The sequence below is a fragment of the Python bivittatus genome, unplaced genomic scaffold, assembly GCF_059951505.1.
Source record: "Python bivittatus isolate LINGU-HERP-01145 unplaced genomic scaffold, Pbiv_v1 ctg000220_np1212, whole genome shotgun sequence".
In the NCBI taxonomy this organism is placed as follows: Eukaryota; Metazoa; Chordata; class Lepidosauria; order Squamata; family Pythonidae; genus Python; species Python bivittatus.
In genome coordinates, this window is record NW_028277048.1 from 10,054,764 (window position 1) to 10,114,488 (window position 59,725).

Genomic DNA, 59,725 nt, shown 5'->3' on the forward strand with positions numbered 1-59,725 from the left:
GTTCAGAAGAGATCCTAATGCTTTGACTCTGCTTCTTTCACTAACTAGCACCCTTGGGGATGTTTCACAGCATATATTAATAGAGCTACTTAAAAAAAACAAACGATGATACCTAATTTGAATTTTGAATTCACTGATTGTGCTTCTCTGATATTCAGCCTCAGACGACGGGGGATTATGACTTGAACAGACCTGCCATACTTTGCTTCTTGCATCTTCCAACACTCCAGTTCATAGAGAGAACAGCATTCCCCCAATGATCTCAGGTAAGTGTGAGAGTCTACAGGTTATTTCTCATTCACTAACATAACAGATACGATGTGGAATCTATTTAGGAAGCTCTTTCACTTATTTTAGAAATAAAGAATCACATCCAAACCAGGCTTAGGCATATGGAAGGCTGGGGTCTAATATCACTGAGTTCAAATGGAGGAATATTATATATACATCCAACAGGTTCAGAATCACCCATCACTGACCCATTTTATCATCAATGCTATTCCTCAAGGAGTGGTAATGATGGGTTGAAAGAATTACATCCAAACCAAGTTTAAGCATATATGTATAATCTATTCTGGAAGTTGTTTCACTTCTTATTTTAAAAATGAACAATCACATTCAAACCAAGTTTACATTCCAAACACAATGAAAATCTCTGATGGTTCAAGGTGTATGTATTTTAACAAGTACATCATGGAAGGACAAAGAGTAAATTTGACATAAACCAAATAAATAAATAAATACATAAGTAAGCAAGCCTTTTAATATCTCTAATACCTTTGCAGAGTTTTAAAACTTTTTACCTAAACGTTCCATTCCATGCAGAAACACTAAATACAGCTCCAAGTGACCAAAATATGCCCATTCCAATTTTATGTAAAATTGATGATTCTCAAGATTAGATTGGCTTCTTATATGGATTAGGATAATCTTGAGAAGGAATAGAGGGAAGGGTTTGCCTTTCTTTCTTTCTTTCTTTCTTTCTTTCTTTCTTTCTTTCTTTCTTTCTTTCTTTCTTTCTTTCTTTCTTTCTCTTTTTCTTTTGTTGATAGCTTGTGCTTCTTTGGCTATTTAATTCTATCAATTGTCTCCAATCATGTAACTGTTTCTATGGATGAAGTGTCCTCTGCTCACCAGCTTCTTTCATGATCCTGCTGCCCCTCAAGCTTAACATATTCAGATTTCCAATATCTTCACATCCTTGAACCTTGCCAGTGAATTTCATTGATCATTGTTAATCTCTCCTTCTATTCTTTCCCTCCTTCATTCCATTCCATTCCCTTTGGTTCCTTCAAACCATCTAAGCTTGCAGTGAGGTCTCCAGGAAAAGGAATGGTTACCACAACCAGTATGTCACACAGAGAGGAATGGCAAGGGAGGGGGGAAGAGTGTATTTCTCTTCATTTTCCACAATTCATTATATTTCTTAAGAAACAAAGTTCCTTACATGTACTAAGAGGGATTCTACAACATGGTTGCAAGAAATGCATAGAAATCTGATATTCTTGAGGGAGTGAGTATGTATGTGGGGTACATTATGATAAAATGATAGTCTTTTTTTCATCAGTTCCTCTGTTTCCAATAGTGAGGTGATAAGTGCTTCTGGTTATGTTGCCACATATTATTTTCTAAGGACACAGGAGGCAAGTATTAGCAGGTGTGGAAGAGCACCAGGAATTGCAGATTTTTTTTTTAATCTTTAAAAGTACTCCAAAAAACTCTCAGAGCACATAGAGCATGCTTCGTAATCAAGAAATGTTGAATACAAAGAAAGAAAGGGATATTGACAAACTGAGTAGAGGGGAAATGTACTATTGTGAAGGGGAGCATAGTTGACCCTACAAGAAATCTCTGAAGAACTATCAAAAATCCCTTTTTTAATGTTGAAATTTAACCTCTTCTACCAAACCCAGTAAATTTTGATAAAATCAGTAGATGTTGTGGGACATCATAGTTGTGATATATTTATGATATGTAATTATATTATATCATAAACTATATTGGGATTTTTGACAAAAGAAAAGTGTCCAATTAATAAATAAAACTCTGGCTGGCTCAGATTAAAATATCAGAAAAAACACAAAAGCAAACAATGATAATACCTATATAGCACATCAAACCAAATATATCCAAAAGGATTTCTTAATCAATGAGACTTTAAAACAACCTTAACTACTGGTAAAAATCTTTCAGGTATTTTTCTAAATTCTAAGGTACTCAAGACAGAGCTATGCACCAAAATAAGTACTTGCCCAACTCCAGATAGTACTTGGAAGGGAGACAGCCTGGGAATTCCAAGGGTTTAGGTTTGACAGGCATGTTGAAAAACATAATAGCCAACCACTTTCAGAGCACTGCCAAGAAAACTAGTCAGATGCAATCAAGAGAACTGAAACTTGAGTTCAGGGTGTCTACTTACTCTTATGCCTTTTACTTAGCCTTTTGCCCTTGCCTTCTAACAAGATGGAGACAAATAACAGAACCGTCATGTCAGACTTCATCCTCCTTGGCATCTCAAGCCAACAAGAATGGAACATATTGCTCTTTGCCATTTTCTTGACCATGTACGTGATCACAGTGCTGGGAAATCTTATCATCATTTTGGCCATCCGACTGGACAGTCATCTTCATACTCCAATGTACTACTTCCTTAGCAATCTATCACTGGTAGACATATGTTTCACATCAACTACTGTGCCCAAGATGTTGGCTGGTGAATTCTCTGGAAAGAGGAAGATCTCATATGGTGGATGCTTGTCTCAAATGTATTTCTTTATTGCTTTTGGCGTCACCGACAGCTTTCTCTTGGCATCTATGGCATTGGATCGCTATGTGGCCATCTGTCAACCCCTGCGCTATGCCACCATGATGAGAAAACAAATCTGCCTGTCATTGGTGGTGACTTCCTGGTTGGCTTCTCACCTCCATTCCCTCCTGCATACGCTCCTGATGTCCCGCCTCTCTTTTTGTGCCTCCAGTCATGTTCCCCACTTTTTTTGTGATGTCTTCCCACTGCTCAAAATCTCTTGCTCCAACACAGCTCTGAACACTCTGGTAGTACACTCAGAAGGTGCATTCATTGTCAATGGCGCCCTGATGGTCATTGGCCTTTCTTATGCACACATCCTGATGGCTGTACTGAGAGTTCCTTCTGCCAAGGGAAAGAAGAAGGCTTTCTCTACCTGTGGGTCCCACCTGACAGTGGTTTCCTTATTCTATGGCACTGTCATCTGGGTGTACTTCCAGCCCTCATCCAATTTCTCAGCTAAGACAGACACTCTGGCTGCCATCATGTACACAATGGTCACTCCCATGCTCAACCCCTTCATCTACACACTGAGGAACGACAGGATGAAGGAGGCCCTGAGGAAGCTATTCAGAAGGAAAGTAAACACCCAAGATATGTAGCCCTAATATTTTCAGTTCCCAGTTTGCGGGATGATTGTTTCTGCTCTGCCATTTATGTGGTCCAAAGAATCATCTTGAGACATTCTGCACATTGTAGTTCAGTTATTTATTTATTTAAAACATTTATATGACTGCTCAACTCAACCAAAGTGACACTGGGTAGCCATATAAATGTTTTAGATAAATAAATAACTGAAAACAAGAAAATGGTGATCCAAACAACAATAACACCATCATTCAATCAGAGCTCCAGCACAGCATGACCCAAACGCCTGGGGAATGAGCCACGTGTTGATAGCCTTTCTAGAGGCAGCAGGGACTAAAGGAAGCCTTGGTTCCACAAGTCCCATAGAAAGAGAAGAAGGGAAAATATTTTCAGGACTGCACATCGGCCTCCTTCTTGTGTGATCTTTTGAATCTGCTGTGCTTGGAGAGGGTAATTTTTCAGCCTGCTTTATTATTCACCATCTGTCCTTCAGGGATCAGCAGATTGATAATAATGTGGAGCAGCCTGTCTTAACAAAATGCCCACCAGATGCAATGGGACAGACTTCCCTAACTCTTAGCAAGTGTGGACAGACAGACAGAAAGACACCCCAGTGCCTTCAAAATATTGGAGATTTCAGTTCCAGTCTACTTCAGTCAGTCTAGCTAATGGCAAGAGATCGTGGGAGCAGCAATTTACATCCTGAGCTGAAATTGTGGGAGTTGAAATCCTGAATGTCTTGGGAAGTCCTGGCCTAGATATCCAAGCTTATCAGGATCTCCTACCTGTGGTAGGAGGAAAAGCAGCAGAGGCACTGTTTTTTTTTTTTTTTTGCAAAGAGTTGAAGGTAGAATCTAACCAGAGGGCATAGGCAGCCTATTACAGTGTTCTATAATCAAGCAACAGACTTGACTCTTACCAAAACCTTTCTAGGAAGCCTGCTCAGAAAGAGATTCCACTTTCCAGTGATCCAGCCCTGATTTGCCTCTTCAGACTTTATTTCTGATCACAGCTGTCACAAACTGTTATCTACATGAAAAGAAGTAAAAAAAATGAGGGGGGGGGCTTCCTGTTCCCTTTTCTATTCCCAATTATAGCTGTATGAACAGAAGTTACTGTATTAATAAGGATAGTACAGTATTGTTGTGGAAACACATTGTGGACTTTCCCAACTTGGTATCTTCTGTATGCAATGGACTGCAATTCCTATAAATTATGCAACTCCATCATATCTGGAGGGGACCAGGTTAAACATTAAACACACATTATGTTTAAATTGACCTTAGATTGCACAGTTTTAGCAAAGATACCTAAATATTAAATAGTCAGATATACTAAATATAAAATTACTTGCAGCATAACTTCATGCATATTAAATCCAAACCAAATTCCTCAGGATTTTATTAGGAGTTCTTCCATATACATTCTCTATTATTTTCTATCAAAAACATTTTTTATTTTGTTTTTCCTTCTAGAAAATTAGCTATCCCACCCAGTTTGGTGTCATCAACACTCCCTACATCTTTTGATACAAATCATTAATTTAAATGTTGAAGAATACCATTCAAAGGGCCAGTCTCTGCAACATCTTGCAGGATAGCTTACTTCAGTCTGATGAATGAATAAATAACTTTATTATAGGTGACAGATCCAGCAAGCATATCAAGAGAAGAACAAGAAGCTAAACTACAGTAAAACGAAGTAAGATGAAGAAACCTGGATGAACATTCTGAGAATGGTTTCAAATGAATTGTCGATCCACCTAATCAACATGCGAGCCACCCTGTATTTAACTATTTTGCTGATAAGAGCATTGTACTTTGTCAAATGCCTTGCTGAAATCATGATAGAATATTACACCACATTACCAGAATCTACTAAGAAAGGTACTTAAAAAAAAAAAGGAATAAGATTAAAGAAGGCCCAGGAGAAGACCCTTCTCTGCCATTGCCCCTGCCCTCTGGAATATTCTCCCCCCAGAGGTACAATGGGCCCCTGCGCTCCTGGCTTTCTGGAAAGACCTGGCTCTGTCAGCTTGCATGGGGCAAGAAGAGTTTTAACCAACCCTGGGGGTGGCTGGCGCCCTGATGATGCTCCCTGAGCCTAATACTCTCTAGTTACCATCAATCCTTGGAATATACTTATTATTTATTTAGGACTACTGTTATACTGTATTTTTAATTAATATTTATCTTTTCTGTAAACTACCCAGAGTCGCTTTTTAATGTGATGGGCGGTGACAAATTTGATATATAAATAAATAAATAAATAAATAAAATTATTCTTACAAGACTTGTTCTTTTCAATTACCAGCTGACTTCTATTAATTACTGCATACTTTTTAAGGTGTTTTTAGATCAGTCCCTCACTACATGCTCTTGAATTTTCCCAAGTATTAATATCAGACCAACTGATGTCCCCAGCCTATGAGGAAGGAAGGAAGGAAGGAAGGAAGGAAGGAAGGAAGGAGGGAGGGAAGGAAGGAAGGAGGGAGGGAGGGAGGAAAGGATTGTCTGCCATCCTCAATATTTCCAGTATACAGCCTAACAGATTTAGCATGAACAGTTTGCCTCTGATCTTATGTTTCTTTCCCTCCTCCCTCATACAAAGTTGTACCTGCTATATTAGTTTTCTGAGATGCATTCAATGCATTATAGAGATCATTCAGCATGAGAAAATTAATGTTCTTTATTAATACTCTCTGTTTCCTAACGTTGGAATCATAATGTATGCATCGAGAGAGAAGGAGAAGGAGAAGGAGAAGGAGAAGGAGAAGGAGGAGAAGGAGAAGGAGAAGGAGAAGGAGAAGGAGAAGGAGAAGGAGAAGGAGAAGGAGAAGGAGAAGGAGAAGCAGAAGCAGAAGAAGAAGAAGAAGAAGAAGAAGAAGAAGGAGAAGGAGAAGGAGAAGGAGAAGGAGAAGGAGAAGGAGAAGGAGAAGGAGATTTTTTTTTTTAAGTAAGCAACCTTTGATTTTGTTTAATGGAATAATAATCAGAAGTATATTTGGTCTGGAGAGATATTGGCATTTTAATCCACTTTCTTTATTTCTATCTAAGATGATATGTGTACAGATGGAGATAAAAGGAAAACTATTAAGCTATTAAAGATGTGGCTTCTTTAATGAACCCACTTATTCATTAAAACTGCAGCTTTTTCCAGGTTTGTGCAGAAGACTGAAAAAAGATGAGGCTGCTTTAAAGAGAAGCTATGCTTCTATGCATTCCAAAACCATTTCCATAACCCCAATTAATACAGCTAATATAAGGTGATTAAATTTGCTGAATTTACCCTTCACTGTACTGTAGAGTTCTTCAAAGCTCTTTATTAATATTTCAGACAAAGCACTTGCCCATTTTTTTCAATCAAATTTTACTGAAGAAATTTATTTTTGTGGTCATTGTGGGTAGTGGAATGAAATTATTTATACCTTATGCAGCAGCTGTAAAGAAGGGAAATTCCATGCTAGGGCTCATTAAAAATAGGATAGGCAATAAATCCACTGATATTATCATATCCCTCTCCAAATTTATGGTGCAGCCACATCTAGAATACTGTGGGCAGTTCTGGACACCACTTCTCAAGAGGAATAAGCTGGAGAAGGTATGGGAAACGGCAGCTAAGAGGATCAAGACCTTCCACTTGAAGACAGGCACTCACAAGAGATATGGCTGAGATTGATAAAATGATGGATGGTAAAGTAAAGCTGAACAGGGAAAGGTTTTCCTCCACCTCTCCTAATATAGAACTAGAGGCCACCCAATATACTTGACTAATAGAAGATTTAAAACTGACAAGAGGATGCCTTTCCTCAAGCAGCAGAAGATGTAGTGTAGGCCACCACTTCAAAAGGAACTAGACAAAATCCTAGAGGATAAGTCTATCAGTGGTTACTAACAAGGCTGTTCTCCTTTTCCTATTCTCACATTCTTGCATTGTACTCTGTTCTAGGCAGGAGAGAACAAATGCATGCGGGATTTTGTGAAATAGATTAAAAAACAATTTCCCTACTGCAGGCAAGAAGCAAAGCAGATGGAAGGACTCACAGAAAGTATGAGGAGACAATAAATGCTACTTTGCCCCTGCTTCATTTGGGAACTAAAGTACACAAATGTTCTCCTGATTAAACTCTGATACCCCAGAGTTTATTGTTCCAAGCTAGTTCAAACTCCAACTATAGCCAGATAGTTGTGGAGAAACTGTTTTAAGAAAATTATTAGCATATTTATTTTCCTAAGCCTTAAGAGGCCATGTTGGCTAAAATATCTTCTGTTCCATTATGATTTAGGAGCTGGTCTCTCAGGGGTGATACTAGTTGGAGGCTTTGCATCTTCAGCTAACAAACATCTTGGGTATGGCTCCCAATAGATATTAAAAGGGCTATATTAAAAACATATGCATGATAGGGCCTAATTTGATTTTCTCAAGTCACTGACTATACTCCTCTGGTCATTCAGTCTCAAATTTCAGGTGAATGAGGTTTAAACAGACCTTCCATACTTTGCCTTCTTGCAACCTCTGGCGATCAGTTTATGGAGAGGACAGCACCCCCCAATAATCTCAGGTAACTGTAAGAACCAGTAGAAACTGGTCATTTCTCACTGACTAACATTATAGATATGATGTACAGACTATTCAGAAAGCTGTTTCTGTTCTTATTTTAGAAATAAAGAACCACACCTAAACCAACTTTCGGCATGTAGAAGGCCAGGATTCAATGCATATTATAGTTACCAGTTTAAACAGATGAATGTCGTATGTGCATTTTTTATTGTTTAGAGCTGGTTTTAGTGGATGGAAATTGGGAAAGTTGCTTTCAGCCTGATTTTTGAGAGCAGAGAGAGGTTTAATGGCTAAATGGGCCTTGAAGATCTACTTCCTTCCCCAGCTGCTGGGTTAGTGTAGAGTCCGGAGGTGGCCTTGAAAAAGAAACTCAGTGACTGTCATGTATGCATCAGGGTAGCCCAGAGAGATGAAGAGGGGTGAGGAAGAAAATCAAGATTGCTCTGCCTTGATTGTCTTCAGTATAAGAGGGGAGAGAGAGAATCTCTGTCAGGCTTTCAAGATTCTGTTATTGTATTTTATAATAATAAAATACAGCTGCAGTAGTTCTCAGGTGTCTGTTTCCTGACCTGGCGTACCTCAAAGGGCTGAGAGGAAATACGTGCCTTGGTGGGAATTCTATTTAATGCACTAGGTGTATCAATCCCTGAGTTATTGTCTCTTTTTGTTTTGATGATAGTGGGTGTGTTTTTAACTCATATGCCGCCCAGAGTCCTTATGAGTTGGGCAAATTGTGTATTTGATTTTTTAAAAAATAAATAGGAAAGCAGGACTTGTGAAATAATATTTCAGCGCTCAGCCCCACTCCTAGCTTTTTTATTTTCTCCTTCCTTCATGAGGCTCAGCACCACATACATGCTCTTCCTGCCAGACTATTTTCTGCTGATTTTCTAAAATAGATCATCATTTCTACAGGATTCCTTGTGGTGAGTTAGGCTGAGAGATGAGTATATTCACAGCCTCTCACTGAGTCTCATGGCTTAGTGGGGTTTTAATTATTTGGCTTCTTGACCCAGAGCTATGGGATTTATCAGCTTATTTATTTATTTTATCTATCTATATTTATTTATATTTCAAATTTGTCACCGCCCATCTCACTGTGGAGTGACGTATGCCTATTATGTCTACAAAGATGGGGGATAGGGCAAGATCTGTATACCCGATAGCTTATATGCAAGTTTATCTTAGTCTGTAAGGTTCCACAAGGCTCTTCAAAGACTAACAAGGCTATTCCTCTGGATATTGGGTCATCTGTGTGGCAGATGTCACAGGCAGGAAGTTGAAGTGTTCCAGGGGAAGTCATCTTTTTTTTTTCCTGAACTCTTCCAGCTCACTGAGCTCAGAAAAAAAATTCTGACTATCCAGATATAAAGATTTAAAGAGAAGGTCCTCATGTTGGATGGGAGGACTAAAGGTTAATTAGCATGACCTCTTGTTGATCTCTAACACCTCCTTAGGCTACTACCTGTTTTAGCCTAAAGGGTTCTCAAATGAAGTGCAGCTCTCAGGTGCCAAATGTGGCTATGCCTATAGTAAATGGTTTACTATTTCACTAAATTAGCATTACAAGTTTGGCATCTTGTTTATGGCAGAATCAGTCTGAGATGGAAGGATTTTCTGGTTAGAACTTTTGTTCCTTCCTTCAAGATTCAGGAGATGTTAACGCCTCTTGATATTTTTTTAGTCACCTAATTCCACAGAAGGCATCGGGATCATGAAGCCTGTCCCTGGTGGAAGACATCTATCATTGTTAGTTTATGAATTTGGTGAATTTCTTTAAAGAAAGAAAACAATATTAATAATACTAATTGATTGATTGATTGATTGTGTGTGTGTGTGTGATCAAGTTGGTGTCAGTATATATACTGTATGTGTGTGTGTGTGTGATAGTGTACATTAGTGTGTGTATACACACCAATATTCCAGCTTCTTCACAATAAAGTATCTAAAAGCAGAACGTATTTTTGTTAATTATTGGGATTTAACTTTAACTACAAAATTTTCCAGTTTTTATTTTTTTAAAAAATATCAGTACATGTAAAACTGTAAAGGAATGTAGAGATGACCTTGGGGATGGAATGAATGAACAGTTGAGGGAGGAGAAATAGCAACACAGTCCTGAGAAAGTAGAAAGCATTAGAAAGAAATTCAGAACAACCCCCTCTTGATTCTGGTTGGTGTAAAATGGGGCAGAGAGAAAATCTGAGAGTCTTTCAAGATTCTGTTATTATACCCTATAACAATAAAGTAGCATTCCTGGAATCCTTGCAGTTGTTTCCTGACTTGGCTTATCTGAAAGGATGACATCAATCTTGAAAACTTAACTGAGTTTCTGACTGCCTTATATCAGACAGAATCAAGGTGGGATATACATCTAATAAATGTCCATTGGAGTTGGGCACTAATACATTCAAATAAATAAATAAATAAATAAATAAATAAGAAATTAAAGGAATGGGATTATAAGGACTCATGGGAACAGACCATGCAGAAAGATTCACTAGAATATAATGGTTGGGTTCCTGTGTATGCAACCAGTACATTGATGCACTTTAGTTCTAGCAGCTACAAAGCATGGTACAAATCTTATCTTTATTACAAATACAGGAGGTGGCCTTAGGGAAGTTGCTATGGCATATTCATGGACTTGTGAGTATTGCATAATGGGCACATGGAGGCTGTCATTAGGAAGATGCACCAATTATAGTGTACATTAGTGTGTGTATACACACTAATATTCTAGCTTCTTCACAATAAAGTATCTAAAAGCAGAACGTATTTTTGTTAATTATTGGGATTTAACTTTGACTACAAAATTGCAGGAGGACCCAGCAATGGTAACCCCATGCATAGATTACTGTACATGGGGCTACTTGGATGCTGCAGCACCCCCTTGTGGCAAACCAGAAAGGGGGGGGCTTCTCCTCTATTCTCCACAATTTCTCAAATCAACCATTGTCAGATGACTTTATTCCCAATTTAAATTCCCATAATTCACAACTAGTCTCTCCAAAGGCTGGAATTCATAGGTAGTAGCATCCACAATAGAATTTCCAAATGCTGCCATTTCACTGTATCCCAGGGTCTGACCCAAGTATAGGAATTGTGAGAATTGTGTGATGATATCATCCTACCTATTTTGTCCTTGCAAACTCTGCATTCCATGTCCATGTCTGTTGAATTACAGTCAAAACATCTGGAAAACACTGCACTGGAGGTGCCTGATTATATTTATTTACTTACAGGTAGTCTTTGGTTAGTGACCACAATTGGGACCAGCAACTCTGTTGCTAAGTGACACAGTCATTAAGCGAAACATCACATGATCGTAACGGACTTATGTTGTCACTTCTGCTGAGGTCGTTAAGTGAATCACCCACAATCATTAAGGGTGACAGCTCATGACCACAACTTGTAACTTATGGTTGGCTTCTCCATTGACTCTACTTGTTGGAAGCCAGTTGTGAAGTGCCTGAATGTCAATCACGTGACCACAAGGACTCTGCGACAGTCGTAAATGTAAGGACCGTTCATAAGATTACTTTTTCAGCACTGTTGTAACTTTGAACAGTCACTAAACAGGGCTGTCATTAAGCGAGGTCTATCTGTACTTACTTTATATACTCACTTCATATGGACACACTTCATATGGACACACAACAGTGTATAATAAAAAAAAAAAATCTGTGACAGAGAAACAGTATAGTATAGAAATAGTATCTTTAAACTGTCAGAACATTTCCAAAATTTTTATAACCAGAAATAATATTAATAATAGGTTACTAATGACAGATCTTAAATAAATATGTGATGAAGCCACTGGATTTCTGGTGGGCCATATGAAGTACTTGAACATTCTAAAGTGCTACACAGGCATATTAATTGTTTCTATTTGGTACTATTCTTTTACAGAGCAACATCATAATAATGGGATTTAAGAACAAAACAGCCATTATGGACTTTGTCCTCAGAGGTTTCTCGATACAGCCCCAATATGAAGGTCCACTTTTTTCTCTTTTCCTTTTCATGTACTTGCTGACCTTCCTGGGAAACTCACTCATCATTCTGCTGATCCTCTTTGATGCTCACCTCTGTGGTCTTCCTATGTATTTCTTCCTTATCCAGCTGTCACTGGTGGATATTTGCTTCAGTTCTGCTACCACCCCAAAAATGCTGGAGATACTGCTGTCCAAGAACAAGACCATTTCCTACACAGAGTGTCTGTTGCAGCTTTATCTTTTAATCACCCTTGCTAATGTTGATGGTTTCCTCCTGGGCTCTATGGCATATGATCGTTATGTGGCCATCTGCTTCCCATTAAATTATGTTGCTATAATGACTCGAAAGCGCTGTCTTGAACTAGTGGCTGGCTCCTGGCTGCTCCCCTGTCTCCATTCCTTACTGCACACCCTCCTGATGTCCCAGCACTCTTTCTGTGGCTCCTTGGAGATCTCCCACTTTTTTTGTGACATCCGGGAGCTCCTCAGCCTTTCATGTTCTGATGTATCCATTCACCAAATGATCATTTTCATTGAAGGAGCATCTGTGACCCTCTCCCCTTTAGTGTGTATCCTTCTATCTTATGTTCAGATTCTTTCCAACATACTGAAGATTCCAAATGCCCAAGGGAAGTACAAGGCTTTCTCCACTTGTGGGTCCCACATCCTCTCAGTGGCTTTTTATTTTGGGTCAATTATGGGAGTCTATTTTCAACCTTCTTCTCCTGAGAGATCAACCAGTGTAGGGACCTTCATAGCATCTGTGATTTTTATGGTGATCACCCCAATGTTAAACCCAGTAATATATAGCCTGAAAAACAATGAGGTGAGAAATGCCATGAAGAGGGTCTGTAGAAAGATGAAAAAGAAACATTGGGTCTGAGATAGCATTCTTTGGAAAATTTAAAAAATAAACTTTTGAGGGCTTTAGGACAGATTACATTTATCAGATGAGAGGATTTTTCCTGATTGGACATTGAAGTATTAGATGCAGAGTGAAGAGGATGAATGGGATTGTAGGTGATGGTTTCAGATTGTCTATCTTTGTGAAACCCTTTCTAGGACACATCAACATGTTTGATGCACTTGGCAGATATTTCAAGGGGTTATCCTGGAGTTTATCCAAACTCACTGAACTCTCTGCTGTTTCTTTTGAATTGTGAGGGAACCTTTGAGAACACTTAGCTCTCTCCTGAGTCTAAACACTGCAAGAGGAGATCAATAGAGACTAACAAGCTCACTTTCACTCTATCTTATATATCATTATTGACATTTTCACTGGGCAGTTCTCAATAAGATTCTCCATAATTCCCTACGATACTTTGAAAATCACAACAATAGGGGAAGCACAATGGAAGTTGAGCATCAATAGACAATATGAGGGATTGCCGATCAAGTGAATGGTCTGTTAAATCAGTCTGTTTTTCGGATACAGATTCAAAGCAGTACAGTAAAAACATTCAGCTTGATATAAACAGGAAGTTGTTCTGCAAAGAAATACTTCTTTGATTCTGATGCATCACACACTCTTTTTCCTTCAGCTTCATTCTGACATCAGCTTAAAACTCTAATGCTGTAATGTCTCCATAGATTCTAGTCCATCTTGTCAATTTTACTGGAATATTGTTCTGATGACTAGTTGGAAATGAAGACTGAGAGGCAAACAGCTGGACATGATCTCTCTTCCTTCAGTCATCAGTTAAGAAGGACGTTGCTTTCTCTCTTGTAGGTGAGCAATAAAAAAAAGTCAAAAGAATTATAAAAGCTTCTGGGTGAGAAACAGAAATGGTCTCATCCCAAGGACATCTATCTCATTAAAATCTGTGAAACAGGTTTACCAACTACATGGAGGACACTGATATAGGAAGCATTACAAATACTTCAAATTATTATTACAGGTTTAAATAAAATCAGAAGCTTAAAAAAAAAGAGTTATAAGGGATATATTTCTTTCAAACCAGAAAGAGAAAAAGCAATTCCAACATGGGGACACAAATGGCTAGTAGCCCAAGAGATTTGCCAGGAATTACCTACCAGACCTCATGTTCAGAACTGAAATAGCTTACAATTGTGAAGGTGGGGAAAGGGGAGAGTATGTCTCATGTAGGTTACATAGGCAGTGCTATCTGAGCTGGAAACTCAGGATACTAGGTATAGTTGATATTTTCACACATTCCATTAAATAAGGCTTTAACTGTGGTTCGATAAACTAGCCACAATTGGCTGGGTTCACACATGTTGTTCAATTGTAAACTGTGCTTTACAGAGCACAATAGCTGGATCCAAACAATAGGTTAAGCCAAAACCAAACATATCACATTAAGGCTTAATCCAGTGTCTGAACCCAGCACATATTTATATTTCTCATTGTCCTTTCAATTCAGCAGAGTAATTCCTGAATTGATGACCATCATTTTAAGGTTATACACTTAAGGAGAAGCCTATCAGAAGCACTTGTGACCATCTGAGCACGTCTGAGCTAAAAATGTGGGTCGGATTTCTCCAGTCTCAACAGATTCGAGCTATAGAAAAATGCAATATTCTTGATATGTGGCCTCAACTGAAATAATATATCCAAGTTGGTATTTCTTATCTAAAAAGCTAAATTGACAGCCTAAAATTCAATATAGGATTCATCAGGGCTGTCTGTGTTGGGAAAGGTAAGCATCAAAAAAGCCAAGATTTCAGTCCCATGGGTTCAACCACCACCTTAATGTAACTCCCCATGGATGATTCTGGAGGTAACCACCCTTTTCTGTAGAAGAGAGGAAATTATTTGTGCACACTAACCCTTTCAGCATTTGTTCCTGAATACTGTACTCACTGCAACCTACTCCAACGTGACTGTGGGTGGGATTACAAGTTTAATACTCAGTTTAAATACATGAGCACCAATCACAAAATTCAGTTCACAAAGTCTGATCTGGCCATTTGGAACAGTCACGTTACCTCAAACAGAGTTGGCACAGCCCCAACCTGCCCTCATTTGATTTAGGACGTTCAGACAAACTTAGGTGTAGAAATCTGAACCACCCATTAGCTGTCACTACAATCAACAAATAGCTATGTGTTTTTCTTTGTGATGACTGGATGAAACTTGCAAGAATGATAACAAGTTATAATATTAGACCTTTATCATTTCAAAAAATAAGTACAGGTTTCGGTGGTGCCCCCCCCCTCGCCTTATAGTAGACCATTACATTTCTTTCTTTCTCTCTTTCTCTCTTTCTCTCTTCCTTCCTTCCTTCCTTCCTTCCTTCCTTCCTTCCTTCCTTCCTTCCTTCCTTCCTTCCTTCCTTCCTTCCTTCCTTCCCTGAACTGCATGACATTTGCAGGCAAAGCTGACCACTGAAACTGATTTTGCAATTCCCGAACACATGATATGACAGCACAGTTCTCATATAGAGAGATACAGATTGTGCCTTCAAGTCAGTGTTGACTCCTGGTGACTGCCTGGACCAGTCCCTGCAGTTTTCTTGGCCAGATTGCAGAAGAGGTTTGCCCTTGCCTTCTTCCTAGGGCTGAGAGAGAGGGACTGGCCCAAGGTCACCCAGCTGGCTTTGTGCCTAAGGCAGGACTAGAACTCATGGTCTCCCAGTTTCTAGTCTGGTGCCTTAACCACTAAGGCGGTGTGTGTGTGTGTGTGTGTGTATGACTAATCATTATTTCATATTTAATTCCAACTTCTCAGATAACTCTGGTGGTGATAATTCTGCAAGGAGGGGCCAGGGAATCCTAAAGAGAGAACTGCAATAATTTTTACCATATCAGTTAAAGGTGCTAGTGTCTTCCTTGTAGAATGAACTTAAGTCAGTTAAAAGGCATAACATTCATGGAATTTATGGTATAGGAGATACACTCTTATATGGAAATTGCAGGAAAATTAAATCTGCATTAAATGTCCTCATTTCTAGGTAATAATGAAGCAGCTACATCAAGATCTCAAGTAAATTTAAAATGAATTAGAGCAGTTCCTTATGCTATCCATCAAAATGAAATTTTGGCAATTCAAATCTTGTAATTTTTAAAAGACACTTGCCTCCGTTATCAGCATTTTAATAGATTTTTACATGTACATAAAAAGTAACTGTCCTATTTTTGTCAAGGTTATTAAGAAGTACAGTAGTATGCACACGCACACACACACACAGCTAGAGTAGCTAACTCAGGAAAAGAAAAGTAATTAAAAAAAAGCTTCTGCCAGGTTTCAAGTTGGTAACCTTCTATATGCGAGGCAAAGATAGTAGCCACTCTGCTTTTTCATTGCTACTAGTAAAAGGAGGTATACAAGCTATTAGAGTCACAGTAAGCACTGACTCAGTTGAAGAGGTTTCCTTCCTCTGCAAAGTACCCAAGAATTGCTGAAGTTAGCCTGCGACAAACAGAAGTACCCTATCCCAAACAGGGATACTCAAGATGAAAGAACATGGAAAGGGATATTTTAGAAGTACAGCAGAAAAATCTGCCCTGAGATTGTTTTGATACTGAGCGTAGGATTAATAGAGGGTCACATCACCCATTTCTACCTTCCACAAATGATTGTCTCCCTATTCCCACAACAGGGCACGCAGGCAGTGCGGATAAGTCTCCAAATAATTATATACATCAGATTGCCAACCTTACAGTAGAGGCTTCAGTAGCAATACAGAATGGAGAATGTTTCTGATGTCCATCTTTGTTTTTTTTAATTTAAGAAGAAATGGCAAACTCATCAAAATTCAGTATGTTTATTTAAAGGTATGAATTTTTTTTCTTTTGTGAGTCTAAAATTTAAAGATATTTCTTTTCTCCTAGCCATCAGTATCTCCTTAATTAGAAAGAAGGAGAGAAACAGAAAGAGATAACAAGTCTCTGCGGAAGTAGAGACAGTTAACCATTTAAAGAAAGAAATTACAGTTGTCCCCATGAGGGTCTTCTTCAAGAAGTACTGAGAATTACATCACCTTCTCAGCCTGAGGGGAGGGGATGATGGGGAACTTTATAAAGCAGTATAAGAAACCATGAAGCAAAGCCATCGGGCTAAAGCTATCATGCAAGAATGGATAAATGATATTCATATTCTCTGTTTACTCAGGTATGATGTGCTCAGAAAGAATGGTACAATTAGCTAATAGATATAATGGCTTTAGGTGGTCTTTCTCTTGTATTTCTCTTTCTCTTGTATTTCAGTTTACTCAAATCAAAGTCATTCTTGCTGCATTGTGGGTGGGAAGAGAGAGGGAAGAGTCCTTTATCTATTCTGCTTAATGGGCCCCTAGACTTCTATCCTAAGTCCTGTACTAATGCCACCACAGAAAGGAACTGAATTCAGACAGCTCACCAGAAATGAGAAAAATAATAAAGAAAAGTTCCCAAACTATGGGATGAGTTGAAGGAGGTGGATTGTTTTGGTCCAAAATTTTAGAAGAAATGAAGTAACCTATAAGATGTGGCTTGTGGAGGAAGCAGAACATATCTCAAAGTGTATATAACTTCTCCCACATTTACCTGCATGCATATTTAAAATCAAGAGATATCCTTTTTGGAGAAATGTTCACTGCAGCAACCTCATGAATCCTTGGATGAATAATATTAAGATCCATTTCAAGGCTTGTTATTAGACAGAGACAACCAGTGTCAGCTGAATTGACCATCTACTTCAGGAGCTGGATAAGGAGAGTGGAACAATACTTAATCTTTAGTCTTAGGGTTTCATCTTGTCCTCCTTATCCTAACACTTAGTATTTAACATTTACATGAAAGAGTTCTCGTGTACAGTTGTTTATAAATAATAATAATAATAATAATAATATGATGATGATGATGATGATGATGATGATGATGATGATGCCCAACATTCTTCCTCAAAATCCATGGAAATTGCTCAGGAGCAGAATCAGAGGCTGTTCATTAGATGGGGAATCCTTCAGAAATGCAGACTTAGGAATGCAGTCTTTATTTGATTTGGGGGCTAGGTTTTGGCATTTGGTGTATACCCATATTCAGCCATAAATCTGAATATACATTTTTCTATGATAACCATAATGGTTTTCAAAGAATGAAGTCTAGCATTTCCCTTGCTTTAGTTTCAGGAACAGTTGGGGATTGGGTACTGTGCTGTTATCCATCTATCTATAAGCATCAATAGATGCAATGCTTTACACATACAAGCCAGCACAATTGAAAAAAAAAAATTGGAACCTGTAGCAGGAGGTTGATGGAGCAAACATCATTGTTTGATAGATTCCTTTTTTCACAACTTCCTTATTTTAATAGATGAGAGGAAGGATTTGATGTGATTTTTCATTCCAACAGGCAAAATGGCTCTTCATCACAATACCACAGTGGTGACCGCGTTTATCCTCCTGGGCTTCACTTCCCAACGAAGCCTTCAGCTCCTTCTCTTCAGCTTCTTCTTGCCTATCTACCTCCTTAGTGTGGCAGGGAACCTGGGTTTAGTCATTCTTATCCGAGTTGAACGTGCCTTGCACACTCCCATGTACTACTTCTTAAGCCACCTGGCCCTGATGGACCTGTGCTCCTGCTGCACTGTAGCCCCCAAAATGCTCTTGGGGCTCTTGAAAGGCTACGACACCATTCCCATCCCAGCCTGTGCCCTTCAGATGTTCTTCTTTGCAGCTGCCTCAGATGCCGAGTGTTGTCTCTTGGCAGTCATGGCCTATGATAGGTATGTGGCCATCTGCCGCCCTTTGCATTATGGAACTGCCATGCCACCACACCTCTGTCACCTCCTAGTGGTTGCTTCCTATGTGGCAGGGATGGCCTCTGGAGTGATCCACTCCAGCATGGCATTTCGCCTGCCCTTCTGCTGTGCAAATACTTTGGACCATTTCTTTTGTGACATCCCCCCAGTTCTGGCTCTGGCTTGTGCAGATACACAAATTAACCAGCTCTTGCTCTTAGTAGTGTGTGGAACTATCCAGAGCATCACACTGATGGCAATTATAACTTCCTATGGACTAATCCTCTGCACTGTAGGACGAACACGAACATGGCGAGCCATGTCCACCTGCGGATCCCACCTTACAGCTGTAGGGGTCCTTTATGGTACCCTTATTTTCATGTACCTACGACCTGATGGCACATACACTCCACAAACAGACAAGATGACTTCTCTCTTCTACACGGTAGCCATACCTACCCTCAACCCTGCCATATACAGTCTCCGTAATACCAAAGTCAACCAGGCAGTCAAAAAGAGACTCAGCACTAGAAGGCATCAAACCTAAAGGAGTGGAAGTATAATAGGAGGAGCCCTTCCCAACAGACTAGAATACCCTTCCCCAGCCTGGTGTCCTCCAGCTGTGTTGAACTCCATGGCTGGAAGGTTATAGGGAATGAAATTCAACACATCTGGAGGCTGGGGAAGGCTACTATGCAACTTATTTAAGAGGTCATTCTGTTGAAACAACAAGACCTGCTTCTGATGAGACATGGGTATTATTCCACTCCCGGGGAAGACTTCTGCACAGCAATTTATAGTGGAGCATATACATATGTATACATCCATAAGTGGAGCAAGATAAAACCTGATTGTAATCAGGCATCAATAAAATCAGAAATCTTAGTGGAAAAAAAGCAAAGTTGTGAAGCAAAACAATAACGTTAGATCCTTTTAAAATCAAATCAGCTGAGAGTCTTCCTAGCTTATTACTACAAACTAGCTTTTGGGGCAGGATGACTTTAAAGCACCAAGATATAAGAACTTGGTTATGTTAGCATTTTGATGTGACAACTCAAGCTAAAGGAAAAACCAAAAGACATATTGGCCAGCCTTCTGAACAAATGGTGATGACTTTTTTTTTTTTGAAGGGGGGAGTGGAATTAATATTTGCATTTTAAAATAATATTTGACATTGGGAAAAAAAAACAAGACTCCATATATCAATCAATTCAAGATTATCCATTATTTTGAAGAATATTTTGGTAGTTTGCCTTGCATCATTTTAATCCCTTTTGCTGATGTTCTCTCTTGCTGTGGGCAGACTCCTCCATTCCAATCTAATTTTCATATGGCAGCTCCATTAACTTTCCCATAAATCCATTGAAAAATGCAGATTTATTTTAGTTTGGAGCATACATCCCCACTAAAAAGATCTTATTTTCATTAAAATTAATCTCCACTCACACATATCTGCCTTGATCATCAGATAATATCATTTTTGGTTGCATTTGTGGATTTATGTACAAAACAACTCCTTTTTTTTTTTGGCTTAAAGCAGCTGAAATAAATTCCTCTCCCAAGTTTTTATAAATCAAATATTTTTTATCTTTCTTTCTTATATGTGTTTCTTGTAAACAAATTACATCCAACTTTAATTTCTTCAAATAATGAAGTATCTTCTTTTTGGGGGGGCATTTGCCTCATTTATATTCCACATTAGGCATTTAAATTCCATATTTATCTTATACATTTTGAAAAGTCTATACCTGTGGCACCTAATGTAGTGTTATCTTCCTTAGCTTCTTGTAATGTTAACTGCATAGCTCCTTCCCCTTAGCGTCTCTTGTATCTCCTCCAGTTCAACCTTATGTCTTTCCAAAAATTCTCTCACCTTTTGAACTGAATTAAGTCAAAATCTCTGCTGCTCAAAAGTCAAAATCACTCCTTCCATTCTAACCCACCTAAATGGTGTTTTCTTCTGTTTTAATTTGTCAGTCAGCAAGGTGGCAGGGGAAAAAACCACGAGTTAAATCTAAGGCGTTAAAAGATGCAAAGGAAAGGGGAGGATTGGGTTTACCTGATTTGAAATTGTATTTTGCAGCTTGCTGTTTGGTTTGGATGAAAGAGTGGGTGTTGCTGAGAAATAGAAGGCTTTTGGAGTTAGAAGGACACAACCTGAGATTTGGGTAGCATGGATATTTGTGGTACAATAAAGTCAAGGTTAATGTGGATTTTAAAAATCATTATGTTAGATGTGCCATCTTGAGAAGATGGAATAGATACAAACCCAGGTTGTGCCCATAAACACCTTTGTGGCTCTCAGCACAAGAAATGTTTTATAGATGAGAAATAATAGGTAAACCCAAATGGCTAACTTATCGTGAGATACTAGCATTTTGTCAAGGGGAATGTAAAATAAAATCAAGAGACGAACTGGTGGCAGAGGGATATAATTGCCAATGGTTTTCTTATTTACAGTTATTAGAAAGATTTAAAGTGGATAAAAGACCAATGTCTTTTTTTTACCTGAGACAATTAAGAGATAATATTAGAAATGTTCTTAATTTAATGTTCTTAATGTTCTCTCCTCTCTTAAAGAGAGGGGTACTTGGAGCAACACTATGAAAAACAAGCTGCCTTAATATTTCTTGACGCAGAGAAAGCTTTTGATAATTTAAACTGGACTTTTCTGTTTAAAATTTTGGAAGATATGGATTTTGGACAGAACTTTATTGCATGGGTGAAATCAATATGTACTTCACACAAAGAACAAATAATTGTAAATGGGGAATTGACCAAGCCCTGTGAAATATGAAAAGGAACAAGGCAAGGATGTCCACTTTCTCCGTTGTTATTCATTCTGGCTCTTGAAGTTTTGAACAGAGAAATAAGACAAGGGAATTGCTGGAATGAAAGTTTAAAAAGACATTGATAAACTAAGGGCATTTGCTGATGACTTGGTTTTAACTTTGGAGAACCCTTTAGGAGGGATAGATGTATTAATGGAAAAACTAAGAGAATTTGGTGCACTGGCTGGATTTTAAATTAATAAGGAAAAAACAAAGATGTTGACAAAGAATAGTGTATGACGATGGAAGACCAAAAAGAATTGTCTGTGAAAACTGGTTTTCAGATTGAGAAAAAAGTGAAATATTTGGGTATCATTATAACTAACACGAATTGTATGTTATTTCAAAATAACTATGTTAAACTATGGAATGAAATTAAGGAGGATTTATTAAGATGGGGGAAATTACAATTGTCATTGTTGGGAGGAATTTCTGTAGTAAAAATGAATGTGTTACCTCGAATGTCATTCTTATTTCAGACCATGCCTGTCTTGAGAACTGGTGCACCACTTAAACAGTGGCAAAAAGACATATCCAGATTTATATGGTAGGCGAAAAAACAAGGGTTAAATAGAAGATTCTCCAACATCCAAAGGAGAAAGGAGGACTGGGATTACCAGATTTTAAATTGTATTTTGCTTGGATGGTTTGGATGAAGGGACAGCTGTTGCTAAGAAATAAGAGACTTTTAGATTTAGAAGGTCATGGTCTGAGGTTTGGGTGCCATGGTTACTTATGGTATGATAAAGTAAATGAAGATTTTAAAGATCGTTATATTAGGAATGCATTTTAAAAATCATTATATTAGGAATGCATACTACAAATATGGAATAGATACAAACCCAGGCTATGCCTGAAAATACCTTTGTTGGCCTCAGCTCAAGAAGCATTTTATAGAAAAGAAACAGCGGGCAAAGACAAATGGTTAACATATAAAGATTTGCTAGTACGGGAAAAAGGGGAGCTTAAGATGAAATCAAGAGAACTGACTGCAGAGGGATTTAGTTTTCAATGGTTCTCATATGCACAATTATGAGAAAGATTTAATATAGATTAAAAAGTACCAGGAATAGAATGTGATAAAACAGAATTTGAAAATGAATTATGTACAAATGATGAACACATGATTGCTAAAATGTATAAACTTTTATTGAGATTTGAAATGGAAGAAGAGCAAGTTAAAGTATGTATGATAAAATGGGCCAAGAATTTTGGTTATAATATTCAAATGGATCAATGGGAGAGAATGTTAAAAGGTCTGAAATTCACATTGTCTTACAATTTAAAAGGAAACTTTTTTAAAATGATGTACCATTGGTATATGACATCAGAGGAATTATGTATAAAGGTACTTCTAATCGCTGTTGGAAATGTGAAAAACATGAAGGGACATTTTATCATGCATGGTGGACTTGTGAAAAAAGTGAAAAGATACTGGATACAAACACATATGGTGATGCAGAGAGTTTTAAAAATTAACATTTAGATGAATCCAGAACTTTTCTTATTAGGACTTATGGACACTCACCTAGAAAAGGATCATGGACGACTGGTTTGATATACGGTAACTGCAGCAACGAGATTATATGCACAAAGACGGAAGACCACCGAACACCAATAATGGAGGAATGGATTGTGAAAATGGCTGAGTTTGCAGAAATGGCTAAATTGGCTTTTTTTTATTAAGGCAAGAACTACAACTACTTTTATAAGACTGGAAACTTTTTGCTGAAAATGAATAAAAATGAACTGCTGATTTGGGGATTTATTGATTAAAAAGATGTGTTTGTGGGAAGAAGGGAACTATGATATGCAATATGGGGGGGTAGAGATAGTAACTGCTATGTTTGTAACTGCTATGAAGAAGGTCGGAAGTCGCTTCTTTAGATATGTTTCTTTTTCTCGCTTTGTCATTCACTTTTTCTTTTACCCTTTTATAATCTCTTTCTTTTTCTCTTTCTTCTTCTATGTTGCTGTCGTTTTCTAAATCTTTGTGAAATCTTCTTTCAATAAAAATCATTCATTAAAAAAGGGGAAAAAACACAAGAGTGGGTTTTGTCATGCTTTCTTTTCCTTTTTAGGTTCAGAAGAAATATGACAAGCTATGTGTAGTTCTCTATCTAAAAAACCAAAAAGGTGAAAGCTATGTTTAAGCAATCAGAGTGGGCCATGAGGGTAATTAGAGCAGGAGGGGAAATTGAGGGTAGTTTTAATAACTCTTTTCTCTTGTTTCGCAGTTCTTTGCACGTATGACTTTAGAGCCATCTCAACAGCTGTCTAGTTATTTGTGATTCTGGGTGCAATGCATTTTGTTTGTTTCTTTGTAAAGCAGTTTGAAACAGATCTTGAACTGTTCAGACAGCCTAGTAATTCTCTCCACCTTGCGAGGGAAAGGCCAGCTGCTGTGTTTGGATGGAGGGGGGTGGTAGTTAATGACCGCCACTACCACGGCTCCAGTGACATCTGGTCTCCTGTCGGTGTGGCTGTTCTCAAACTTTAAAAACCAAAGCAAGAAGAAAAGAAGAAAGATTTCTGGGTCTGGAGAAATAAGCAAAGGATTTCATCTGACAAGAAATATTGGTGTAGTGAAAAGAGAAAATTTAAAACCAAGCTGCAACCATGGATCTCAGTCTGAACTGGAGATGCCAGGGGCTGAACCTGGATGATCTGCCTGAAGCGCAATTATCTTGTCATTGACCTCTCATCTTTTCCCAAGCCAAAGCAGTCTTCTGCACGTTCACTAGCGGGATCAGAAACGGTAGGCATAGTTGGTCTGAATCTGAATTCCAGCTAATTGCATTGAATCCAATGGAAGCTTTCCCAATGCACACATTGTGAGGAAAATGTTGCAATGCACCTGTGGTTTGGTTCATAACTCATGTGTGCCCACAGCTCTTGATTTAGCAAACCTTCTAAGCATCAGAGGAAATTTCTTCCCCACACCAATCTTTTTAGTTGCATCAGAATAGGGAGCTGGTTCTGGGGACTCTTCTGTGTACCTCTGCTCAGTTCAAGGAGCATCCAGCTCAAGGGGAAGGTCTGCAATTGTCTTCTATGAACAGGGTGAGGGTGGGAACCAAGAGGGAGAATCCACATCACAGAGTGTCTACTCTCCCTAGGCCAACTCCCCACCCACAGCCTTATTGTGGTAAATTGCCAAGAAGACTGTTTAGAATGATGCCAGAATTATGGTAGACAGGAAGAAACTATGGCAACCAAACACTGAAATAACAAAATAAAAGTGTTATCCATCATGGTGCTTCTGTTCCAGCCTTCCCAATTGCTTGCTCTCTCGAAACATAACCTCTATGATTCCTATCAGGCATAGTGAACCTAGCCTAATGAAACGTTTGCAAGAAAACAACCAAGCTCCGAGAACCTGAAGGACTCCATAGTGAACCTTTCTGTCCCTAGAACAGTGCAAGGTGTGAGGTTGGCTGTGGGCTGAAAGACGATGCCATGTCTTTATTAGGATTCACAGAAGGTCATGCCAAGAAGTGATGAAGCCTGTGAGATCTTGCTTCTCCTGTCTGCTTTTTCTCTCCTAAAGAAGAAAAGATGAGGTCCCTGCCCTGTTGTTTAATGGCAGTCTTCCACTATCTAGTTACAGTAAGAGTAGATGAATGGACAAGGAGCAGGTCAGAACATAGGCTATGGAGAAAATCTATCTGTGCAGTTGCTAAGAATCAATACCAATTTGATGACACATAATCAATTATTAAATCAAAATATAGGTAGTCCAATCCTCTATTTCTTAATTCCCAGTTGTAACCTGCAAGAGCTGTTCCTCATTTCAAAAAAAGATGGAAAAGTTACACAGAACTGTATACCATGTCTAATTCAATTCTAATTAATGACAAACTTTCCATTTTTCGAGAAAAGTAAGGTACTACCCTTACCTTCTGTTCCTCAAACATCATTCTCCTCCATAGAAATAAACAGTGTGAGAACCTTCTCAGGGCTTTCTTGTGGACACCATTTCTCTCATGTTAAGAAAGACCCCCAATTTTTCCCTACATCCTTCTCTCAGTATGAGGTTTGGAGATCAAATCTGCCTGAAGTCAAAGCCACTGGTATTTCACAGGATATTTCATTTCCATATAAAAAGGTAGGCAGAACAACATGTTACACACAGCCATGTTTTTTTTTTTGACATCCATTCTTCTCAACATACATCTTTTCTACCAGCATTTGTGCTTCCTAAATTTTTAACCAATTTTCCATCTCTAGTAAGCATTCTGCCAAGGTACAGAAATTTATCTACTTGCTTTTTTTTTTTTTAGCCTTTTATGTATACATTGCAATCATTCACTTAGTCTCTGATACATTCATTTTCAGATCCATGCTCACTATATCATATAATCTACCTAACATTCATAAGAACTGTTTTTTAAACTCAAAATGTAATGTCCCTCTATGACCAGCTGCTCAGAGTTAATAATTATGAGAAGTGCTTTTGAACCAGTATTTTTGGATCCGAGGGGATCATACTGCAGTGACTAATTCTGCTTGTAAGGAAGGACATTCTTCTTTCCTTGTTGATTTACCAGTGCAAGTGATGCTCACCTCTGTGGTCTTCCTATGTATTTCCTCCTCATCCAGCTATCACTGGTGGATATTTGCTTCAGTTCTGCAACTACCCCAACATGCTGCAGATACTGCTGTCCAAGAACAAGACCATTTCCTACACAGAGTGCCTGTTGCAACTTTATCTTTTAATCCCCTTTGCTAATGTTGATGGTTTCTTCCTGGGCTTCATAGTGTATGAACATTATGTGACCATCTGCTTCCCATTACATTGTGTTACGATGATGAACCAAAAACCAGATCCTTCTGTAATTTTGCAGCTCACAAAACAGAGGTGTAACATGGATATACCAAGGTGTGGCAGTAACTGCCTGCGCTGCCAGGGTTTGGACCAGTTGCCACTTTCAGATGTTCTTCAAGGGTAGCCCCCTGTAAAGTGCATCGCAGTAATCCACTCAGGATGGATCAAGATGTGAGTGACCACGGCCAGAGCTTCCTGGTCCATTCTAAAGGGCACAACTGACCAGAAGGAAAGGGCAGAGTGGCACATTGTGCAAAAGCCCTCCTGGCCCTGGCTGCCACTCGTTCCTCAAACCAGAGCTAGGTCCAGGAGGACCCCCAAATTGTGTACTGATTCTATTTGGGGTTGTGCAATCCCATCCAGAACTAAAGATGGAAGATCACCTGATGTAGGAGGCCCTAAAATCCAAAATCATTCAGTCTTTTTAGGGTTGAGCTGAAGCCTGTTCTTCCCCATCCAGATCCCCACAGCCCCCAGACACTGATACCGAAACTCCACAACATCACTTGATTAGCAGCCCAAGAGATGTAAATCTGGATATCATCAGTATACTGATGCTATTTCATTCCATGCTGTTGAATGACCTCGCTCAGTGGCTTCATGTACTGTAGATGTTAAACAGGAGGGGGGAAAGGATTAAGCCCTGAAGACCCCAGAAAGGAGATCTATCCCCTCTTCCAAGGATGAATTTATCACTGCCAGGATCCAATTATGTATGTCAGCCCTTCAAGGTAGATCAGACTAGGATTCCAGTGTCATGTAGGTCAGTACCATTTTTACTGTAATGCTATAGTAACAGAATCTTGCAAGTCTGAATGTGCTTCCCCAATCCCTCCCTTTATCTTCATGAGAACTAGGGAGGGTCTTGTCTGAGACCTTTACTTGGCTTACATTCCTGCCCCAGACTTGGTCCCCTTTTATCTGACCGTAGCCTTGGTAGCAACTCTTCCTCAGGGCCATTCCCTCTGCCCTCTATGTCCATCATCTCCTGGGAAGCTTTAGCTAATCAGGAAGGACATGGATCTAACTGACAGGTGGCTAAGCTCACAGAACCAAGAACCCTGTCCACTTTATCAGGACCAACAGATTCAAACTCATCCCAGATTACCATTCAGGACTAAACCTCAGTCATCTTCATGGGGCCTGCCTCAAGACCACAGTTCAACTTGGACAAATCTGAGCAACTTTATTTGACAGATGTCAAGCATATTCCTCAAGCTCCATCTTCCCCAGGAGAGACTGGGTCATTCTGAACAGAGCCATTGGACAACTCTGTGCAGACACAGTAAGGACAGAGAAATACTGGCATCTCACCACCTTTAGCACCATGAGGTACGCCTTAATAGTGGCTGTGACTTGTGCATGGATGTCAGCCCTTTGAGGTAGTCAAGACAAGAAGCACCAACCATGAGTACTAACACTACCTTTATATGGTAGTCCTTCAGGTTCAAAGAAGACACACTGTTGTGCAGTTCATCTGTGAACATGGAGGACAGAGTCTGAAAGCACAGAGTCTAGCACAATCAGGGCACTGGAAGTCCATTTTTGTAGTAACTGTGGGTGCTATTCTGTGACATCACTCACAGTTTTCTATCAGTTTTTGGTGGTGCCTGTCTTCAAAGCCGGTGGAGGCTTCATAGCACAGGGCTCGCCAGTGAGTTCTGTCAGCAGCCATAGCTTCTAGTTCCCTTGGTTGGATGTCACAGTAGCATAAGGTTTCTTTCACAGCAACTGTAGTTCTTGCGTGGTCAACCTCGAGGTCTCTTCCCAGACTCCAGTACACTATCGAGCAACTGGAGAGGCATATGGTGGTCATCCATCTTGACGTTGCATCCCACCCACGGCATCTGGTCTCTGATAATCTGGAACTCAATGCTGGTGGACTCTGAATGATTCAAGACCTCCAGGTTGGCGATACAGTCTTGCCAATGAATGCCAAGGATGGAGCAGAGAGCGAGCATATGAAATTTCTCCAATTGTTTGATGTGCCTTCAGTACAGAGTCCAGGACTCACATCCATACAGGAGTGAAGAGATGACCACAGTTCTGTAGACTTCCAGCTTTGTGAAGATATGGATGTTGTGTTGATTGAGCACTCTAGTATGCAGCCACCCCAGTGCCTGGCTGGCCTTGCTGATCCTGGAGTCAATTTCTATATCCAAAGACCCATCACTCAAGATGATGCTTCCCAAGTAATTGAAGCTGTTTACATTTGTCAGCTGGATGTCATCAACAGTGATTTTTGGTTCTATGGGGTTGGTATTCGGCATGGGCAGGTAAAGTACTTCAGTCTTGTTCAGGCTGATAGTCAGGCCAAAGAGCATAGCAGCATCTGAGAATTTGTTCAGCATCAACTGTCGATCACTGTCTTTGTGCCCCAGGAGTGCACAGTAATCAGCAAAGCAGGTTTCTTGGATGACTGTACTTTGTCCATGCATTAAAGCAGTGAAGATCAAAAAAAGAGCCATCCAATCAATACCTGATGTACACTCCCTCCTACAGACCCTGGACAGCACATGACAACATGCAAGTGAAGGACAGATTGAACAGGACTGGGGTTAGCACACAACCCTGTTTTACCCTATTGAAAATGGCAAATGCAGCTGATGTATCACCATTGTAAAGAACCTGTCCTGTCATTTTGTGGTGGAGTAGGTGAATCAACTTCATGAATTTCCTTGGGCATCCATAACATGTCAGGATGATCCAGAAAGCCTCCCTGTTTATAGTGTCAAATGCCTTTGTCAGGTCAATGAAGACAGAGTAAAGCGGTTTGTTCTGCTCGATGCACTTCTCCTGGGCTTGCCTCATGGCAAATATCATGTCTGCTGTACTCCCTTCTGGCAAAAACCACACTGTGACTCTGGGAGATTTCTTTCCGAGAAGTGACAAGTCTGTTCAGGAGAATGTAGGCAAAGATCTTTCCTGCAATAGACAGCAGTGAAATACCCCTGTAATTTCCACAATCTAATTTGCTTTCCTTATTTTTGTAGAGAGCCACAATGAGGGCATCCCGGAAGTCATCTGGCATCTCCTCTGTGGACCAAATGTCTTCCAATATGTCTTGGAATGCCTATAAGGCACTTGGGTCTAGTGCTTTGTAGATCTCAGCAGGAATGCCATCCTATCCTGTTGCTTTATTTGAGTTCGTCTGTGAGATCACTTTCTTGATCTCATGAGTATAAGGAAGCAGGTCTAGGGCATCCAGGACTGGCAGCTGAGACTGGCAGCCTATTCAGTCATTTGGAAAAGTGTTCAGCCCAGTGCGTTTTCAGTCCTTCCTGGTCTTGGTGATCAGGCACAGCCAATCAGATGACAGCAGGGGGAATTTAGAAGGACGATAAACTTTATGGTGCTGAAGAACTCTCTGGTGGCATGCATGTCTGCATAGAGTTCCACCTGCTCAGCCTTTCTCTGCAACCACTCACCTTGCATTTCTCACAGTTACGTCTGTACTTTGGACTGCAGGTGCTTAAACCTGTCTTTGAGACAGATGATGGACTGTTCTGCCAGTCAACGTAGGCCTTGTTCTTGGCCTGGAGGGCTGCTGAAATGGTCCCGTGGTTTTCATCAAACCAGTTTTGATGCACCCAGGTTTGCAGTCTGAGTACAGTTGTTGCAGTCTGTGTGATGACATCTTTAAATTGTGTCCACTTTCAGAACAGGTTCCTACAGGAGGTAAATTGCCAGATAGTTTTTCATTAAGTACATCTTGGAAACATTGGACTTGGCCTGGGTCTTGCAGTTTGCCAATGTTGAATGACTTTCTGATCGTCCTTGGTTGTTTATGATGTAAAGCAGCTATGTGCAGGCTGAGGACCAACCAGACCAGCCTGTGATCTGTCCAGTGCTCAGCACCTTGCATAGCTCAGGTATTGGTGACATCTTTAAGTACATCACGCTGACGTACTATGACATAGTCAAGTAGGTGCCAGTGTTTGGACTGAACACTACCTTTATTGTAAGGTTAAAGTAACAGAATCTCACAAGTCTGAAAGTACATCTTTCCCCCCTTCACAGTCCAAGAAACTAGGGAGGGTCCCTTCTGAGACATTTGCCATGTCCCCATTGTTTCTATTGGCTAAGATGCCTCTTCTCTGACCATTGCGTAGTCTGCGGCTCCTCCTCCTCCTGTCTCTCAAGGACATTCTCACAGAACATCACACCGGCTAGGTTCACCCATCATTGTTCTCCGGTGGTGTTCTAAGCATCCCTTCTCCCATTTCATCTCCCTCAGCTCCTCTGTAAATAAGTGAGGCCCCAGGATTCTCAGGAGGAGAGAAATGGCAAAGGCATGATCCAATCCAAGACCCATTCACCTTCTCATTTAAAGTGACAACTAATGCTTTGGTCAGATCATCCACCAGACTTTCAGGAACAACCCCAAGCTCCCTCTGGAACCTGATAGGGTCCATCAGGCACCTGGGGTGCACTGATCAAATAGGTCCTGCCTCCTTATGGCCAGGAGCAGCACCAGAGCACTCCAGGGCAATCAGAGAGTAATCTGACCATAACAGGGAAATTATGGTAATTTCCCTCAACTCCACATCAGGTTGCTGTTGTTCTGACAAGAAAACAAGATCCCATGTGTGACTGCTGTTATATGTCAGGTCCTCAGTGATCTGGATCAGGTTCATAGCTGTCATGGTACCCATGATATCCCAAGCCACCTCAGACTTCATCCCCAGACAAGTTGAAGTCCCCCAAGACCATAAGCCTGGGGAACATCATTGCCCAATCTGGCCATTTTTATTTTGTCCCCTCTCACAAAATCCTTCAAAGCTTTAACAAGCCTCTTTTGTAAATCCAATATAGGAAAATTATTCAGATGACTCTCTTGGTTTGTTATTTGTATATCCCCTTTAATTATTAAAACATCAGCCGGCTTCTTTTGTATATCCAGTGTAGCATCTTTTTCCATATCATTCTTGTAGCCTGTCATTTTTAAATCCACTTTCAGATCAGTCTCAGTCTTGTCCAGTAAAACTTGTTCCTCTTTCATAACATCTTTGAAACACAGTCTATCTATAGAGGCAGACACTCTTAAAATTAACTTCTGGGTTCATTGTTCAAAAATATCCTTCAATATGTCCAAGGTTAAAATGTTTTGCTTCATTCTGTATTAGTCAAATTTAAGTGTTCTCTTTTAATTGTAATCTTTAGTTCCTTCTGGTTCCCTGTAGTGTCCAACCTTCAAAGTCTCATCCTAACATGTTTTTTTAAGAGAATGCAAAACAAAATGGGAAGGATTATTACGATTAATTCCAAAATTTTATTTCAAATCCATCTGGACCCTTAGTCCATTTGTAACATTCCAAAATCAAAGTTCTAATCACCCTTTTTCTGTTTATTCCAAAAAAAACTTTTAAGTCCTTAAGTTTGTATTTAAAATTTATTTCACTAAGGATTGAAGGAAACTCACCAGGTGCTATAAAATTTGTCAATCCAAAGGTTCCTAATAGCTGAAAAGCAGTTAACAAGCAATGTCCAAAAGTGATTAGAAAAGGAAATATGCATACCCAGTGTCCTTTTTGAAGGCACCAACCATGCTTTCAGCCACGTAGTTATTCCCTCATCTCCCAGAGCTCTAAACCTGCCAGAGACCACTGTCTTATGGTCCCCTCATGAGGAGCAACTGTCTGGAGCATTTGTGGGTGACCTCAAGTCCTCTCCTTGTCCGGAGAGGAATTACAAAAAGCCAGTCTACTCACCGACTCTACATTCTGCTGCAGTCATCGGCTCGACTTTTAGCGGAGCTGCCTTCAGTTCACCATTTCTTCCCTGGAAGTTCCAGAATGGAAAATGTTTCCAATGTCCATCTTTATTTTTCTTATTTTATTAAAGAATGGCAAACTCATTAATACTTATTTAAAGCTATGCAAGATTTTTCATTTGTGGGTCTAAAATCTAAAACATCTTAAAGAGATGTCATCAGTATCTCCTTAATTAGAAAGGAGAAAGAAAGAGATAACAAATCTCTGTGGAAGTAGAGACAGCTAACCATTTAAAGAAACAAGCTATAGTTGTCCCTGTGAGGATCTTCTTCAAGTACTAAGAATTACATCACCTTCTCAGCCTGAGGGGAGGGGATGGTGGAGAACTTCATAAAGCAGTATAAGAAACCATGAAGCAAAGCTACCTGGCTAAAGCTATCACACAAGAACTGATAGAGAAGATTTATACTCTCTGTTTGCTCAGGTATGATGGGATCAGGATCAATGGCACAATTAGCTAATAGAAGTAATGGTTTCAGATGGACTTTCTGTTTACTTGGTAATGTATTTTACTTCAGTGTATTCAAAATCAAGGTAAGTCTTGCCGCATTGGGAGGGAGAGGGGGAGTGAGTCTTTTGTCGATTCTGCTTAAAAGGCCCTAGACCTGGCTTGAGTCTGGTCCTAATGACATCACAGACAGGATCAGACAGCTCATCAGATTTGATAGAAAAATAATAGGAAAAATAAGGAAAGTTCCCAAACTATGGGATGAATTGAAGGAGGGTGATAGATTCTGTCCAGATCTTTAGATAAAATTACATAGCCTATAAGATCTGATTTGTTGGAGGAAGCAGAATACATCAAATCAGAGTATATGTACCTTTTCCCCTTTATTCTAATGTTAATTATCTCCATTTCATAAGCATCCAAAGCCTACTAATGCCACTAAGAACTACTAAACCTAAGAGTCCTACACTTCAGGGCTTTTATATAAAAATATCAGTCTGATGCTCCTCCTCCCAAGCAGGCACATTAGATATAAACATTCATTTAGGTACATGACTATTTAAAATCTAGAGACATCCTTTTGAAGAAGTGTTCACCACAGCAAATCTCATTCATGAGTAGCTGGATGAAATGTTCCATTTCAAGAACAGAGAAAACTGATGACAACTGAATTGACCATCTGAATCAGGAGCTGGATAAGGAGAGGGTTAACCTATTTTATCTGCTAGATCTACCTACAGCTTTTAACACTGATGTCTTTCTTTCTGTTAAGCCAGAAACAAGCTTGGAACCACTGTTTCAGTGGTACCATCTTCTTGAATAGGTGACTGTAGAAAATGGTGTGGAACACTTGTTCAATACCTTTGTGGGATCAAAACGTAGGACACAAATGCAGAATAATCAAGGCTTCACTGCAGTGTTTATTGAGCAGTACATACTGGAGGGGGACCCCACCAGAAGTTAGTGGGAGGCACTCCCCTACAGGCAAAATGGATGCTCTGATATTTATACAGTTTTACAAGAAAGGGAAGGGAAAAAGAACGTATACGCATACATATTCATATGATGATGCAGGCAGACCTAAATAAGCAATAGTTCTCAAGTTACTCTTTGCCCCTCTGTTATCTGTTATCTGCTAGTAAAACAATAGTGTGTCAGAGAAGAAGAAACAAATTAGTTCAAGGTGCCAAATGCCAAGAAGAAGGCACCCTCCCTCAGGGCAGATGCCTGAGTTGCTATGGGGATGTTTGTGATAAGGAGTTTACAACCGGCCTGGTTCACATCAGCTTCAAGGATGCTTCCACATGCCTTTATGTTTCAATCTTATTAGGGCAATCCCATTCATCTGAGGCCTCTAAAAACTTGTCTTTTTAACCCAAAGATTCATTTTTCTCACACCTTAATCTTTAGTCTTAGGGCTTCATCTTGTCCTTCTCACCCTAAACCTTAACATTTCCATAAACGAGTTCTCATAAACAGATGATGATGATGAAGATGGATACCAAAATGTCTGGAGCACCACTTGAAGACCACTGGCATTGACAAAATCACCATCAGTCAATTGCAAAAGGCAGCTTTACTTGGAACACCTTACATCCTGCAACGACACTTTTAACACCATCAAACAACACCTGCCTATCCCAGGTCCTTGGGAAGGACTCAATAGGTGGATAAAAATGCCAAATCCAGTCTAAACACCTGGCTGACTGTGTGATGAACAATAAGATGATGATGATGATGATGATGATGATCATTCTTCCTCAAAATCCAAAGAAATTGCTCAGGAGCAGAACCAGAGGCTGATTTCTGTGATACATTAGATAATTGCTTTTGTTTCAGGAACAGTTGGGGGTTGGGTGCTATGTTGTTATCCATCTATCTATAAGCATCAATAGATGGAATGCTTTATACATACAAGCCAGCACAACAGAAAAATTGTGAACCTGCAGCAGAAGGTTGGTGGCACAGTGAATGCATCTTGGTTGAGAAAAGATCATTGTTCAATGGATTCCTTTTTTTCACAACTGCTGTAGCTTAGAAAGTTGCTATGTTCTTTCATTCAGATTTTTGCTATCACTTCTGTTCATATTGACCACTGGTTTCTGCATCTAATTCAAGGCTATAAAGCTTGGGTTGATCGATGCATGACCTGCTGGCTTCAAATGCAGCAAAATTGCTATCCTAGTGCCAGTGTGGCAATTTAAACTTTCTTCTATTCCTGTGGTATTCTGTACACAGAAAAGGAAGACAGTGCTATCCAGTTGAGTGCTTTAGAGTAGCTCTGAGAAAATGGTGGATCCTCACTGAGTGATGGAAAGGAGGTTCAAACAATATCTGGACAAAACCAGGACTGAGTTAAATTTCTTGTGGGAAGAGGAGAGGAAGGATTTGATGTGATTTTTCATTCCAACAGGCAAAATGGCTCTTCATCACAATACCACCGAGGTGACCGAGTTTATCCTCCTGGGCTTCACTTCCCAACGAAGCCTTCAGCTCCTTCTCTTCAGCTTCTTCTTGCCTATCTACCTCCTTAGTGTGGCAGGGAACCTGGGTTTAGTCATTCTTATCCGAGTTGAACGTGCCTTGCACACTCCCATGTACTACTTCTTAAGCCACCTGGCCCTGATGGACCTGTGCTCCTGCTGCACTGTAGCCCCCAAAATGCTCTTGGGGCTCTTGAAAGGCTACGACACCATTCCCATCCCAGCCTGTGCCCTTCAGATGTTGTTCTTTGCAGCTGCCTCAGATGCCGAGTGTTGTCTCTTGGCAGTCATGGCCTATGATCGATATGTGGCCATCTGCCGCCCTTTGCATTATGGAACTGCCATGCCACCACACCTTTGTCACCTCCTAGTGGTTGCTTCTTATGCGGCAGGGATGGCCTCTGCAGCGATCCACTCCAGCATGGCATTCCGCCTGCCGTTCTGCAGTGCAAATACTTTGGACCATTTCTTCTGTGATATCCCTCTAGTGCTGGCTCTGGCTTGTGCAGACACACAAATTAACCAGCTCTTGCTCTTAGTAGTGTGTGGAACTATCCAGAGCATCACCTTGGTGATCATTATAGCTTCCTATGGAATAATCCTCTGCACTGTAGGAGGATCAGGTTCACTTCGAGCTATGTCCACCTGTGGATCTCACCTTACAGTTGTGGGAGTGCTTTATGGTACCCTCCTTTTCATGTACCTACGGCCTGATGACACCTATGCCCCACAAACAGACAAGATGACTTCTCTCTTCTACACAGTAGCCATACCTACCTTCAACCCTGCCATATACAGTCTCCGTAACACCGAGGTCAAGCAGGCAGTCAAAAAGAGACTCAGCAAAGGAAGGCATCAAACCTAAAAGGAGCAGAAGTATGAAGGGAGGAAAGAACCTTTTCCAACAGACTAGAATACCCTTCCCCAGCCTGGTGTCCTCCAGCCTTGTTGGACTCCATGGTTGGAAATTGTAGATCTGAAGGTTATAGGAAATGAAATCCAACACATCTGTAGGCTGGGAAAGCCAACTATCCAACATATCTAAGAGGACGTTCTGTTGAAACAAGAAGACCTGCTTCTGATGGGACATGCCCAGTTATTTGTGATTCTGGATGTAACATATTTTGTTTGTAAGAAAGTTTGAGATATAGATGTTAAACTGTTCGGACATCCTAGTAATTCTCCCCACCTTGCAGGGGAAAGGCCACTACTGTGGCTAGAGGAGCGTGTGTGAATGACCACGACTATCACGGCTCCAGTCACATCCAGTCTCCTGTTGGTGTGGCTGTTCTCAATCTTCCAAAACCAAAGAAGAAAGATTTCTAGGTCTGGAAAAAGCAGCAGAGAATTTCATCTGACAACAAGTAATGGTGTAGTGAAAAAGAGAATTTAGAACAAATTTTTGATTTCTCATCATTTTTTCCATACTGTTTTACCTTGTTCTTAATAGTTAAGTGTTTATCATTTTTAATAGCTAACCACTATTGAACTTTTAAAGAGGAGGGGTGGGCAATCAGAGACCCCATTTTGTTTTGCAGCTTCCCAGTACCCCAATTTTGCACAATCAAAATATTCGGGGGAGGGGATACAATATTTTGCTTTAATCAAAACACTACATATGCTAAAATGTGACATTTTCTATGTAGCCTTTCCAAAGTCTCAGGCAGAGTAGGGAGCTGGTTCTGGGGACTCTTCTGTGTACCTCTGCTCAATTCAAGGAGCATCCAGCTCAAGGGGGAGGTCTGCATTTGCCTTCTGTGAACAGGGTGAGGGTGGGAACCAAGAGGGAGAATCCACATCACAGAGTGTCTATTCTCCCTAGGCCAACTCCCCACCCACAGCCTTATTGTTGTAAGTTGCCAAGAAGACTGTTTAGAATGACACGGAAATTATAGCAGAGAGGAAGAAACTATGGCAACAAACTACTGAAATAACAAAATAAATCCATCATGGTGCATCTGTTCCAGCTTTCTCAACCACTTGCTCTCTCGAAACACCACCTCTATAATTCTTATCAAGCATGGTGAATCTTTCTGTTTCTAGAACAGTGCAAGGTATGAGGTTTCTTGTGGGCTGAAAAAGAAGCCATGTCTTTATTCGAATTCCCAGAAGGTCATGCCAAGTAGTGATGAAGTCTGTGAGATCTTGCTTCTCCTGTCTGCTCTTTGTCTCCTAAAGAAGAAGAGATGAGGTCCCTGCCCTGTTGTTTAATGGCAGTCTTCCACTATCTAGTTATAGCAAGAGTAGATGAATGGAGCAGGTCAGAACATAGGCTATGAAGAAAATCTATCTATATAGTTGCTAAGAATCAACACCAGTTTGATGGCACATAATCAAATAATCAATCAGAACATAGATATGCCAATCCTCTATTTCTTAATTCACAGTTATAACCTTCAAAGACTGTTCCTCATTTAAAACAAAAATGATGGGAAACTGGAACCAAACTGTGTTCCATGTCTAGTTCAGCCTTAATTAATGACACACTCTCCATTTTTCTGTATATTATATGCTTTCCAACCACACACCAAGTTTCACTAGAGCACATTGGGAGGCCTGAAGGTCACTTCTAGATGTTTCACTGCCAAAAGCAACAATTGGAAGGGTTGCAACAAGATCTAGCAGATTCAGAAGAAGTTTTTAAAAAGCAAAATATTTTTTAAAACCATTTTAAAACTAAGAACAACTTGGAAACATGGTTAAGGCCATTATGTTGGTTCATCCATGCATTGTATCATTTGATAAACATAAGAATTGATCCCAGTGAAAAACATGATGATACCAAGTGCTTTCTGATAACTGAAAGATGGTGTTTCACTCACATCAAAGACACTAGTTGATGATGCACTTATCAAAATAAGAACAAACATCTTCTGAATGGACATTCATTTCATTCATTTCCAAGCTCCTCTCTAACAAAGTGCATCTATTACTATTCAAAAAGCATCCATTGTATCTTCTGAATATAATATCTGTATGCTTCTCAGCTTCATATTTATTTTACCTAGGCATCAGGATGATCTCCAAGCTGAGAAGTCCTAACAGGATTTGATTGTGTTCTTCAGAGATGCACTCAGTAACAAAGCCCTAAGAGAAGCCAAGAATAACTGATGATTACCCTCTTGGCAGACAGGAGGAACACATGCAAAGAGATGTATGTGATAGAGAAGACAGTATTGTTAATCATGCCAATAGATACAACATAAAATAGTAAAGTACTTCTGGTGGTTATAAGCCTTAAAGAAAGCTCATTAATAGAATTAAAATTGGTGGAATAAAATAAAACTTTGTAAGGTAGTAAATCACGTAAATGGAATTACTATAAGGAGGAAAGGGAGAGATGAAAAAGCCCTAAGCACTAAGATATGGAGGGACGGAGGGGAAAGAGGACATATAACAAAAAGCAGATTAGCATTTCCTTGAAAAGAATGGATATCATCATTAGTTAGCATAATAAAATATACAAGCTTACTCTATTGTGTTGTTAATACTGAAGAAACAGAAGGAAAGTTTATCTTTAGAAATGTAGAAACATGGAGGTACCAGTGTTACCAGACTTGAAGAACCATCTGCCATCTGATGTGTATGCACAATTTGAGGATTGCATATTAAGCTTGATTATTGTCATTCTATATACATCCTTCCTTTGGGTGCATTATCTTTAGCCTCTGAAGACCTCGGAGCTCTTAGACCTTTGGTTAAGAGCCCAATGCACCTGAATAAAATAACTTTGTTGCATCTATCCTCAGATGTTTCAGGTTTTAATTTAGTCAGCATTTTTTCCACAGCAGCCTGGCATAGTTGGCAGGACTGGAAGATCCAGAGCAGGGTTAAAGGGTTCATGGGTCAACAGGCCCCTGTCATTTCAGTGGGACTGAGGCCTTCTGCCTTTGCTCTCCCTCTCTCTAAACCTCAGGCTAAAGCCAGATCCACAGCTGCTGCAAATTCCATAGTACTTTTTAAGCCACACAGCAGTAGAAGGAACGTGGTCAATTATGTGTCCTCTTCTAGAACAGGGAATTTTTGTCTGGACTTCTAGCCCATGTAACACTCCTATATTGCCTGTTAGGAAACCAGGGTCTGACACACACACACACACACACACACACACACACACAGCCACCACATAGAGACTGGTTCAGGAGTTACTTGCCATCAGTCAAGGAGTACATCCTATTTTCCTAGCAGCTGTAATTCTTTTGGAAATCCCACCAGATGCTACTCACTCCAGCATAACAAAAATGGTTATACATATTTCCTTGTACATTGTATACTACTAATTGTAAGTTATTCTTTAACGCTTCTTTTAAGCTACCTTTTGTACAGAAGTTGGCACTGTAAGAAATCTATTCATTGCTTTTGAAAAAGACCCTGCTTATCTCTTCTGAATGCTTCTCATCAAGTTGCTGTGATCTGTATTACAATCTAATTTTAAACTGAAAAAAACATACCCACAAACCCAGTTAATGCAAAAGTAGGTTTTGCAGTCTGCAATATAGTGTGATACATTTGAATTTTAAAATGTAAAAGTAGTCCTACTACTGGGCCTCTCCAATCATTGTTGTTAGATTCAAAATCCCATTGGCTCTGGCTATCATGGCCCACAGTTGAGAATAATGCTTGTGAGTTCCTTCATGATGCTATAAGCATTCAGGGACTAATCTCATCTCCTCAGTTTCACAAAGAGGCATCCTCTATTGAACTGTGTATGTGGTTCTCCGTTTCACAAAGATTCCATCAGCCCCAATGTCACCCACTTTATTCCTTTCCATGGCCATCTCATAACAATTTTCAAGAGGTTGTCCTTAGCTTCTGTTCCTCAAATGCCATTCTCCTCCATAGAAATAGTGTGAGAAGGTTCCCAGGGCTTTCCTGCAGACACTCAACTCTCTCATGTTAAGAAAGCCCCCCCCCCATTCTTCCCCACCACCTTCTCTCAGTATGAGGTTTGTAAGATCAAATCTGCCTGAGCTCAAAGCTTTAAATTTGAACAAGCAACATTTGACAATGCCCTCTCCATTGCCAAGGCATTTCATTTCCATATGGCAAAGTGGGCAGAACAACATATTACATGCAGCCATTTTTACTTTTTTGACATCCATTCCTCTCAATAGATATCTTCCTTTCTGCCAGAATTTGCACATCTTAAAAAAAAAAAACAACACTTTCCATCTTTAGTAAGCATTCTGCCAAGGTACAGAAATTCACCTACTTGCTTCCATTTTTTTGCCATTTTTTTGCCATTGCAATCAACTCCAATTTTGCAGAAAACAATTTTGCCCATAATTCACACCTAGTCACATTATCATATACTTTCCCTTAATCAGGGAAAATATACAAAATAGCTTCCTTTCTTACACTCATAAATACCACTGATACTTATTCTGACAAATAAGACTCTCCAGTTCTGCATCAGAAAAATGGGAATTATATACATTCTCAGGAACTAAAAATGACCCTTTAGTATTACATCCAAACACACCCTTGATGAACCAAAGCCCATCCTGCTTCCAATGCAAACTTTCTAAGATATCTGGAAGACTTTGGTATGTCCCACAATAGGAAAAAGCAAGGCTCAAGGAAAAAGCTGGATAAAGAGAAACTGCCATTATTTAAAGTAGCCAATTTGGGATGTTATGAAAGGCAAATAAATTATTCCTTCTGCTTCTGTTTTTTACAACCAAAAATAGAGAGAAGCTTGTGCCTATATTTATTTATTTTTATTTATTTATTATTAAATTACTTGGCTGGTTTACTGGATACTTTGATTTGGCTGCATTAAACTATTTTCAGCTCTGGCTTAGGTAACAAATGACACGGGCAAACCCGCAAAATTCATATGATCAGAATCGTTATCTAAAAAAAGCAAAGCTGGCTTTTGCAAAGGCATTTATTTCTGTAGCCCAGGGCTGGAAAACAGGACCCAGTTCAGAAGCCAGAAATTTTCTCCAGTCTAGATGATATTCTTGAGTGGTGGGGACAAAATCCAAACCTTACTTCCTGTCATCCAGCTGGAGGGTCTACAAGTTTAGAGGTCTATCTGAGGGTTTTGGTAAAGAAGATCTAGAAAGAGAAATAGAACATTTACTTAAAACCTATCTTGACCTGAACTTAGATAAGACCCTAAAATTCAGGAAATCTACAAAATTCTTGGGCAGCACAAAGGAGAAAATTGCCATGGGATATACTCATTAAATTCAGATATTTCAAGACTAAAAAGGCAATACTGGAATTATAAAGTAGTAAAACTTGGAGATACAACAATAGAGTTTTTACCAGGTGTACTTGCAAATATGAGAGCCAGTTTGGTGCATGGGTTAAAGGCATCGGACTCAGAGTGGGGGACTGTGAGTTCTAGTCTTGCCTTAGGCACAAAAGCCAACCAGATGACCATGGGGGAATCATTCCCTCTCAGCTGTAGGAAGAAGGCAGTGGCAAACAACAACTGAAAATGTTGTCAAGAAACTGCATAGACAGGTCCACGTAGTTGCCAGGAATCAAGGCTAACAAATATACACACACACCCTCAAAAAAACCTCTCTAGATATACTTCAGAAAAGTAGAAGCCTGAGGTCTTTTTGGCAAGTGTTCTTTGAGATAAAAAGATCAGATACAGATAGGCTACTCCATTTCCTCTGAAGGTCTTTATGGATGCAGGTAAAGTTTTTGTATTTCTATTGAGGATGCTAATAGAATGTTTGAGTCTTTATCTACAACAGAAGGGGAATTGGGGAATTAAGACTGAGAATAGATAGAAGATCAAAAACTGGACTAAGCAGATAGTACTTCTTTCTAAATTAACCTAAGAATTGTTGTCATGAATCAAATTAAAATGTTCTCAACCAATATTAAAGGGCTGAATAATCCATTTAAAATGAAAAAAATCTCTACATTAAAAAAAGGAAAACGTGCATATTATATGCCTTCAAAAGACACACATTAAAAATAACATAACTCTGATGGAATGTAAACATCTCAAAAATATGTGGCCTCAGAAGGGGAAAAAAGTGAAACATTTACCATAGACTCTAGGGAAAGCATGTATGACTAGCTGCTGACAGGTAAGATTGACAAGCTTAAGCACCATTTGAATATTTTGGATCAGAGGGGAAGACTTACAAGGCTCAACCTTGTAAGGATAACTCATCAAGATCACACTAGATCCATTTGAGAGGGTTTTTTAAAAATTACTCTTTAGTTTATAAAACTTATTCAAGGGCAGACATGTGCTGGATTTCTAAATCATTGTTAACCAATCTTGTAGGCGTGGAGGTGAGGCTCCTACTTATGTACAATTTTATAGATCATAATCTAATAATTGTTAGATAAATAGATGGACTTCTAGATCAAAAAGGTGGAGACCCAATGAACTTTCATTATTACAAGAGGATATTAAACTGAATTGTTATCAGGAACTAAAGAGCTTCTTCTAAATCAGTTTAACTTTTGATGTCTCTATCTACAATATGGGACGCTAGCAAAGCATTTACGATCTGCCATCAAATAGAAAGTCATACAGAATCAGTAGGATATATAACTGAATAATCTGGAACAATTAGAACAAACAAATTCAAACAAATTTCAGTTTTAGAACAAAAGATAGAAGCAACATGGAATCAATTAGAAGTAAATAACAAGGTGAATTTTATCACATAAATACTTTGAAAAAAGTAATGTCAAGTTGTTGATCTATCTATTAGATAAGGAGTAGGATTTAAAAAAAACTATTTGGGATGGAACTAAACATGTTTCCATAATGAAAGAGATGATGGAACAATTTGTTACTATTATTCCAGATTATATAGTAAACAGACATCTAATCAGAGAAAAACTAAATATTTGAACAAAACATTACTTACAATTTACGGATCAAGTCCGTAATGAACATGAAAATGAAACTGAACAATTAAGAAACCCTAAAACTGAATAAAGCTCCAGGACCCAATGGTATTTCTGTATTATAAGAAATTCTGGTTAAAACTTTAGCACAAGCAATGAATGAGATTCAGGAGCACAAAGAACTTCCTTGATCATTGCAAGAAGGCGTTACCTCTTTGATTTATAAACGAGGAAAAGATTTAAGTCACTCAGAGTCATACAGATCTATTTCCTTATTAAATATAAATTTTTCACAGAAATATTCTCAAAGAAAATAAATGATTTTTTAACCAAAATACATCCTGATCAGGCTGGATTTGTTCCATTGATGATGTACATTTCTGACAATATCAGACATACTTTGAATGTTACTGACAAGATAAATAAAACCAAAAAACCAAAAAAGTGGCTATGATCTTTCTTGATGCAGAAAAAGCCTTTGACTATTTGGAATGATCTATCATGCTGTAGTTTTGAAAAAGATGAATTGTGCCCTAATTTTTCACATGGACACAGAGTATTTTTAAGGAACAAAAACCCAAGTTAATGGTGAATGGCTTTTTATCATCATAATACACTCTACTGAAGGGAACAAGACGTCTCCCCCCCCCCCATTACCCCTTCATTATTTTTGCTGGCATTAGAACCATTAGCAAAGAAAATAAGTCAAGAAAATAAAATGGCAGGAGTTAAACTCACAACTCAAGAATATAAATTGAAATTATATGCTTACAGTGGTATACATATTCATCCCCAAAACCTCTTAGTACTGCTAATGGAATATATACAGAATGATCTTATGTCAGAATATTGCTTTAATAAAAACAAGTTCCAAACATTGACATGGAATTTAGCAGAGAGAAAAAAGCAATAACTGCATCTAATAATGGGATTCAACATCACGATAAAAAAGATCAAATATTTAGGAATGTATTTGACAAAAAGTAATTTAGAGATTTTAAAATAATTATTTACCAGACTGATATCTCCAGATTAAAAAAACTAAACTTGCCTTTGCTCGGAAGAATTGAAGCTGTTAAAAAAGAATATTTTACCAAGACTTAATTTACCTTTTTCAAATGATTCCAGTATATATGAAAAACAATTTACTGACTGGCATAAATAAGCAATGAACTGTATATGGTCCAATAAAAGGCCAAGGATTAAATTCAAAATCCTACAGGATTCAAAAGCGTGAGGTGGATTGGCAACTTTGAACTTCAAATTGTATCCCCAGCTGTCTAATACTGAAATGAACCAAGAATATGGTGCTGATTCTTCCCTTAAGACTCTCATGAAAAGCCCCCTCCATTTCCTGTAATCTCTGTGCATAAATAACAATCCAGACACCTTTTGTCCCAAAGCAGCTTGACAAATTTCATATTATTGTGCCTATGCTGTGAAGTGAGTAACTGTGGCTCCTTCTTTCCATAAAAAGGAAAATATCTTTATTGTACACCTAGTGCAAGAGATTAAAAAGAGTTACCAGTGAGGAAGAAGGCCTTCTACTAAAAAAACAGGTGGGGCCAAGTCCTCGCAGTAATCTCATCCTTCAAGAAAACTGACCCAGACATTATAAAACCCAAGTAGCCACATTTCTTTGGAAGTGGGCTGCTCCCAGTTATTATGGAAGGCTGCTAGCACTTTCCAGAGCTTCACATGATCGTGCAAACCTGACAAATAGGCTCCATTGTAACTTCTATTCGAAGATTTTTATAGACCATTCCTCTCCATGCTCCCCTTTCATAAAATCGTTCTGGGAACCCACCATTTTTCACTTTTTGGACCGTGGCCACAAATGGTAGAACCACATTATGCTGTATATCAACCCAAAGGGTTGCTACTGCTTTGGTCTTGGGGGGTACCTCCACCCTTTTGATTATGAACTTGTCAATTGGCCTCACCAGAGAAAAGTTCTGTTCATTGTTCTCTGTGTACCTCACAATGGGTGTTGCATCCTCAATTTTGAAACTGCAGGAAGAAGGCAAGCCCAGCCCCCAGAGATGGTTCCAAGTCACTCTGTCAATGGAGTTGGTGACCCAAGTGAGGCCAAAAGTGTATGGGGTTGGAATCTCTCTTGGGTTGTAGAAGACCTGTTTATCCACAAAATACTGGTGGCAATGGATCTGGGAGAGATCATTTGGGACAACGCTTAGGATTTCAAAAACTGGGAGATCAGTATCTCCAATCTGGGGTAGGAAACAACAGGTCTCATCAGGAAAGAACTTGGCTGCTTCCAGTGTATTGAATCCTCTAAATGTTCTGGCCAGAAAGAGACCATTGTAGGCCCGGAAGGCCACCATATTGTTCCTGAAAAACACTTCAAACCTCAGGGATTGTTTTTTTGAGTACTGAACAGGTTGGATGGGGAAGATTTTCTGCTCTGAATATACATCCACTGCAGCAAGAAACAAACCTATCCAGTTTTTCAACATAACCCTTCCGGATGGTGCTGGAATCAGCCAAAATTTGCTCGACCTTCTCTTTTCAGGTACGCCTTCCACGGTCCAGTGTAAACCACTGCTCAGTGAATCCCAGAACATGCTGTTGTCCATCTGGAGAGCCACTCCTTCCTCTGCACCAATGTAGGCTTCAAGCTGGCCCAGGCCTTTCCAGACTAGTGAGTTCATTAACTGAAACGGGAACACAGTGACTTTAATTCAAGCATAAGCTTTGGTCATCTTCAGACGATTCCCACATCCTCTGCCCCCACCACTCCATCCTTAAAATCTCTACCAACATACAATATGCCAATGATATAACAGTGGTACACCTGGGCTTTATTCTGTGGGAGGTGGCATAGGCCAACTGATTTTAATAGGGCAGTGTACATTTAAAATTTCTTTGTGACCTCACACAAGCACAGCCTCTCTCTGCAATTCGTTTAAGCAGCCTGACTTCTTCTGTGAGAATCTTAAAAAAAGATGGTGCTAGCTTTAAGAGTCACATTGGTAGACTCCTTAAAGCAGCAGCATCTTATTGTCAGGCACAAGGGGAAACCTGATAAAAGTTGGGCTGCTTTAATGAATACCAGAGAGGTGCCATACTCATACTTGCACAAGGTTCAAAGCATTTTCAAGCATGCACAACCATTCTAGACTGTAATTAGCACAAGTTTGTTTATTTATTTATTAAATTTTTCAACCGCCCATCTCCCCCCAATGGGGGAACTCTGGGCAACTCACAACAAACATTAAAAACATAAAATATATAAATACATAAAACCTTAATTAAAAACATTACTAAAAAGAAGAAGGAAAGACCAAGAGGATGAAAAATCTGAGGCTGGAGGCAGAAGGCCTCTATGGGGCTAGCCATCCCCATGCTTGAGGTATTCCCACCCCACCCCAGGCCAGTTAGCAGAACCAGGTCTTCAAAGCCTTATGGAAGGCCAGGAATGTGGGGGCTAATCGCACCTCCGGGGCAGAATGTTCCAAAGAGCAGGAGCTACTGAATAGAAGGCCCACCTTCTGGACCCCGCCAGTCAAAGTTCTTTCACTGAGGGGGTCCGAAGCATGCCCTCTCTGTGTGATCGGGTGGGACAGGTTGAAGTCATAGGGGAGAGGCAGTCCCTTAGGTAACCTGGTCCCATGCCATGTAGGGTTTTAAAGGTGATAACCAACACCTTGAATTGGACCCAGAAGCAGATAGGCAACCAATGCAGCTCATGGAGCAGAGGCGTTACATGGGCCCTCCTTGGGGCTCCAACAATAGCCCACGCGGCTGCATTCTGGACCAGCTGTAGCCTTATCACAAGTTGTTTGTGATAAGGTGAAGATTCAAATCCTCCTAATCAATGCAATGAAACTTCACTTGCAATTGATTTGATTTTGGCTTGTGAGCCCAGCCAACTGAGGTTTATTTGGAAAACCAGAGTTAAGCATACTAAATCATAGTGCAATACTTAAACCCAGTTGTTTTATGGTTCACAACTGTTAGAACACACTTTTTTGGTCATCCATTGACACCAATGACTCAATAAGCCAGAATCAGTGGGGAAACCCAAAACGACCTTTGGAATTATGTTTGCTGATTCATGAAAGCCACTTAAGTGAAATGTATTGATCCATCTCATTCCAAACATGGAGCTGTACTCCAAAAGTAGCATTTACTGGGGCAATTGACCATCTGTCCAAGTGGTTGAAATAATTTGATCTTTGCAGAATGGGGGATTATGAAATGAGATGGTTAGGAGTACAAATTGGTACATCACAATACTCCTCTTCACAAAGACAAAATGGGCCAGCTCTGCTAGTGACCAAGTTCACACTGATTCAGGCTTCAGGACAATATAGTGACTTCTTCCCCCAACGTTCAGACAGATCTAATCCCAAGGTTTCCTTACATTTTATGTAGTCATCCCACCAGTATTTTAAAAAGATTCTTAGCAGGGCTCTGCCCCTTCAATAGTTAAACACTGGGGATCTCTCACAACTCCCCTTCAAACCCCTACCATGATCTTAGCAAGTTCCACATGCATGTTCTGAGGACAACTGGATGTTAGGAGTAGCTGGTGGACAGGCAAAGGGCCAAGATGGCTTCTCCATTCCCAGTTCCTCCCTCTAAAAGTCACTTCCCGAGATACAGGCAGTCTCCAGGTTAACCCACAGTTAAGAACAGAGCCTTTTTTTCCCCTTCCTAGCCAACTGTAGCAAAATTCACGTTAAGTACACAATGGTTCAAGTTCATTGCACAATACTACTTACACAGTATTATACAATAATATTGTTCTGGCTTACTTACAGAGTTGACTTAAGGACAGACCTTGGGAACAGAACTTGTTCTTAAACTGGGGACTCCCTGCTGTAAAACTTTTAGAAGCCTATGAATCCAAGTTTCATTCACAAGGAACATGGTGCAATACAGCTCATAGCTCCTCTCATCAAGGCTTCAGCCCACTCCAAACCCATCAGCAAAGCTCTTACCATTTTTAAAGCTTCTGTGGTCTTTGCAGCAAGTCCCTTGCAAGCTAGAAGAAGAAGAGTGTGTCACATTCATCCAACGAAGATCAGCCACTGGAATTTTTCAGCAACTGAGAAGTAGCTGAAATTCTGGAAACATTGCAAAGTTTGGCCATTTGACACTCGGGCACCCTGAAAACTAGAAGAAGTAGGGCAAATCACCAATAACTGTCCTACCCTGAAAGGATCAACTGTCTTTCCTTCAAAATACTTCCCTTCAGTATTTGGTGGCAGTGAAATGTATACAAAACAATGGACCCAAAAGAGGAATTTCCAGCTTCCTTTTCCCCCTTGCCTTTACCCATTCCTCTTGATTCTTCTGCCTATTGCTTTCTCCTTCCTACACAGTTGGACAGCCTATCCCAAGGGCCACATAGAAAGGATGCAAGTTGTATGAATGCAATTACCTGTGTACGTATAAGGTAATCTGGGCAAGTGGCAGGGAGGGATAACTCATGCAGTGCTGATACAAGGTTTGTGCTGGTACAAAAACAGTGGCCAAGTATGTGATAGAACTCCTCTGCCTTTAAGTATTCCCCTGCCAATATTACCCCTACATTGATTACAGGATCGAACATTTGGATTATTCACACTGCAGTAATTTTAGACTCTGTGCTCAGCTGTGGAGCTCCAGCCTTGTGCAAGTCACCCTCAGTGGCCTTTTCCAGAGATGGGAAAAGTTTCTGCTACCTCTCATCAAAGTGAGAAACCAGGGCAGGAAACCTTTGGGTTCCAGCAAGGGCCCAGCCTCACATCTCTATTCCACATTCATACCCATGGAATAGTTTCAGAAAAGTATATGAAGGCTACAATGTTAAGGTCATCTCCTAGGCCTCCTTAAAGGGAACTATACCTCTAGAGCAGGTTTTAGAGAAGGATGCAAAGAGGGAGAAGCAACTACACTCAGAAACCTAAGACAGGATTCACATACTATGTTAAACTACTATTTGCTGAAATAGTTATGACAAGCAGGGCTTGCTCAACAGACCCTGGCTTACAAATCTTAATAGTTGAGTTTACAAACCATGCTAAGCTAAAAACTGGCTTAGCATGAGGCATGGACTCAAAGAAAGAGACTGACAGTCTTCTCAGCATAAAGAGAACCTTTGAGAGAAGCTATTGAAAACACACACACACCACAACAGCAACATCCTTTGGACACCAGCTTAAGGAATACAAACCTCCATCCCCTCATAAAAATACTCACCACCAAACAATCTTCCACAAGGCCAGTCCCAAGGAGAAAAAAAAAAAGGGAACAAGCATCCTTGTTCCAGCTGGCCTTCATATCTCCCTGGCTCATTGTATCCACCAATCAAAGGCCAGTGAGGGCCACTGCTAACTGATTGCAGCTGAGGTGAGTGGGTTGTCTTTGAGTGGACATGAACGAAAGGGACAAGTATCCTAAAGGATGGGGGGAGGGCTAAAATGCAGAGACACTTGCTTCAGAAATAGCTGGCTTGCCCTATATTGACTCCACATCTGCTTGAAGATCAGATCAATAATAATCCTTTCATTATCCTTCTCAGAAGTTTCTAAGCTATTAAACAAGGTCATTCTTTCAAGCTTCCTTGCTAGGACCAGTGCAGCCAGGGAATGGTAGAACTCAGTTAATCCCTTCTAGCTGACATTCCCAACTTGGATTATAAATGCTTTCCTATAAACTGGGTTCTCTATGGCTGAGACTTTTTTAAGAATCATGATTTGCTGACTAACCCAGAATGCCTGGGATTGCACAGCATGCTAAGCCATAAATCATGACTGACCAGCCACAGTGGCTGAGTTCACATGCTAAACCAACATTAAATGAAATGCATTAATTGCACTGTGTAGTACAATCAGGGTGACTTGTGGTTTGCACTACACAATCGGTAACACAACCTTCAATGAGCACACTTGAATTGCCCAGAGATGCATGGTGAACTGAAGACATCTCTGTAAAAAGGGAGCTGACAACCTCAACAAAGACCAAAGTACCGGTGAGTAAACCAGTTCTTTGGAACCTCTCTGGACAAGGAGAGGATGAGAGATTGTCTACATGTGATCCAGATGGGTGCTTCTCACAAGGAGACTGAGCGCCAGGAGACAAAGGAATCAATCATCAAGCTCATAACCGCGGCAGAGCCTTTTAAAGGACATTAGGTTCACTAACCTAAACAACTTTTAGAAATTGCTTTATCTAACCATCTTAAAGCTATTAGAGATCTTCGGAACAATAAGTTTGAAAAGTCACTGGGTAAGTTTAGCTTCAGTTCCGAACAAAAGAAAAATTAATTATAAGCTTAAGAACTTAAAGAATTTGAAATAAACAGCAAAAAGCTAAATAAGATTTTGATCTAAGAAAGTTATAAATGGATTAACAGTCCAGATAAATTTGGAATATTGACTTTTACTGTAAGATTTTGGAATTAACTATAAAAAATAAATAACTTCTTGTGGGAACCAGGCTTATTTTGGCTATTTTAACTTATTTTAAGTCATAACAAAGATAAATGACTTCATGATTTTAGAAATGAGATGCTAGAAGAGACTAAAGATTCTAAGTAGAAGAAAAAATACAAGCCTGCTTTTGGTGTTGGTTAGTACTAGGGCTTACAAAATTACACAAAACATAACTTTGGAAATATTAAAGAGATCTTTGAAGAATGGAGCTAGAAATTAGTAGCTACAATATCAAGAGGGTCAGTAACGATGTCTGGCTCTATGGATAGACGATGTCCAAAAGTTGTTAATAAGGGAATGACAGATGTGGAGCAAATTTTGTCTGACAAGACAGAGAAAGTACCAAAAGTGGAACTACAAATGACTAGCCAAGATAATGATTTAGAAAAGGACACTTTATTAGATATACAAAAGAAACTGGCTGAATTTTTAAAAATTAAAGGGGAACTACAAATGACAAATCAAGAGAATGACCTGGAAAATGTTTTCTTATTGGATCTATAAAAGAGGCTTGTTAAATCCTTGAAGAAATCTGTGAAATGGGATAAAGAAAAATTGAAGAGAAATCAAATCCTACAACAATATTTGATTGAATTAAAAATTAAAGTTATTGGAAGTAAAAGGAATGAATATAAAGTTGGTTTATTTGATCAAGATTAAAATAAGACTTTTTTTTTTTTTTTTGGCAAAGTTCTGGCAACCCTTTATGGATTTTTTGCTGACACCAGGATTGAAAAGATGATACTTCATGGATTTGTCATAGGTAAAGAATGGGATATGGGATGAAGAGATGTTCATTTGTAACCTTACAGGGGGTGAAGAGTTACTAAATTTGTCTGTACTTATTATAATGAAGGTTAGAAATCACTTCTTTATATATTTTTTCTTTTTCTTTATTATATTCTTTCTTTTTTCTTTTTTCTTTTTCTTTTTTATTGCACTTTTTATTCTTTCTATTCTCTTTTCTTTAAGTTTAGTTTGTATTAGTTTTTGCTATTGTAATCCTTAATAAAAAATTTTATATATATATATATATATATATATCATCCAATGTAGAGTTCAGCAAGACAAGGTAATTAATAAAATTGAAATGTTTAATTTAAAAAAAGAAAGGACTTGACAAGAAATCTCCATGAAAAACTTCAAGAGTTGGGTTCATGAAAGGGAGTCTTTACCTATACCCCTGATCAGTTTCACAGCTGGCTTGATGTTTTATATAAATGGGCACCCGTCCTAGGGTGTTTCCACATGAGCCTTTTATTGTACAATATTTCTGTCTTATTCACTGAGCTTTTACAGAAGGTAAAATGTGGAACCCTGAATCCAGAAAGGACTCCCAGATTGCACACCAACTCTGCTTGGGGCAGCGTTACTCCATTCAGAGTTAATGATGGAAAATCACCAGATCCCCAAGAACAAGAAGTCCAGCTTAACTCCCAGTTTCCTTGGCTACAGAATAGAAGCAGCTTGCCATTGCCTTCATCCACGACATTTTTCTGACTTCCCAATCTAGCCTACAGCCCTAGGAATTCCTGAGGTCTCTCATCTCGGTACAAACCAGATTTAATTCTTAGATTTTTCAAGATTGAGGTTGGCTTTCTACTGCCACCTGCAGGACAAGACTGAAATAGTGGCACCTTTTTGGAGGTACAGAAGGGGAAATTGGTTCTCTCTTAAGGGAAAATTAATGGTTGTGATTGGACCTCCTCACCATTTTTCTTTTTCCTGTTTCCTTTTTTGATACACAATTGTTCTGTAACCATCATGCCATTTATTTTAAAAATCTAGCAGAGGGAACAGAACAGTTCCAATTTCATTCAACAAAAAATGGTACCAGTGACAATTCTATTTAAACTTCCTAGAATTTGTGAGGAATGGAATTCCTGAACCTTCCTAGCCTGTGCATGTGGACCTGATTCAGGTGGGAGTTCTTGCCCATCTTTAGAAGTAAAAACGAATCAGGACAATTAACACGGGAGCCATTTGTGATGTCTCCACCTACAGTGTCTCCTCTTCTCATTGGCTGGTAGGATTGATGGTGGGCATTCTAGGCAGATCTTTTCTCTCCCTCCCCCTCATCCCAAATCTGAACCCCTATTTACTACAACTAGGAACAGTGTTAGCAACGTCACTCGTGCTCTGGTGTTTGTCGTCTCGTGTTTGTGGTATAGCCGCGCTGCACACATTATGCTGCCTTGAAGACGTTAGAAGTACCATCTGGATTTCTAGGTTTCAGCTTGTTATCCTTCTGGGGACTCAAACAGTTCAGCGCATACCAATATTCATTAGAGGGGGGTAGATTTGTATGACATTGTGTCAAATAGGCTGAAATAGGTAATCTGAACCAACTTTAAATGAAAGTAAGCCAAGAGTACAATGAGATGGACATAAATGTGACAGAAGATGGGGAAGTCCCCAGTTCTTGATTCAGATATCAGCTTCAGTTTAATACTGAAAAAGGAAAAGCAAATATGTCATGACTCTTGCTACTAATGGCAGTTATTTATTACTGACTGTATTTTAGTGCTGACATTAAATGCCCTGCCTGATGGGTCCCTGGGATTAAAATCTTGACTACTGAACAACTGGCCATGATTTCCTTTGTTCGCTAATGGAGAACAGTTAGGGGAGCCTATAGAGGAGATGACACTACCAGCTCTGCTAGTCAAACAAAAGGAAGAGGGATGCTGAGATCATAAATGAGCCTTCTAACAGATGGACGCATTTGTTCTAGAATGGAATTTCCTTGACAGGCCTCTAATCTAACAGAACTTTTACCAAGACAAGCTCATCATTACATCGTCATGTAATCTCGTGTAGTGGTGGTAGGAAATGCAAGAGCCCAGTGCATGCAAATTTCCTCTTGAAATGCAGTGGGCCTGTTTTTCCCACCAGCTGTAGCATGCATGCCCTTCTCAAGACTGTCCTAAGATCATGGGCTATTTCTACCACAAGGTAAAAGGAAGAAAGCTTCTATGGGAGAAGCTGGCAGAGTTGGCCATTCTGAAGCACAGGCTCCCTCAGACTTCTGGGATCCCATACCCACCATATTTTGGTGCGGCACGTAGCACAAATCCTGCCTTTACAGATGTGAAACACGGAGGGGCATCCACGGGGAGTCAAAATCTGAAAGATGGCAAGCACGCATCATGATCCGAGGGCCATCTACTGTATAACACATATATTGAAAGACGCAGGGCTTGGATTGCAAGGCGCACCCACCATCTTGCCAACGTTAGTTTCCTAACCCCAACTCCACAGATCTCACTGAAAACATGGTTTGTGGCTTTGCTTGATGTTTGAACTCAGCCCATGCTGGCTTAGTACCATGTGTGAATGAGACTGAAGTGTAGGAACCCAGAAGAAAAATGAACAGATAGCCCATTCTCTCCCATATAGGTATTTCCAGTGGATTCAGCAACCCTCTTCTCCAAATCTCTAGGCACAGATAATCTAGATTTTGCTTTTTAAAAAGTTTGACCATTTATTAGATTCTCTTTATTGCCCCCACTCTCTTGTGTTATAAAAAGGGAACCAACTTCCAGCCCTTTAGAGGTAGAAATGGTGGGGAAGGTTCTTTAGGAGGCTGTTGGATCTTCTGTTCACCACTTCCAGGGAGAATTTGTCCTCACGGTAAAAGTAGGCAAAAAGAAACTGAGGTACAGAATCTAAGCAACCACATTCCTTCAGAAGTATGGAGCTAGAAGCCGTCCAGTTCACAACTCCCCAGGAAGGGTTCCCAATGTCCAGAACTTGATTTGATTGATAGGTTCTTCATAGTGACCTCCAAGTAAAGATCATGATAGACAAACCCTTCCCAGACCCTGTTTTCAGTCTTCCTCACCATTTCTCTGTTAGGTTTCACCTTGGCAGTGACTGCAGCGCATGGCAAAACATCAACAGTGTGCTTCCTGACAAAAACAGCCCATGTGCTGACATCTTAGGGGGCACCTCCATATTTTTGGTTTGCATCTCCTGGATATCCCTTCTCGGGGAGACAGATTGTTCCTTCTCCTGGATGTCATGTCCTCAGTTGTGAGCTTCCCAGAAATTCCCACTCCTATTCTACCCACAGACACCATTACTTTTTATAAAATAGTTTTAGTTCATGTATGTTAAATCAAAGTATATTAAATTACACACTTTACAACAATACATTATCTTGGAAGAACTAAAAAATACATGAAAAGCTCCTTGGCATGAAATCACCAGCATAAGCAACATTAGTCTTATATTGCATAAATCACTGAGAACCACAAATGGAACACTCGGCACATGCTCCAGATCAGTACCTGCCCAGAGTCCACTGGAGTTGGGTGGCTCATAAATTCAAATAAATAATAAATACAATTGGGTTCTTCAATATCCATGCATCCAAAGAACATGCAGACTTAGACTTAAAAAGAAACCTAATCAAAATATACTGGAAAACATATCCTTAGCATTACAGCCTTAGAGCTGTACCAGAATGCTGAGACATTTTCTGTCCCAACTGCAGATTAAAAATTTGGGACACATTGCACAGGATTTTTCCAAGGAGAAGAGATTTTCTGTTTTTGAAGGTAAAAGCACCAGTATATAACAGTAGCGCAAGCTTCTTTTCTTTTCCTTCCCCAAAATTTACTTCTAGCAGCCCTGCAAGTAAGTCTAATGGCAGCCTGGCCACTGTTTGGGATCCTCCACAATGGCCAAACTGAATATCCACCTGGGGCACTAGGCGGGTGTTGGCGGGAAGGGGGAAATAAGACAACCAAAAATAAAGCAGAACATTCAAATAAATGAGGGAAAAGAATGCTTTGGCTCAGAAAAACATCACAGCAACATTGTCTCTGCCCAAGGCTTCATACCACAGTTCAAGCCTTCAAGCTGGAACTTGTTGCCAATGAGAAAATTTGATCCATTCCAAAACTTTGTAGGCAGGACACCAATAGCATAAACATCCCCACCTTTCATTTTGCCATGAGATTTCAAAACTTGAATCTGGGGGCGGGGGGGGAGGGAGATGCACTGGGAGGCTGTAAGTGGCCCATCCATAATGACAGGCTATCCAAAGGTGAAGGAGGCTGACACAGCTATGTAGGTGCCCAAGATCATATATCATATTCCAACACCATCCCTTCCTCACCTGCTGCAGAATAACATACATGGTAGTCTAGAATTTCAACTCCACATCTTTCTAAGATGGCTCTGCTGCATTACACTTTTGATATGAGGGAGATGGTGGGTGGGAAGAGAATCCTTAACTCTGTTGTTTGAAGCATTCAAACAGGGCTTTAGGATACACAGTCGCAAGCAGGGTTCAGATGGAATCCCCAAGTCTACTAACACAGCCTGTCCCCCTTTCAGCCCAACAGCTGGGCACTCGCATTATGAAATGTTTCTATGGTCTTCACAACCAGCAAGACAGAAGAGGAAGAAAGATACTGAGGTCACCCATTGCATTATGTGAAGCGTTGGAAGCAAGTTGGACAGGAAAGCTGGGTTTCAGTCTCATATAAGGGAGCAGGGCAAGCTGCAGATGGACTCAAAAGAACTAAAAAGGAATCTCTGCCTCCTTTCACCCTTTGCAGTCAGATACAGAAAATCTAAGATTCCACCCACACTTAGAAGAAGTCAAGTTCTTTCATCAATAAAAAATGTCTCCTGGAGAGCCACCATAATTCAAATATCCTCTCCCAGTGACAACCTGAAGAAGTTTCATTTCCTTATAAAGGCCCTCCAGAAGATAAGAATAGCCAACTGGATCCAAGAATATCCTCAGTTTTATACCCAACACAGATGCACACATTGCACAGAGTTGTGGTGTTATTTATTTGGTATTACTTTAGCAGTTGGCATAAGCCCAGCCAACTGTGGACAAGTCAACAAACCTGACTTAGCAGAATGTGTTAACCTGCCATTAGCTGGAGGCACAGGGATAGAATCAATCCAGAGTCTTTTGAAGGCCAAGGAAGTTCTCTGCTACTGATGTGCAACCCCCACTAGAATTAGATAGCATGTTTTCATAATACTGAACCTGGCAATGAGATGCTAGAGCTGGCTGTAATATATTTTTCTTGGAGCTAACATAAAGAAGCACAGTAGGTAAATATAATTAGCCATATTTTGCTCTGTAAATATGACTCTGTGCTATACATCTTCTGTATACAATACAATACAACTGCCTAGACCAGTGTTTCTCAACCTTGGCACCTTGAAGTTGTGTGGACTTCAGCTCCCAGAATTCCCCAGCCAGCATGGGGAACAACGGCCTAGACAGAGACAGGCAAATGGCTTTCTATATCATAAACACTTACACACACTTAGGTGTGTTCACTAAGGATGGATGTAATTATTTCAATTAAATTTCAATTTAAGCAGATAGCAACATCATCCAGAGATGTCACCTGGACAAACACAATTTTTTTCAAACTCTTTTCACTATATATGAGCATCAGTAGCTGGTTTTTAAAGCCTGGCAAGCAGCTAGATTCTCAATACTCAGCCCTTCACCTGCCTAGCTTTTCTTCACAGCCCTCAAAATATTGCACATTTCAAAGGCTTAAAAGGAACCGCTGGGAGCTATTTTTGCAAGCCTGCAAAAATAACCTATTTTGCAACCTGGAAACTCTGAAACCAATTGTTCTGGTTTTCAAATGTTACTTTGAGGAACAGCTCTCCTAAACAATGTGCTCCGTTTGCTTACCCTTTCCACTCCTTCCAGGAGCAGCTGCGCAAGATATTAGCCCAGGCTGATTAAGCTGTAGAACTGGCTGTGTCCTACTGTACAGAAGGCAGCTTTCCGCCTTTCATACAAGCTGTCCAAGTTCATTTTAAAGGTAAAGATCCATAAAAAAGGAAGGCAAAGGCCTTGGAGTTGTCCACCAACAATGCCTAGGCAGGAGACTGTGCAGACACACACCCACACTCCTCAGAGTTTTACACCAATGTATATGCAAATCTATGTCTCCTTTTGTACTCATATAGTTCCTTGTTTTAGTAATGCACCCATGCCATCCAGTCTGATTGGTTGGCTGGAGGCACACTACTTCTGGCTGAGAGTTACAGCCACAACATATTTAAATAGCATCAGTCTGAAAGAGACTGATGTAGATCAAGATTTCCATCTTCAGTGGCCACACCCATGGATGTCAGAAGCCTTGCAGTATTGAGCTCAAAGGATTCTAAGTTCCAAGAAAAAAAGGGTCATCTAAGCCTTTAGAAGTCTGAGAAGCATGGATCTTACTTATATTATGAATCAGGGCTGGAAACATGCAATATAGTCCTCCAGACTTGGAGTCAAGCAATATCTGGAAAGTTTGTCTTCTGGTGGCCAAATAATTTGTGAATAGTCTCCTTCTCCCCACTCCTCAATTCGTGACAACATCCATGGCTGGTCGGCTCCAAAGTCTACTAACATGCCTATCAACTCCAAAAGATTGCTTGCTGTAGTTGGATCTGACAAGAGACTGCTATGAACCCCAAGAGTGAGTTTTTTTAATCACCCTCCCCCATTTGTCTCCCTGGGAACCTTTATGAGAAGTCAAGAGTTTGGGAGGAAATTGTGTTATCATCCCCTGAGCTATTCCACCTGCTCTGTCCCTCCTTTTATCTGGACGGTTGGAGGGGACTTTTGCTCTCTCTTGGCATTTTTGGAAGATTTTTTTTAATGGGAACGGATGTGTCTGCCTTTAGATTTGTTGATTGTTTTTAATATATTTGTGGAATATCAGGGCTGTGAACAGGTGGCCTATATTTTCCTCTCTGTTTCATGGCTAAAATCATTTCTATGAGTCCCTTTGACATAAGGAGACTTTCTGAACAAAAAGAGCACCCAGTAATGAAGGGGCTGGCTTGGCCAAGTTGCAGAATTATTTGCCTTTGCAATTTGCTTTATAATTATTTGCGGGGGAGGGGGGGTATAAGTGTGTGGGGCCTACTAATTCTATCATGAAGTGGTTAATAGCATGTTTTTTACATTTGTTTCTTGGCCTATAATAAGTGGTCAACAAGTGATCTGGAGTTGTTCATTCTGCAGCCAAGTAAGTATAGTGACATATATATGTATACAGGGAACCCTTTATTTCACACCATTTATAGCCCGTCTCAATCCTAACAGACTCTGGGTAGAGTACAACAAAGTTTTATAAAAAGCATTAAAACATATATAAATAACAATCAACAATAAAATCCCTCCTGTACCAGCAGGGTCCTAAGAGACAAATACATGCCGGAACAGTGCTGCTTTGGCCTGTTTTCCAAATAATTTAGAGCTAGAGCCATCAGTAGGTCCAGGGGGAGAGGGCTGCCACTGCATAAAATGGGGACCACCACTGTGAAGGCCTGGCCCATGACCCCTGAACCTCACAAAGAGGGGGGATTTGCAACAGGACCTCTCTAAACGATCAGACCAGATGGGCAGTTTTGATTTTAGCAAGGCAAAATAATATGACTTTGGGCATTCATTTAGTGTCTTTTATGACTCCAACTAATTGCAATCTTTTATGCCAACCATGGCTTAGCACAATACGTGCATCTGGACATTCTATAAAGGAATCTGTTCCTGGTTTTGCACAGGTATCTGAAGCCTCATCTTTAACTTCACTGGCTGCATTCACACAACATGCTTAACCAGTGAATTTTCTGGGTCTGTATACTCATCTAGGTGGCAGCACCTGGCCAGCCTTGGCCTTTTCATGTGTAGTACTTAGATGCGGGACCACCACAGTAATCTCAGGACTATAGGATATAAACTTTATAGGAAGGAAGGAAGGAAGGAAGGAAGGAAGGAAGGAAGGAAGGAAGGAAGGAAGGAAGGAAGGAAGGAAGGAAGGAGGGAGGGAGGGAGGGAGGGAGGGAGGGAGGGAAGGAAGGAAGGAAGGAAGGAAGGAAGGAAGGAAGGAAGGAAGGAAGGAAGGAAGGAAGGAAGGAAGGAAGGAAGGAAGGAAGGAAGGAAGGAAGGAAGGAAGGAAGGAAGGAAGGAAGGAAGGAAGGAAGGAAGGAAGGAAGGAAGGAAGGAAAACAAATCAATGGCAAACATCTGCACTGGTGACAAGAAATCTCCAGGCATGTATATTCATGATGTCACTGGGACTGTCTTGAATAACCCACCCAGCCACATGAAACTGGGATTAATGCTAACCAAGTTCAGTTTGCTGTGTGAATGACTGTGCTAGTCCTGGACTTGACTTAAGTTTGTTGTGTGACTGCCCTTGTCATCGGGGCAAGTAATTGTCTCATCCTAAACTACCAGAACCCACTTCTTAGGTACCGAAATAGCCCCACTCTGTATCTGCCCTGGATCTGTTCAGGCTACAAAATGCGGGATTCCAAAGTGGAACGTTTCCAACCTATTGACATGTTAGGAAGAAAGACGGCTAGGCTAGAATTCGCCTCTTTGACATCTGATTTACCACGTTGCAGAGATTTGAGCAAACAAATCAGGTGATTTTATTCACTCACACCAG

The 59,725-nt window shown here is 39.9% G+C and overlaps 5 protein-coding genes across 5 annotated transcripts; 4 read left to right on the top strand and 1 right to left on the bottom strand.

Annotated features, from left to right (window-relative positions):
- The first annotated feature begins 2,463 nt into the window (after positions 1-2,463).
- Positions 2,464-3,408, top strand: LOC103067488 (olfactory receptor 1f45-like). Its single transcript, XM_088138478.1, has one exon. The coding sequence runs from the start codon at positions 2,464-2,466 to the stop codon at positions 3,406-3,408; it is 945 nt and encodes a 314-aa protein (XP_087994604.1).
- An 8,473-nt stretch (positions 3,409-11,881) lies between these two features.
- LOC103067717 (olfactory receptor 1J1-like) lies at positions 11,882-12,835 on the top strand. Its single transcript, XM_007438305.1, has one exon. It carries the CDS (start codon positions 11,882-11,884, stop codon positions 12,833-12,835), a length of 954 nt encoding a protein of 317 aa, XP_007438367.1.
- Positions 12,836-18,251: 5,416 nt separating this feature from the next.
- On the top strand, positions 18,252-19,181 carry LOC103067944 (olfactory receptor 5C1-like). The gene has a single exon (XM_007438306.1). It carries the CDS (start codon positions 18,252-18,254, stop codon positions 19,179-19,181), a length of 930 nt encoding a protein of 309 aa, XP_007438368.1.
- Positions 19,182-34,933: 15,752 nt separating this feature from the next.
- LOC103068181 (olfactory receptor 5C1-like) lies at positions 34,934-35,863 on the top strand. The gene has a single exon (XM_025173231.2). The coding sequence runs from the start codon at positions 34,934-34,936 to the stop codon at positions 35,861-35,863; it is 930 nt and encodes a 309-aa protein (XP_025028999.2).
- An 8,668-nt stretch (positions 35,864-44,531) lies between these two features.
- Positions 44,532-45,506, bottom strand: LOC112541894 (uncharacterized). The gene has a single exon (XM_025173230.2). It carries the CDS (start codon positions 45,504-45,506, stop codon positions 44,532-44,534), a length of 975 nt encoding a protein of 324 aa, XP_025028998.2.
- Between the last annotated feature and the right edge of the window lie 14,219 nt (positions 45,507-59,725).

What these genes read in the sequence shown, in the direction of transcription:
- LOC103067944 (XM_007438306.1), top strand. Translation starts at nt 18,252, where the DNA reads ATGGCTCTTCATCACAATACCACAGTGGTGACCGCGTTTATCCTCCTG.
- LOC103067488 (XM_088138478.1), top strand. Translation starts at nt 2,464, where the DNA reads ATGGAGACAAATAACAGAACCGTCATGTCAGACTTCATCCTCCTTGGC.
- LOC112541894 (XM_025173230.2), bottom strand. Translation starts at nt 45,506, where the DNA reads ATGAACTCACTAGTCTGGAAAGGCCTGGGCCAGCTTGAAGCCTACATT.
- LOC103067717 (XM_007438305.1), top strand. Translation starts at nt 11,882, where the DNA reads ATGGGATTTAAGAACAAAACAGCCATTATGGACTTTGTCCTCAGAGGT.
- LOC103068181 (XM_025173231.2), top strand. Translation starts at nt 34,934, where the DNA reads ATGGCTCTTCATCACAATACCACCGAGGTGACCGAGTTTATCCTCCTG.